Source organism: Molothrus ater, chromosome 21 (genome assembly GCF_012460135.2).
Source record: "Molothrus ater isolate BHLD 08-10-18 breed brown headed cowbird chromosome 21, BPBGC_Mater_1.1, whole genome shotgun sequence".
NCBI lineage: Eukaryota > Metazoa > Chordata > Aves > Passeriformes > Icteridae > Molothrus > Molothrus ater.
The window spans coordinates 3,914,416-3,971,530 of NC_050498.2; the positions used below are offsets into that span (position 1 = coordinate 3,914,416).

A 57,115-nucleotide genomic window follows, 5' to 3' on the forward strand; every position below is an offset into this window, starting at 1 on the left:
AGGAACAAGTTTATTTGGACATTTCTTTGAAGATAATGAGATTGTTGCTGAATTGGATGCTGGATGTCAGTGCACAAACAAGGACAATCCTCCCATTTGTTCCTATGGCTGCTCACCCCTTCCTGCACTTCCAGCTGCTCCCTGCTCCCATCTGGCTGTGCTGGGCTCACCTGCCAGCCCTCTCTGCCCTGGCTCACATCCCTGTCAGTGCTCCTGGTGCCCCTCTGCAGGGACAGGTGCCTGCTGGCCCTCTCAGTGACACATTTCCACAGCCAGGGCTCCGAGAGAGAAGGGAGAGAAGCAGCAAAGGCCCATCCTTGCAGCAGCTGATGGCCCTGGCTGCTCCTGACAAACACCTTGTCCTGTCCCCAGCTGACAGCACAAGAGTGAGGCAGCTCCCTCCCACTGGAAAGAAGCCTGAAGGTACAGAATGACATTATCCCTCCTCACCTGTGGGCTCAGGGGAGAACAGGGTGGAGCAAAGCCTGGCTGCCAGCAAAACAGCTCAGACTGCCCTGAGTCCCTCTGGCACCTCCATTGCCTTCAGCATGTGCATGTCTGACATGCACAGCTCCTTGCTGCAGCTCAGGTGTCCCAGCCCCTCTGAACAAATGAGGTTAACACTGGCTTCCCAGGGCCATTGGAAATAAAGTCCAGAGGTGAGGAGGAGGAGGAGGAGGAGCACGAGGAGGAGGAGGAAGAGGAGGAGGAAGAGGACAAGGACAAGGAGGAGGAGGACGAGGAGGAGGAGGAGGATGCATTTGGATTTTTTCTTGCACCTCCCCAGCATCACTGGAGGGCAGATGTTTGTCACATCCGGAAATAAAATGGGGGAGGAAGAGGAAGCTCAGCTTGGGTTTAAGGCAGGTTTGCCTCAAGAAGCAGCAGATATTTTCCTGTTGCAACACAAGCAGGGTATTTTCCTTTCTTTTACTAAAGAAAATGCCTACAACCAAGATTTCAAATGCATATGACTAAGATTAGGCTCCTAAAGCAATAATTAAATCTTTAAGCAAATGGCCTGATCTTCTTCAGTGTTGATCACACAGTGACTTAACCCACCTTCATTAGGAGCTGAGGGATGCAGGGCTCTTGGGAAAACAGGAATGAAAAAAGAAAAATGTCAGGCCCCTTCCTAGGGTACATGCTGGTAGAATTAAACAGGTAGCTTGAAGTCAGCACTTTCAAAAATTATTCCCTCCCTCCTTTGACATCAGTTTCAAGCCTACTGCTCAACACATTTGATACTGAAAAGCAAATTATACCTGCATACATGAATGCATAAATTTACCTCTCAATTCAATTGAAAATAATTTTTTACAATAATATAGAGAAATATTAACTGTAGGAAAAGACTCCCCAGAGTTTATGAGCAGAGAGAGTCAGACCTTGGTGCCACAGTGTGAGTGAGTCCTGGGCAGGTTGGGTTTGCTCATTGCACAGACTCCTGGTTTTAGGGGATTTGTTTCCCAAGCCTGCTCCAGCTCCCTGGGCAGGGTCAGGCCTGCTGGGATACAAACACATTCCAAACCTGGGCACTTCCAACAGGGCATTTACAAAGCACCTTCCTGCCATGGGATTTGACAGCATGTACATTAATCTCTCCAATTACAGCCATTTGACTCTTGCAGGGTATGTAGGCAATTTACATATTAATAAAAAATCTGTTAGGAAACATGAAATTACACAAAGTGAGACCCACACAATTTTGATCAGCTACACAGCATCAGGATCAAGAGCCTCCTCATATTAACCTTTGTTTCCCTTGTAAGCCAAAAGCTTTCTAAGAACCTTTCCAAGGCTTTATTGGATTACAAAGAGGGTAATTATAGCAGTGAGATGAATCCAGTGGCTCTCTTGTAATGGAATAAAGCCAGTTCCAGATACTTGACAGCCAGCCTGACTTGGCAGGGCCCCACAGACACTGTTCTTTCGTGGGTTTTTGCCTGTTCCAAGGGATGAGGTGACTGCTCCCCAGTCCCAGGCACCCTCACAGGCAGAATGGGAGAACCCAGTGCTCAAAGGAGGACTGAAGAATGAACAGTGTTTGCAAACCAGCAGAAGTATCTCTCAAGAAAACTTTTGCCATAAAAGATTGGGGATAATGGAGGACTTTTAACTTTCTTAATTATTTCAGAATTTATTTCAACAGACACTGCACATGCATTGTATTGTGGGGAAGGGAAAGAAAGAGCAGAGGTGATGGATCTACTGCTAAGAAAAACTGAAATCAGCTACAGCATAAATATGGCTGATTGTGCCTCTCTACACTCCTATGATGCTGTTCTCAGATGGAGAGTGTCTATCTCCTTTAGCTTACTTTCCATACAGGAATTCTACAGGTTCTGAGCCAAGAGGACACATGTGCCTAATGGTAAAGGCACCAGGAGGGCTCCAGTCACTGGGCACTGCAGGGCTGCAAGGGGAGAGAAACAAGACAGAATTCAGCCATCCATTCTGAAATAGAATATAGGGGAAACACCAATTTTCATTGCTGGAGTACTGACCCAGGGCACCTGTGCAGGTGCTGAATTTTTCAGTGGAAGTTAGGAATGAGTTAGTAAACAATCAGCCACCAGGGTTGGTACAACTCTGAGTAGTCATAACTGACCCAGGCTCAGCACCATCAGAACCATCCCCTGAGACTTTTTCCCCACTTTTGACACCCAGGGCTACCTCAGCAGCATTATAAACTTCACAGCTGTTCTACAAAACAGTTTGCAGAAGACATTTCAGCTGCAGAAGTAATGAGGGCAAAGAGGAATAAACCACAAGATGTTCTTAGGAACAACCCAGACAGGATCTCCAAAGCCTGGGAGGCCGAGCTCTGCCATTGCACCTTCAGCTGTGGCACAGGGAGTTCCTGAGGTGCTGTGAAATCCCTTCCCAGGGCAGAGCACAGGCTACTGGTGTGGGAAGGAGAGAAAAACTTACATTAAACATCTTTGGCAATTCAATTTCTGCTGACAGCAATGTCACACCACATCACGAGTGGAAGAAGTGAATCCTCTGGAGAAGTGGTTACACACCTGGTATTGTGACTTAGACATGTCCTGTGCACTGGATGCCTTTACAAGCATTTGGCAGATCCTAGAAATAATCACAGCTCTGAAGGCAATTTTTATGCAAAGCAGAGCTCTAAAACTTGTTTAAAAAATATCCACACAAACAGCAATAAAGGTCACCCATCCCTGCTTTGGGAATGAGGGAAGATGAGGAAAAGATCACAAGGATTACCTGAATGGACTTATAAAATCCCACCTTTTGGAGCTGTTTCAAAATGCCTCTTACTCGCTATCTTGACTGGAAAGAGCAAAGAACAAATATTAAGGGTAGGAGGAGAATATACAAACAATTACAAAAAAAGATACATTTTAACAACTTGTTTGATTATCCTCACTTGCAGCAAGGGACAGATTCCCTGCAGCAGGAATGCTGCAAAACAAACAATCTCAACAACCAGCAGCAGCTCTTTCCAGTGTAGACAGAGCAGCTGATTTAGTAACTTTATTTAAAGCACTTAATTTTTCTCTTACTTGTACTTAATTAGAACAATAGAAAACAACTGGTATTTCAGTTGAGGCCTGAAAATCTCAGTTCCCCCACTGGCCATGTGCCAGGACTCTGTGACTTTCCCTAACACAGGTTGTTGGTGCCATGAAAAGACTGTAATGTCTGAAACAGCTCCAGTGCAGCACAGCCCCCTCCAGCACTAAGGGAGTCCCTCCATGCAGAATTTGGTGACACCCACTAAGAAGCAAAATCAAGATACGCAGAAAATGTTAAGAGATTCTCCTCCTCATACAAATCCCAGTGAGGAAGTTCCATCTTTAAGAGACAGGACCAAGCAGCTGATGGAAGAAGCTTCCCTGCCATGGAGGCAGAGCTCCCTGGGCTGTTCCATGCAGGGGCTGCATCTCTCCATGGCCTCTGCCAGCAGCTCTCAGTGACACAGCACAGGGCAGCTCCAGGGAGGCCCAGGCACAGCTCAGATTATCCAGTTGTTAGTCCTGCTAAAGGCAGAAAAAAATAACAAAAATACACATTCTTTGCCCATAAATTGAAATGAAAGGGAGAGGCATTTGAAAAGATGGGATGACTAGTCAGTGTGATCCTGCTCATTTCTAGGCACTGACTTTCACAGAGGAGATGGAGTAGGAGGAGGGAGGAGTTTGCCATGGACTACTTGTACCATCAACAGAACAGCATTTGGCATCTCTTGCTCATATGTCAAATACGTGCCTGCACCGTGGGCCAGATGCAGCTCCTGATGAATTTTTTTAAGAGGAATTTAATGCTGACATAACAAAAGTGATAAATTGCTCAACTGTTTGCAGGGCAAATCCTGAATGTACCAATAGAGAAGCACATGGAGCTGCTGATATCCTGCCATGGCTGAAGCACTTAGGACCTTTGCAAACATTCATATCCAAGGGCAAAAATCCCTCCTTGGATATGGGGTCCCTGGCAGCACAGGGGTTTCCAAAAGGTCAGTGCTATAATGGCCATGGCTAGTTTTTACAATCAGAAAGAGTTGCTCAATCTTTCAGAATACAAACTTTTATTTTAAAGACAATTATTACACTCTCACTGAGTACCACTAAGTTTGTCTATTATTTCCCATAATGGTCACATTTCACTACCTAAGTCAGATTTCAGAACAGATTTTTTAAATATTAGGTAGACAGAAGAACAAAAACCTGCAGTAGCTGAATTATGCTATTTACAGTGACATTAGACATCCACAGTCATTACAGGAATATTGTGCCTTATGATCCTTATGATTTACTGGGAGAATCATGCAAAATTTACAACACTTTACAATTCACTTGCCAATATCTTGCTTAGGCTTTAAGGTGCTACTGGGAGCTAAGGCAGGACAAACAATGGAAGTTGGCCACAGTGGTCATGTCCTGTTTGGTGCCTGGCATGATATTGTGACAACAGATAGCACATCCAAAATCCCCTTCACTTTGGAGATAAGAGTTCAAATGGACAGTGATAGTTAAGTGGTTTTACAGGTCCTACTGCTCACTCATGAGAGGAGGTACTTACCCAAGGCCTGAGGATACAGTGAGGAGCCTCCAAGTTTTTGGAAGAGGCACACCATTAAGAGCTTACATATAAAACTATCACAACCCTCCAGTCTTGAGTCTGACATGACTTTGATCATTTTTGCTTGACTTTGATTGTGTCTGCTTCACTTGGTCATTTTAGACAACTTAAACTCTTTTTACTGCCTACATTTTCTGAATTCTACAGGCAAATCTCATCCTGCTGAGAACTCACAGGCCTCCCTAATCTCCAGGAGACGTTGTGCCTCCAGAGCTCCTGCCTTGTTGAGGTCAGCAGCCATGCTGGTGACAGCTCTGTAAAACACCCTCTGGAGCTCCCCAGCCCACAGAGGACAAGGGCCTGGTTATGGATGGGGGAGGAGAGTTGCCATATGCCAATGCATGAGCAATTTTTGACTCGCAGTCAAAAGCATCCAAAAATTCTGTGTGCAGGATTTTGTGCCATATGGAGGAATTGTGATTTGGCCTTTTCCCCAGCTGTATCTCATTAAGCAAAAAAGGGAAGAAAAAAGGGAGGACATTCTTTTCTTCTGTGCAAATCTCTTCCCAGAGTTCATCTTCCTTTGAGGGACAGTTCATTGCTGGCGCCTGGAAAACCAAGTCTGAGCAGAAGGGGGCTGTAAGAATCCAGGTGCTTGAGGACAGGGCTCTGTCCAACTCAAAAGTTTTTTTTGTAAATCTTCTATCCTTTGAACATGACTTCTTTTGGAAAGAGGGAGAAGTGCTACAGAGAGACAGGACTGGTTCTACAGGGCTGAGAAAGATCAGAGTAGAAAAAGAACCTCATGTTCCATGAAGTCTGCAGGGGTGCACTACAGTAAAGGGTGTTGTTTCCATGTACTGCAGCTTTTTGCACTAACAGCATTTTGCTTGTGAGCTCTGTGGTCTGTTTGTGTGAAAGGTTTGTTTAATCTGAGGCTTCACTGAAATTTTGTCCTTATCTTTTTTATAGACACGGATGTGGCATTACCATAAGGCAGACATTAACATGGTTTAATGTTACAGAGACAATCCCATGGCAGGTGTCACACAGGTGACACCACATCCAGGTTTCAAAGTTACAAAGACACACAGACACCTCAGATCCTCTGTGCTTCTTTCCGATCTTCCTCGATGTAGAAAGATGTCAGGAGGAAAAATCCTCCTCCAAAGACCCCCACAAAGGCACAGGTGACAAAGCTGTACTGCATGCTCCTGAAACTCCACTGCAGCGAGGGCACGTTCCTGGCCTGGATGGCATTGGAGATCTGGGGAGGGAACAAGGCTGCATTAATCTGGAACAGCACCTCCACCCTCTCCTGCTTTAAACAGACTCTTTACAGTGTGGGCCTTGAGAAGAATAAAAGAGGCAGACAGGGATGAGAGTCTGCTCCCAAAGTTTGTCACTGCACTGCTCTCCAGCTTATCCTTATCCATCCTTATTCTGTGATTCTGTGATTCCAAAGGGTTAATTTGTTGTTTTGCACTTTCAGTGCCTCCAGTCACAAGAGCAGGAAATATGTTTTACCATTTCCTAGCCCACCTCCAGACTGCCAGCACAGGCTGGGCATGGGGCAGTGACCTTTGGCATTTCTTGATCCTGTTCAGTAACTTCTGCCTCCCTTATTGGCATCCAGGGTATAGAAACAGGGGGTCAAGCAGCAATATAGGCACAAACAACAACACTCATTAGACAGGGAAAAGATGGAAATTAACCTTAGACAAGAGTGGGGTCTGCTTTTGAGTCAAAAGGCATTTGAGGAGTTATGGAGTGACATTGTGAGTAAGTGGGAGGAAGAAAATACCAGGCAGGTGCTTTTTGCACTGGTGGGACAATGAAGTTGTAAAGGCTATAAATGATACACATTAATTTTATTTTTGTAGACAGAAGGAAAATCTGATTTCCAGAAACTCAGTAAGATTCAACACTTAACCCAGGAACCTGAAATCTCTTCTCAGCATAAACAAAAAGATAAATGGTGAAAGCAGTCATTTTTATTCCCACAGCTGTTCTTGAAGGTTAGAATATACTGTGTGACTTGAAATGCATAAATACAAGACTCTTCAACCTTTACTGGGTTTCTATGATTATTTATGACAGTTTAGGAAGATAAGAGGAAGATCAACTCTAAATGGGTACCTAGAGATTACTGCAAGCATAATGGCCATGATACAAACCTAATACATTTAATTTTAAAATGCTTAGAGAAAAAAATCTCTGGGGCACAGAGGGAAGAAAAACAGGCTTTGAAAAAGAAAATTCCCTGATTCTTCAGCCAGATTTTAAGCTAAAAGTTTGGCTGAAGCAGGTTAGGAAACATGGACATGAAAGTAGAAGATTTAGTGTTTAAAGATCAGCAGTCATGGGAAATGTTGGTGTATGGGCTAACAACATTCCAGAGGACAATGTGGGTGCTCAATACACAGGAACCCACTTGGACACAGAACAGTTTTATTCCTGGGTTTAATGCCTCTGTTCTGAGATTAATCTCATCTGGTTAGGCTTTTTTTAGGTTTTAGGGGTTTTTTAGGGTCTTTACTCTTTCAAGAGCTGCTCTTTAAGGTGACTTCTGCAGGATGCAGCACAAAGCCTCAGTTCTGCCCCAAAGAGGGGAAAGGACAGAGGGCAAGAGGCACAAACAGTTTAATCTTTCAGGTAGAAAAATCAATAGATTGGTCAAAGGGAGAATGAACAAGACACGTTTCAGCTTTTGGGGTACCCCCATTTTTGCATGCCATCTCAGCCATTTTCCACAGAGATGTTGGTTGTTGTGGTCCCACACGTGTACAGTCAGATATGTGTGAGAGCAGGAGTTCCCTAACACCAAGGAGCAAAGTGGGTTCTTCATTTGCCAAAAAAAGAAAGTCAGCAGGGGTAATCCCTCAGGGAGAGAGGCTCTCTTCTTTGCCAGACAGATGATACAGTTGAGCCTCTGGTTTCACCCAGCTGAGGACAAGGGGAACCTCCTGTGTGGCTGGGCCAGCAGCAGCTGTGCAGGCACAGCTCACTTGGGCATTGCTGGCCCTGTCTCACCCTGACACTGTTAACAAGGGGTGAACTCTTTAAATAAACTTTCATAAAAACTAAACTTTAAATCACTGACAAAGACTCAATCTCCCATGTCAAGTAAAGCAGAAAACTCAAAATGGGTGCTTTGTTAGCTACTGTGTCTTAAAATAAATGGAGGAAGGAAATGAGACTGTCAGAGTCCACTGGAACTAAAATTAATGAACTGCACAGAGAAAGCAGAATGAGGCTGATTTGCACAGAAGCACCTAAGATCAAGTAAATGTAGGAAGGGCACAGAAATCAGGTCTCAAGGAATGTGGGAATTCAGGGTTAAGGTGATTTGAGACCAGAGCTTCAAAGGCCAAGTAGTATCTAAAGACAACCACTGCACCCCTTTTGTTCTGATTTTCAAGACTTATTGCAAGATTTCAAACTTCAAGTTTTGAACTAAGTCTTGGGTTTTAACACACTGAATTAATTTTCATGAAACTCACAAACTTAGCAGAAAGGGCTTAAATCCTATGACACTGTCTCTGCAAAAATGTATGCCTCTAAAAATATATGAGTCTGTAAATTTCTACACACTGGATAGAACTATTCACACCAACAAGCAGTGTCACAAGACCAAGTGCTTCATGCAGGTAAAAACATTTAGAAAAATGTCTCTGGTCCTAGACTCAGGGCCAGCAATTTGAGTAATTTCTGGTTATGGACCAAGTAGTGCCTATGATTCTGTGAGTGTCTATCAATTTCTAGAAGTTTTACCCTAAGGAAAATTCAGTAAGGAGAGAATTCACTTACAGCTCCAATGAGGTATGGGCTGCCTGCATCTCCCAGCAAATGGCTCACCAAAATCTGCAGGGCAATGGCCGTGGATTGTCGCCTCGGTGCCACCACGTACTGAAACACAGCACAGCCCACAGAGAGGGAACATCAACACAGGGAACTTCAGCAGTGCCCAGTGCTCCAGAACATCCCAGAGACATGGACAGAGCAACACTGATGTATTTTATATTCAAACACTGTTTAGAACTTTGTAAGACAAATTTCATATTTGAACACTGTTTACAATGTTGGGGACGGAAAAGTTATTCTGAGCAAAAGGGTACACTGCATGTTTTGCTGAGGAAAAAAAACATTCAAGAAAGGAAGACACAGGAGAAAATAACAATAAAGTAACTAAACTGTGACTCACATGTGTCCATACACAGCTCAGAGCAGCTTGTACAGATCCATTTGGCCAGGCAACCAACAGAAGCCTCCAGGCAGTATCCCTTGCAGTCACAATGATTTGCTAATAAGGATTCAGCACTGACAGTTTCTCAGAAAAATATCTTTTGACCTGGTCTAGACTGCTGAGGGAAAGTGGGGTGCCTGGTACCTGGAGGAGCTGTAAAACATGGCAGCTGAGGCCTTGCAGACCCCTTGAAGACTGAAGGTGGGGACCCAACCTGGCAGACCAGAAAGTGGCTGCTGATGTTTTGGTGGTATTGCCTGTAGCTGAGAAGCACCTGAGACACAAGGTACTGTAGTAACAACACCTCACACTGATTTGTTTTTCAGTGCACACAGTTTAAATAACAAGCTGGAGAAGATGTGGTGCACATCCAGAACATGGCAAAGCATCATGTAGATTAGAACAATTTTGTCAAGTGAAATATAGTAATTTCAGGGCAATAAGAGCTCAATGCCTGTGCTACTGAAGATCAACTCTGCCTGAAGAAGCCTTTCAATAATATATTTATGCAGAATGTTTCAGAAGCAATTTCAAACCTTCATACTTCTGTTTTCCAACCAGACTTGATTATATCAGAAACAAAATGCTTAATGTTTTCTCAGTCCTCTATTCCACAGTTTGGGAGGTCTTCTTGAAACTCACCTAAATGTCACTAAGTATGTCTCACACACTAATTAATAGTATGATTGGTGTTTTACCAAGGGACACACTCAAGGTGTATGATCTATACTGTGGCTGTATCACTGCCTTCAAGGAAACATTAACATGCATGACAAATTTGGTTTAAAACTAAAAAAAGACCCTGCTCTCACATTTAATTTAGAGTTCTGGTCCTGCTTACTACATCCTGCAACCAGTTTCAGTAGAGAACCAGAGAACACTGGCAGTGCCCCTCTTGGCACTTGGCCTCAACCCTGGATACACAAATCACTCTTAAACCAGCATTTCTGCACCCAGCAAGAGAGCTCTGAGCAGCTGGATTAGAACAGGCAACCTCCTTCCTTTGCACATGTGCAGCTAATGCATAACCTGCTCCATTCCTATTCCTCCAAAGCAGGTATTTCTAAGCATGGATAGAAGATTTCTTTCTCATTAGGAATATTTCCCTAGAGTGCTTCAATAATAGTAAATATTAGACCAGGGATGCTTTGGAGATCTCTCCAGAGTTACAGAAAACCACTGTGATGTCATGTTGCCAAAACACTGCATCCAGTGTAGGAGCAGAGTTATGTGAGATTGGCTGTTCTGAAATCCTGGTCACCCGTGGTATGGAGGAACAATCCAACAGCTCCTTCTCTCTGAGGCCAAAGCACACCATGGCCTAGACTGAGGCTGTGCAGTCTACCCACTTTTTTTTCTCTCAGAACCTACCTGGATGGTGAGCATGCACACTGTGTGAACAGGCTCTCTTGTGCAGAGACAAAAAAACGACAAGAGGAAACTCTGAGCTTGGGGAGCAGACCTGGCTGTGACAGACTGTACTAAACTGGAGGCTGTCAGCTCTTGGCTCTCTGAGGTTTTCATGTCATCTGTCCTAGACTCAAATTTCTTTTATGGATAATGACAGGCTGTGTTTGAGAAATGCAAATCAAATATTGTTATGCACTTGATATATCATTGCAAGCATGAGAAATGCTAAATGTACTTTGGCTCTCCCAGTGCCTTGCACCACTTCCTTACTACCTTTACCTAATATCCCATATCTGCAACTACAAGAGATGGAACAAGACTGTAACAAGAAAAATACAAGAGAAGGATGGGGTGTTTCCTAAAGTTTCAAGGCTCATACAAACTCTGCCTGTGCTACCACTCAGGTTCTTCTGCACAACAGAAACTATACTCAAGAGCTCAAGGCACTGTGGGATTCACCAGGAAAAGAATCAATAAAACAGTCCCACAGGGACTCTGAAGAAGCCATGGTGTCCTGCTTGGCCACAGTGACTGCCAGGACCCCACACCTTGGCAGGAGTGGAGGTGACATCCTGCACCCTCCTCCTCTGAGGAGGAGATCCAGCCCAGGTGCCTGGACAGAAGCAGGTGCCCCAAACAGGTGCAGTTTGCAGATCCCTTGTGCTGCCTCTGGAGGTTTCAGAGACTCCCCTGCAGACTCTGCCTCAGAGCTGTCAGCTAAAAAAGCAGATGGAACACTTGGTGGTTCCAACAGGCTGGTGAACAATTCTGTGTCTCCCAGGGCACTTCCAAAGACAGGGACACCTTGGTAGCCTTCCCAAACCCCTCCAGTTCCAACATCTCCTACACTATTAGCTGCCAAAACCCTGCAAGACAGAGTTCCATAACCTCCCAGATGGCAAACATGTTTCACAAGGAACACTCCAAGAACAGCCTCCCAATAAACCAGCAAGGCAGCTACAGCACTTCTCCACTTGCACATGAGGACTGTAGTGGTTCAGCAGATATCTTTGTGTACACTGAATAGAAGGCACAAAGGTGGCTACATGCAATGCCTCTTGATGCAGCAGCTACAAAGGGAGGAAGTCCTTATCATTCAGTCAGCATCTTCCTTGTCTTCAGCTCCACAGGTCACAGCAGAAATGAATTCCTGGCTACATTGTGTGGTTATAGTGCCATGGGAAGAAAGAAAACTCATTTTCATGGCAAACTAAGAACATGCATTAGCAAATCCAGCTACATTATCAGAGATCCTACCAGTTCATATAGGAAACAAGGCAGAAAGAGAAATTACTGCTGTTATCTGTGGCACCCTTCAGTCAATATAACAGCAGTAATACACTGAACTCCTGGGGTTTCAGCAGGATGAAACACAACTCCCAAGTAAGATTGTCACTGAATGAGCAGACATCTACAAATTCAGCTCAATTCCATCATTTTCTGATAAAACAATTAGTAGCATTTAGAATTCAAGAGATCCAACCCAAAGCACATTTGTGGTAATAAACTTGATGTCTGTTCCCAGGGTAACACAGCAGCCCAGAGCTCTGCCAAACTTTTCACCTCCCTACTTGTTCCCAGTTGATACAATATTGCTGGTAAGTAATCCTACAATATTCTAAAATAAATGGAAGTTAGGGATGTTGGTCACTTGGGAGACAACTTCCTTCTCTTCTAGATTTACATGGATCCAGGATATGGCAATGATGCTCCCCACGGGTTTCCTGCAGGCTGCAATGTGATGCAGCATTCCCTCAGAAAGCTGAGATTGGAGTGATGGAACTGAACAAAAGCTCTGTTTGGATTCAGGAAGGAATTGAAAGAAAGAGCTGATAGCAACTACCTGCCTTGCTCTCCTCACCATATCACCATTTCCTAACTCAGTGATGTCACCTTCCTCTTTAACAGTGACAGAGGACAGAATTAAAATACAGATGTAGGAGTTCAAAGAAAAGTAAATTGAGAAACTTAAAAAAGTTGGTGCCTCAACTCATGTAAAAAGAATGTCAATGGTATTTATACTTGTTTCTGGTGCAAAAAAAAAAAACCCCAATTATTCCAAAATAAACTGAAATAGAAGATAGATAAGTAAAACCATCAGTCTGGACCAGTGATAGTTTTTCTGCACCTGTTCACTGCTGCAACTATCTCATAGGATAATTCTGTCTGACCATTCTGTGAGAGTTAAATAAGAATCAAAACCCTCCTGGCTGCTGGCTGAGATTTTAAGCAAGCAGCCAATTGACTAATGCTGACTGCATTATTTACTATTTTATTAAAATTCCAGAATGCAGAAAACTGACATGTAGAGAGCAGCACCGTGAAAGAGAACATAATGCACAGTCAGTGTCAGCAGGGCTTTGCTGAAGACCCATGAAATGTAAGTAGCTCCATTCCTTCATCTCAATCAGGATGTAAAGAGAGGTTCCTCAGCTATGAAATACAAAGGTGAACAGACTCACACCAAGGCAAGGTCAGCAGTGGAAGGAGAGCTCTGCAGTGCTTCACAGCTGGTCCCTTTGGTCACTAGAGAGTGCTCAGCACTTGGCAATGTACTTTCTGATCCTTTTACACTGTAATAGGGATACTTTCATCTCTGCTCAGCTTGTCCACTACCTGGGTTCAGTTAGCCAGTAGAGATACCAAGAAATTTGTATAGCTGAGCAATTCAGACCACAGTGCCAGCAGTTTCCAGCTCCTGTGATAGCAAGGGCCAATGACCTGTGCTCCACTGGAGCCACAGGCTGCAAGGTTTTTTCCTGTCCTTCTTGTGAACTGCTATTGTGCATCACTGCATGTTGTGCTACACATGAATGCACTCACTGTGGCTCTTAAATGAAAGATTTATTATGACCATGAAGTTTGCAGCAGCAAATAGATTTCAGCTCCCTTAGAATGAAACACTATTACATAAAATGGGAAACACTCACTGACTTTTGCTTGGGAATAAACAGTCAAAGATCTCTGTTCTGCTGTCCCTTAACTTTGTGCCTTCTCTCACTTGTCCTGATGGCTTTACACAATTTTCCCACCTTCAGTGCCACCTGCAGCAGCATTGTGCCTGTATCACACTTGTCTGAACAGTCTCTGTCTCACAGGGAGCTTCCTGCTTGAAATATTTGGGTTACCATCACATCCACAGTTTCTCAGCACAGGGATCCCAAAGTAGAGTTTGGGTCCCTTGGGTGATCCACTCCTCATAGAAAAGGGTGGTGTCAATTTAAATATTTTGTCTTATGCCCACAGGTAGCAACAAAAAACCTGTCAATCATATAAATAACTTACTTTGGTATTTAAATCAGCTTCCTGCAGTCTATCAGATATGAGCATTTCTTTGCTTGTTGCACTGATAAACCATATTCAACTTGTTCATATTATGGATTATTAAAAAAAAAGTCATATAAACTACTTGATAAGACTGTCATGCTCTGTGTAGTTCAGCAATCACAGTATCTGCCCCAGGCTTTACACAGACATCTATTACTGACTGTGGAGCTACAACCTAAATGAAAGGTTGCCAAATTTTTATTTATAGTAAAAACTGTAGTAAAATTACTAACTCTAAAAACCTTTGAAATGATAAAAGGAAGCTGCTCATCACAGTCTAGACAAACTGTGCTACAAGATGTGTGCTTTTCACATCACTCCTTTCTAAAGAAATTACTGCTGACAGAATCCAAATGAAACCATGCACTGCTATTCCTTGGCTTGTGGTGTCAGCCCTGGAATTCCCAAGAGCCCCTTAAGCATCACTGCTGGCCTGATGCTCTGGCAGTGTAGCACTCTTCTGAATTGGACTTGCAAGAGCTGGAATTCATCTGCACTGTATTCTGAACTAAGAGAACTTGCTAATAGTTCATGGACTATCAACTTTGCCTCATTTGGATCATCCTTTCAAACCTCTGGAAACCAATATAAAACCTGATTATAGGCACAAAATGACCTTGTTTCTGGTGCAGACCATTGTCTAGCAGATATCTGACAACACAGGGCTGTACAGAGGCCCAAAATACTATGGGTACAGACAGCACTAGAGAGTACCATGTGCATGAGTTCAATCCAAATCAGGACATCTTCCTGGGATTATAATAACCTGGACTACTGCACCACCACACCCTTACTGCCTCTGGCATCCTTGCCCAGCAGTACATTGTGGCAGTGGTTCCAAGCAGGATACCAGGAAGGGGATTCCCTGTAGGAGTTTTTTCAGCTGTCCCCAGAAAGCCACCGAGATGATGCAGGCTTAGGAACAATATTACATTGTCAAAACCTTGAAATAAGGAAATAGTTTAATGAGCACTTACCAGCAGTATGTCTGTCACAACAGCCCAGTTTACAGACAAAAACAGTTCTCCAAATGCAATAAAAATCTGCAAAACAGAAAAAAAGCAGTGACTATACTATACTATACTGTACTATACTATGCTATACTCTGCCTTGCCCTTCTATATTGTGAAGGTGAGGCAGGCTCACTCACTGTGCTTATCTATGCAAGAGTTGTCCTACATACCCATTACTTCTAAATTAAACACCTCTATCTATGCTTACAAACACTAACTTAATCTTAAAGGTGGGGAAAAGAATCAAAGAAGGTGTTTGAGTCACAAATCCTCAGCAGAAGAGCCAAAATAGGAAACATATCACCCTCCCAAATAAACTGCTATGAACTACTGAACCCAAGAAGAGAAAAGCAAGATCCATGGAAGAGAAACAGTCAGCACAGGTTTACAAAGTGCACAGGGATGCAAATGAAGCCAAGTGAACACCTCTGGGCCAGTACAAGTACTCCTAAGGGCTCCTTCAGAGAGAGAACTTCCAAAATGGGATGGACTCCAAGGAACAGGCAGGCTCAAAACCTGGGTGTCCTGTGGGAAATCCCTAATCCATCACAGATGGAGACCCAGCCATAAGGAAAAGGGGTAGGGCACTGAACAGTTCTTATAGCTGAGGCCTCAGAAAATATTAACCCTTTCAGCCAGCCCTGGACACAGATTGGAGCAGCCTGCCCAGACTAAGAGAGACTTAAAGGAGGAAAAGGATTAAAGTTACACCATTGAGGTGGAGCAGTGCTAGAAAGCAGAGTCTCTTCAGAAACAGGCCATAAAGTCACATGGCACCTGGCACAATATTCTTATCTACTAATCAGACTGATGGCACATTGTTACAACAAGCACTGGGTTTGGTAAGATCTTGGTCACAATGTTGTCCCTGGTTTATAAAAACACAGCCTAGAAAAGGCACAGTGACAAACTCCAATGTTTCTGGAGTGGTGGCTTACATCCTCCTAAGGAGAACTAGACCTAGAATACCCAGGATACCTATAGGTATCCTGTAGGTAATAGATATAGATAATAGACTAGGATATCCATACATCCTGTGGTTCTTGTCTGTTCTGTTCATTTGTTTTCTTCTCCAAGCCAGTTTGGGGAAAACAGTTCCTTGAAGTACTGATATACTTAGTAGAGACCATTATCCAGACAGCTTTTCCTTCACAATGCTTTAGATATAGATATTATAATTAATATATTATTATTAGACATAAGGAAGAAATTCTTCCCTCTGAGGGTGGTGAGGCCCTGGCACAGGGTGCCCAGAGCAGCTGTGGCTGCCCCATCCCTGCAAGTGTTCAAGGCCAGGTTAGACAGGGCTTGGAGCAGCCTGGGCTAGGGGAAGGTGCCCATGGCAGGGGCGTGGAACTGGATGAGCTTTAAAGTCCCTTCCAACCCCAAACCCTGATTCTATGATTCTAATAAAAGGTATGTTTTGGTAGTTCCAACCAAATATATTGATTCACTCATCTATCACAGACTGGCAAATTAAACTGTTGTTCTCTACCTTTAATGACAAAAAATCCCCTGAGGAACACACTATGAGTGGAGCTTGTGGGATTCTGAGAAGCAGAAAAAGACAATGGCTAATTCTTCTGGGCACTCAGATCCCCACTACTGGATCCAAAATAATCTTCACATTTCACATTCTGCTTTGTGTACACACACTCAGACAGGCCAATCCACTTGTGTTTTCTCTTGGTGTAAAGGTGTTTTTCCACAGGAATACACATTCCTGATGAGTCAGAAGGAAAACCTCTTTGAACAAGCATTATTCTTAGAAGCAAAAAACATGCAAAAGTGCCCTTTTGCAGAGAACTGTTGATTACTGTAATTTACTTTACTTTACATGTTAATCATGGTGATTTTGGCTGTGGAGTCACAGAAAAAATGCACAGGAGTCTTTCCCCAGCTGTTACCAGATTACAGTTGAAATAGGGTTTACATTCAGTTCCCTCTTACAGGGATTTTTTTGTCATTCCTAGTAAGTTTCTGTTTTCCCTTTAACTGAGAATGGAATTTAAGTGATTTATACTTCAGTTTGTATTGCCAAAAGCTTGGCTTTGAAGACAGGCTGGTGATCTGGGCCTTTGAAGGTGAGGGCTAAATTATTCTTAGCAAGAACAGTGTGTATTGTACAGTCCCAACCACACCAACCTTTAAGTATTCAGAGAGCAAAAAATAAATAAGAATACTAAACTAGGCACAAAGCATTAAAAATTAACATAAGATTGAGACTTGCTTTAACTACATTTTTGCATAAGGGACATGTTTCAACACAGCTAAATGCATAGTTACTATTCTCTTCTTCAGTGTGGGCACTCTGCAGGACCCCAGGCCCAGTTTTTGTGCTCTGTCTGCCCTTTATACCACACCAAGGACTGCCCAGTGGGGCTCCCACAGGACAGACCTCAGCGATGGGAGCATCAGAGCCCACAGCTTACCTGGATACCTTGCCACAAGCCACTGAAACCTCATGATGGTCTAGAAGACTGCAGAAAAATCTGCAAAACCACCCCTCGTCTCCTCCTCCCCCTTCCCCTTCTCCCTAGGATGCCAAAAGACATTTTGCTAATTGTCACTTACAAAAGTGGAAAGGATGTTTGTCTGGGCCACCATCAGAGCTATGTAGAGGCACAGGGCAGACATGAACATGCTTGTGGCACAGATCAGAGGATCAGCTTTGTTGTTTATCTTCCTTAAACGTCTTGCAGCTTCTGCCCCAGCAATAATACCCAAGATTCCTGTCCCAATGGTGATGCCTCCAAATATTAGGCTGGTGACAAAGCAAAGGATTCAGCTGAGCATAGTAAAACTGTACTGTGGAAAAACAAATGGTGTTAGCTTGTACCTGTAGTTTCAGAGGAATCTTTAATAGGGAAGTTGAATTTTATTCCACTTGATGTGACCCTCCCACTCCTTCTAAATGGATGCAATCCCAAGCCCCAGCTGAAGCTATGGCTTTGCAATGGTGGCTGTATCCCCTGGAGAAGACATTTTCCCATTTACAGAGCAGGTGTTATGCACCCAGGCTCAGGGAGGGCTCTGCTCAGCACAATCTGGCTTGGACATGCTGTGATTTAGAGGAGACAGAGTCATTGTGGTTACCCTGTGAATCAATCTAGCCAGCCATGCCTGAAACACAGATGGAGCAACCCTGTATCACAATCTGCTGCCTTGGAAGAGATCCTGGCACGTGGAATGATCCACATCTAAATTACAGCCCTCTGCTTAGCACAGCTGAGATGAGTCACTTCTCTGACTATGGGAAACACCTACCACTTCCCAGAAGAGTTCAAAGAATTCTGAAAAGGTAACTACTGCCAGGTCCACATAGCATTTTCTGAACACAGGGTTTCCAATACTATTCAGCTTTGTGTGTCTGCAAATGCAAATTTGTTCTTCAGCAACCACAAGTTCATGTTTTAAAAGAACATGTCTGAATAGTTGAGAAGATTCAGCTTCCAAAGGGACTTGCATGTGTGCTTTTGTCTCTGTCCCAGTGAGACCTCCCCCAATGACAAAGCAAATCTCTTGCACAAGATCAGTGGTGCCACAGCACCATAATTCTCTGAAGGCAAGCAGGGGCAGGATCAATGTATTCTGAGCACAAGCACTTCTGAATATTTTAGAGTGCTACATGGCAAGTTCTGTACATTTTCCTGAACTTTTTCTAACTGAAAAGCAAAGTAACCAGCTGGGACATGATCTGTTCCTTTAAACTACAGAACATCCACTTCTTAATTTCTTTCCAGCTGATTAGGAAGAACTTAATAATGCTACAAGGAAAAAAAAAGGTATTGCTATGCAAGATAACAAACTTTAAGAAAATTTGTACTCTCCCTACAAGTTCTTTAGGATTCTGATCCATCACTGACTATAGCTTGATAGTGACATTATAGATTGTCACTTGGCAGAATAATCTCAGACATTTGTTCAAGAGAGGCAAGTTCCAAGGTGACATTAGTTGATTGAAGCATTCATGGAATTGTGTTTAGAATGTTCATGTATTGTAAACTGTAGTTGAAATAAACCTGCAGCTGGAAAAAAAGAGAGTGGCCAAAACTAAATCCAAGCACAGTTCAGTTGACAGGGAGTAGAAAGTACAGAAGCCTAGTACTGGGGAAAGGCTCCTATGGGATCCTTTAGGGTCTGAGAATGCTCACTTATCTCTCTGATCTGTTTGAAAGTGTTTGCACAAAGACCTGAACAAAAACTTCACACTGCCTATTTATCTACCTTGAAAGGATTGAGACTTGAATCAGTTGTGGTGCCATTTGAGTCTGTGTTTCCAAGGAGTCTGAGTGACACAGTCCTGATCCTTAAACAAAGTCTGAAACTGCTCAACAGTCAGAGGGAAAAACATCTTTAAAAGTATCCCTGGGCAGGTCTGGTAATGTGCAGCTCAGTTCCTCCAGCACCATCAGGTCTGACATAGTTTATATTCTGTTTCTTTACATCCCCTTGGAAGAACAGTCCAAAGCCAGCTTTATGCTGCTTCTGGCATGAGCTTATGCCAAGGTTATTTTTAAAGCATCCTATAAGAAGCAGTACATGAGGTTAAACTATCAAATGCTCTGTTTCACTTCCCTGAAGACCATGTCTGCTCTAACAACACTACTGTGGAATAATAATTCAGAAGTGGATTAGAAAACAAACTAGAGGCCAACACCTTCAAATTAACAAAGGAAGTACTTAAACTGCATCTGTGAACAGATACAGCCAAACATCTTAAACTGTTCAGCTTCCCTCATCTGCCTACCCCGAGCCAGACTCCTGGGCTTCACTCCCTTGCCTGTACTGTTCATTGATAAGTAATGTGCCACTGGTGGCATCCCTGGAAGGATAATTCATTTCCCATGGAAGGATTCTGGGATGACTCTTCAATCCATCTGGTTTTGCTACAACTCAGAAATCACATCTGAGTTGACTCAGTTATTCCATTGCAGAAAAACAGAAAAATCCCATTAGCAGAGGATACATTCAAGGGGTGATTACTGCTTTTCCCTTTAATTGTCATTACCTGGAAAGGCCATGCAATAAGCACTTAGTTCTCTGAAACAAGACTTGGGATACCTCTGGGAGAAAGGGATACTTGTGTGGAGACCACTGCCAGGAGTCAGTCCCAGTGCTCACTGTGACTGAGGGAAGCTGTGAAGACTCAAGAGGAACACTGAATACATATTTGTATTCTGGACAGCACACTGTGAAGAAAAACTTCTCTTCCTTGGTGGGGAAAAGGGATCTACAAAAAGGTGTGTCAAAGTTTGAATGACTACTTCTAAGTGTTTTACTAGTGTAAATTCCCCTTCTTATACAATATTTGATACTATTCATGAATCTTCATTGGTCTGGACATGCTCTGTAAGCAGAGCTCTGCTGGCAGCTATTCACAAGATCCTGGTTTGATGTGATGATCTGATACCTCATCAAAATCAGCAACCTTTCTTCAAGCTGGGAGCCACAGTGAACTCACCAATATGGCATGGATTACAAAAACAGAATAAGAAGAAGATAATAGGCAAGTTACTAAAACACAGGATTCAAATATACTTAAATGGGTATTTAAGTAACTTGGGGTGCACAGTCATTTGTCAACTAAGAACTCCTTGCTAAAGCTGCTCCTTTCTCCCCACAACTGTTGCTATTACTGCTTCTTCCCACTTTACTTAAATAGGGCTGGCAGCATCTTTCCAGTTAACTGAGTATTATAAACAAACAACCAAAGGGGAGTGTCTCAGATACCTGGAGGCAATTTAACATTCACACCCCATTCCTTCCCAAGAAGTGCCTGGTCACAGTCATGTGCAAACCCAGGGCACTGGGAATATTTCCCTGTCTGCTCTGGAGTGCCCTGACCCACAGGGCAGCACTGACTTTGACCCTCATTCATGGAGAAAGTTTCCCAGACTTCAAGATAAACTGGAATCCACAAAGGTGTGAAATAGATTATGGAGAGCAGTGTAGGTGAATCACTTGGAGAGAAATTGAGGTTCTGGGATTTTTAGTGTGTTGTGGATGGAAGCAAGATGGAGGGCACAGGGTGTCATCCTGGGCTTCTTCTTCTTGGGTTTGGGTGGCATTTTGTAATTGGGCAGAAAAGTCTGCATTTCAGCTCTTTGGGATCAGTTATTGGGTTAAAAGGGAAAATAATCCAGGTGTCAGTTCTTAATTGGAGAGTTTAGTCTTAAAAGACCTTGGAACAAGAGACTGTTGGCCATTTTGTGCCTTCTAATGAAAAGCTGCCACACTCACAGTAGTGAGACTGTTTTACTGATAAGAAATAATAAACACCTGAGTCCGAACATGAACTATCATCTCATGTGCCTTCAATCCAGACCCAGAGAAACCCACAACTGGAACCACCACAACATCCTCCCTTCCCCTCTGGAAAGCAGCTGTGACTGAGCCCCCTGCAGTGTTTCCAGGAATGCTCCCAAGGCACAGCTCACCTGTTAGATGAATTGCAGGAGTCCTGGAGGCATGGTGGGACAAGGCCCTGGACAACCTGAGCTCTGTACAGAAACAGTGGCATCCACATTCCCAGGGCTCCAGTGACAAAGGCCATGGCAGTCAGACCCAGTGAGGAACAGACAAAACTACAGCTGAAAGTAAAAAAAAAAAAAAAAAACAAAACCACAAAAAAACCCAACTGAGAGATATTAGAAAGAATGGTGTGTGAGGAAAAAGGGAAAACCTACCTGCAACACCCAGGATTTCAAGCAATAACACAATAACAAAACAATATGTTCAGACATCTTGCAATCAAAATCCACTCCCTTGAATATCTGAACTCTGATCAGGCTTTATTATGAAATTCAACAATAAAGCACTAATTAGAGCAAAGGGTATGACCCACTGATTTAATGCTAAATCCTGGTCTCTTGCAGATTTCATGCCAACTTCTGCCAAAACAATTGCTGTGAATTTTTTGATAGCAGAAGTATAACAATAGAGAGTGAGCAAGAATTTAATGGCTTAGTACCTAAAGGAAAGGGTTCTATGTTCAAGTCTAAATGCCTCAGGTTTTAAGTTGTTTCTGTAACCAGGATAAATGAGAGCAACATCTGGGTCTGGGCTGGGCTGGAGCACTCCTTAACTCTACCTGAGTAAAAACAGACTCAATCTCCACAGCAAGTTTCAGACAAAAGGAGAAACATTTTTGAGAACTGTCCAAACCTTGTCTCCTTCCTGCCCTATTCTAGGAGATAATTAAAATTTTTGCTGGACTCTTTGGCATTAATAGTTCAGGAGAAAACCCCCTTTGAGGTCAATAGGGATGTATGCTGCAAATGATCAGGTGACCACCAAACTAGAGGATTTGTGAAGAAATGAACAGAATTCTCCATTTCCTAAAGGTAAAGTGCTCTTGATTAAAAGTGGAACCACATAGTTCTTCAGAGTATGTCTTTATGCTTTGGAAATCAATTGCCCAAGGAAAAGGAAATGGGAATTGATTGCTAAAGGAAAGTAAAATTAAAATATATTTTTTTTACACTGGAACATCTCTGTAGGAAAGAAACTTTGCAGATAGTCTAGTTGTTGAAATGTCAGAAAGGTTCATTTGGGTTTTTGATCCAGGAAAATTTATTTTTTTTATTCAATTCAGGATGTAGTGCCTACAAACTGTGATCCGACAAAACTGATCTCTAATGTACCCGCTGATCAGGATGTAAAGAGGATGCAGATTTAGCGGGCAGTTAGAAAACGCTGGATCGTCTGGAAGAACGCTCCGAAGACAAACGATGTCCCAGGAAAGCAAATCTTTAAACCAAAAGCGTTGGACTGGAAAGCAGCGGCAGGCGCAGGCGGCTCTGGCGCAGCTGCACAGCGGCACCTGCTGTTCCCAAAGCCGGGCAGCGCCTCGTCCTGCCCTGGCACCGCCTGGCACTGCCCGGCACCGCCCGGGGTCACAGGAGTGAGGGACCTGTCCACTCCGCCCTGCAGGTCAGCTGCATCTTTCATTTTTGTGTGGTTAAAAGGAAGATGGCATCTGCCAGCCACAGCTCAGCCCATCAAAACACATGGATAATTACTTTATAAAGCATATTGGGGTCCCACAAACTCTGACCTCATGCACAGCAGGTTCCCAAATACCACAGAGTGCCTGAAACATGCTAATCCAACTTTTCTCAAGTGCTAAGAATTATAAATAAATTTACACCAGAAAATTATGCACTTTTACTAATCTAGCTTCTGTAGGGAAGGGAAAATTTAGTAGAAAGTAGAGCTTTGGATTCAAATAGGAGCAATCTGCCATCATAACTTCATCCCCTCCTCAAAATGGGAGGATAGAAGAAGCAAAGAAGATTTTTATCTCTTTTGCAGCATTCCTGTAAAAAGTGGAAGATTTTTACTAATGGTGTTTCCATCCTCTTGCATACAGCATGTGGCTCAAAGGAGTAAAGTGGGACTCAATGGACATATTTCTCATAATGGAATGCTGACTCCTCAAAAGAGGAAGCCTTTGTAGCTCAAACCACTTACTTCTTCACAAGTGATCCCACATCTTGACACCAACTAGTCCTAGTAGCTCTGTATACATCTGGCTTCTCATCTGCTCCTCCTATCATGCCAGAGATGCTGAGTGCTCTGTGGGCTGCTGTCTTTCTCTGGATCCTGTGAGGGACCAGTAGAATCAGGAGAAGCAGTGCCAGTCCTCCCATGCAAGGAGTTACCTGTAGACACAAGGGTGGTTAGATCAAAGATACCTGGTTTCTTATAGTGAGAACTCCACAGCAATTCCAATTGCATTAGAACCACTATTAGAAAATTGCAGATACGTTCAGAAATAGATGTGTGCTGGTTTAGGTCATATTTGTAAAGGAAAAGAGTGGCTTTGGTGACTTTGAAGAAAAGATAATAGACCTACCTCCCCATCATACAGATACCTGATCACTCCTCCGATTTAAGAAAAAAAATGTGAAGAAAGAAAACTGTACTGTATTCTAGCCACAAACACAAGAATCACTGATGCAGTCATCAATGTTACCTGAATAGCATCAGTGTTACTCCAATAAATACTCTGCCCCACTCACCTGCCTGTCCTAGCTGATTTTGTATTCAAAGAAGTTGTTCCCAACAGCATTCCAGAAAACTGGTGCTACCAGTATAATGATAATTTTGCCTTCAAATTCCTCTGTTTGAGAAGGTCTTGGTGCAGTAACAACCATCCCAAATGTGCCCTCAGGTAAGAGGAACATCAGCACCTGCCCTGCTCCTGTACAATTTCACCTACACCTATCAGAGCTAGACAGAAATCTGTCCTGCAGGAAAACTTCTCCTAAACACCACCTTCCTGACCTGTCAGAGGGTAGGAAGTCCTCCCACTGCTCACCTTTAACATAATGAACATAAAGAATCCAAACCCCAGTGATGATTTTGATGTTAGAGTGAATGAAAGTGACTCACCCTGAATGCCCAGTGCCAGTCACCTGTGCTTTTTGCCATGCCAGCTGCCAGCATATAACCACAGCCACTGCAAACAACAGAGAGGAATGGTCAGTAAGCACCAGTGAATCTTGGATGGCTGAAATGACATGTCCTGCCAGCTAAGGAGAATGTTCTGTCATAGTTTTCCAAAGGGATAAACAGAAATTACCCCCATGGTCTGTGCTAGTCTGCTTGCCAGCCAGCATTAAAAAGAGAGTTTAAGCTCCTCAGAGCAGACTTGAGATGATGGCAGTAATGTCTCAGATTCCCCTTGGAACACATATTCTGTAGAATGGCACTGCAAACCTGGATCAAAGAGCCCATAAAACATTTTATTACCTACTCCTCCTGTGCTAGCCAAAGGAATTATGCCCTGCAGGAATTTCTTTAGTTTTGATCTGCCTTCTGGGCCCAGCCTTGGCTGCCTGCTCTGATACAGAGTATACCTCTAAACCATTTGAAAAGCTCTTCTCCACCTTTTCTTCAGACACAATGTCAATTTAACTAAAAGAGGAGAGGGAAGTACCAGTTCTTCCTTGGGAGACATTTAATGGAGGATTCTTGAAAAATCTGTCAAATAAACTACTATCTAAAAGCTTTTGCCTTCCAAAACACAGAAATAAGTTACATACTATCATGCACATATTTCTTTTAGAATTGATTCAATATTTTATTCAAAGCCAGAGTTTCCAGAGTCGAGATTCTCCCTAAAAATGTTAGGGGGAAAAAGTGAATTTTTCTCAAGGTAAGTAGAGAAATACACCTAATCAGCTCTATTCAAACTTGCCAAGGAAGTGACAAATCCCTTTGTAAGAGCCAATGAAGAAATACATCAAAATAAATCTGATTAGGGCTCAGAGTGTATTGAATTGCAGGTGTGGTCAGACAGAATTTCAAAAGGCCACTGCAAGAAACCAACCTGCCCACTGGAATGAAGATGTAGAAGATAGATAACACTGTGGTCCTTTTTCCTTCCTCAAACAGGTCTGCAATGATGGTAGGTGCTATAGTGGAGTAACTGGCAGAGCCAATGCCAACCAGTCCTCGTGAAAGAACAAATATCCTGTAATGCTGCAGGGAAAAGACATATTCTAGTCAACAAAAGTTCATGCAAGAAAGAAAAGAGGGGCATTTTAGTGGATGAAATCGACCAGAGGAAATCAGAATTCAACTGCCTTTTGCCTGTGTCTGCATTCCCTCCACTCACATCTCACTGCTTGGCTTTCTCTTTCTGCACAGCAGTGACTTCTCAGGGTGACACCCAGAGGGAATTTCAGGACAGGGTAGATAGAGCATATGTAACCAACAAGCTGCCACACTGTAAGGTCATAAACAAAAATCATTCAGGACAAAAATCAAACCCTATCAATCACAACAATAATGTGTGGGTTCTCTCCTGCCTAGGCTGGACTCCAGAGTCCTAGAGTATATTTAGTCCAAGCTTAAGGCTCGGGAAATGAACGGTCACTGATGCTTTTCCAAATGTGATTAGAGAAGAACTCTATCAGGTCTTGCAAGATGTATGCAGGTTATTTTCATAGCACCCTCTAAAAAAGCAACATACTGACTGAGTGATGAACGAGCTCCCCAGGGTCACTCCAGACCAGAAGAAAATCCCAGCTCCAAGGATGATCTTCCTGTTGTAGCGATCTCCCAGGTATCCAAAGATGGGGGCAGCCAGCATGTAACACAAGGTGAAGACTGAAAATCCAACAATGAACAAAGACAATGTTTATCTAAATATTTTGTCATATGTGCTGCTCAGCCCTCAGATATACTCAGGTTATTTTACGGCAGGCGTTAAAGGCAGGCTGAGTTTCTAGGACTAGGAGGAGGATTGATATTTGGAAAAAGACAAATGCAGACTCAAAATACCTATTCAACAATAAAATGTATGTGAATTGAATTAAACAATGTGAATGTATGTGAATTACTCAACTTTTGCAGTTTTTGGGAAACCCTTCATCTTTTGTGATTCACATACATACTGTGGGATTTTTGAAGAACCCAACTCCAGTGTGACTTTCAGTTTTGCATTATAGTCAGCCTGCCCACAAGTGGAAGTGAGCAATACTACCTACAGGAGGAACTAGAGGAGCTAAGTAACTGGACTGTGTTTAGGAGCAGACCACAGAGGGGCAAGGCAAAGTCAGCTCTCTGAACTGAGGAGATTTTATTACCTGTCTGCAGTAGACCTGTCTTCCCATCACTGAGCCCAAAGTATTTCTGTATATCCAGCAGGATCCCTGCAACAGAGGCACACATTGAATGACAGCAAAGCACCTTACTTAGTCCTGGTAACTGCCAACCCAAAACCAGGGCTTGCAAGAACTGCAGCACATTTAGATTTTAGTTTAGATGTAAGCCATTACTGCCCCACAAGCACGAGATGCACAGAGAATTAAAACGTCTTATCACTATAGATAAAATTAATGATCTTCCACAATAAGGGTCTTAGGAGAGTTAGTTTACCCACTGTTTCAACCACTCCTGTTCTGCTTCTTTTGCACCATTAGCACCTAAGAACATGAAAAATTTAGAGTTCAAAGTTTAATGGACACAATGCACAATGCACAGAAATACTACATTAGAGGAATTCAGGTTTGGTCTCATAGAGTATTTAGAACAAATCACAGCTAACAAGACTGGAACAGAACCACAACTTCATCTCAAACTAACATTTACACTGAGCACCATTAAAATGTCATCCTCTCCACATAACTAAAATATAACCCTGCCAGATCCTGGCAAATTACAAAGCATTGATTTGAGCAGTTTGGTGGACAGAAAAGAGGGGAAAGGTCTGCATGGTCACTAGTTTCAACAAACTGAAATCAGCAGACAGCTAAGGGGAAGAGCTTGTTTTCTGTGATGCAAACCCTGTCAAAGCCTGAGAGCAGAACTATCCGGAAACCACAACTTGGTAACTGCTGCCAGTTTACTTCTGAGCAGATACTCACACCTCCCCTTCCTCCCCTTCCTGTGAGCTGAATCTGACAACATGGTCACACACTTGGACAGCCAAACTCAAATGCACTGTTGCAAGAATTCTGCAGTGGCACTGAATTCTAGCAGGTGAATAGTCAGTATATTGCTGTGCATAAACTGCAGCCTACAGACTTCCCCATGGCCCAGGAGTCACAGGACCAAGTAAAATGTGCTTTAGTCATGTAGTGCAATTAAAGGGGATGTTTCAAAGGCATGGGCACTATCCCCACCTCTGCTCTTGAATGCTTGCATGTCCCTGAAGGTACCTCACTCACAAGAGCATGGTGGGAGAATTTTAAGCTCTTAACTGGTTCAGGAGCCCCTGAATAGTTCAAAGCCTGGAATGAGCCAAATGGCTTCTTGATCTTAACCCTCCAAGATCTTGATCTTAACCCTTCTAGCATCCAAGCTCTTCCTTGAAGGTATTTTCATCCTCTTCTGTCCCCTGCCCTTCTCCAAGAAAAGTTATTTGACAACAGAATGCACACACAGAAGTTTTTCACCCACAGCCTTGCAGTGACATTCAGCATGCACTCCTACTGCACTCCTACTTTGCTTCCTTCCCTCTTGTGTTGTTAAAAAGTACTCAAAAAACCAAGCTCAAACTCTTCAACCCACTCCACTCTCCATTTCTAAAGATACTGACTGAATGTCCCAAATTTCTGAATGGTTGAAGTAGCAAAATCATCACTCTGTGTACTGTAACTAGGTATTAATTCCAAATTCAATAATCCATCCTTTGGGTTTTTTCAAGGTTTAAAACATTTCTGTTTCCCAGGCCACTCAGAAGTAAAATACAGCAAGCTCACAACAACTGTTTCCCCTATTTTCTAAATCAGATCCCTGGAAGCATGGGAGATGCTTAGGAGTGGTACTAAATAGAAGAATTTACACAGACCCCAATTTATATGGGAGAAAAAAACCCATATTTTCCCTCCAGTTTACTATAAGCAACTCTTGGTTGTTTTCAGCTGGGAAAAAATAGTTTAAAAATCGTATTTTGGAGGAAGGATATTATTTATTAGACAACAAGTCATAACTTGGGTGGGGGAAGGCTTAAGGAAGTGGGTCCCTATTCTTTTTCCACAATCATGTTTCACTCTTAATTGCAGAAATCACACGACTGCCAGCAGCTCACAAGGAAGTTAAGCCTCCTCTAAGCAAACTAATGTGGATAACAAAGTTATCACAAAGACCACATAGTTTCTGAATTTGTAATGGAGGGAATAGCATCAGTATTCTTCAGATCAAGGAATACCACATAGAATCTATTAGATGCAAAGAAGACCTTGTAAACTGCCGTGCACAGTAAAGAGAAGCTCCTTACTCACACTTCTGTAGAATCCAGCCACAAAAATGGACCAGTTGCCCTGTATGCTAAAGCCTGTTTATAAGAGAACTAGATTTTAAAGTATTCTTTTATTTTTATAAGCATTCTACTAACTATTAATACCTAATAAATCCCTCCTACCTAATAAATCCCTCCTAGGTATTTCCAGATTTATAACTGGAAGCTTCATTAAGAGCATGATCAACAGGTTAAAGCAGATAAATGAGAGAAAGTAAAAAGACATAAAGCATATCCTTACTTTAGAAACATTTGTAGAGCTGCTAAGAACTTAAATTTCTTTTTCTTTAGAAGAGGAAAATGGGTTCTCACCTGGCACAATGAACCAATCAATGAAATTTATTAAATTCCCAAAGCACAGCACAGCAACTACCAGGTAATCCCTCTTTGCTGAGCTGTTCCTTGGCACAGCCACTGATGGACACTGGGTCCCATCTGCTGCAGCAGCTCCATAACTCTGTCCCTCCAACAGTGGCTGGAGCAGCAGGCTTGTGTCTTCATGTTCACAGGGGGGTTGCATGTCTCCAGTGCAGACACTCAGCAGGGATGTTGAAGCATTTCCTCACACAAAATTGATGTGTTGGGGCTATGAGGAACTTCAATCACTACGGTCATTTCCGGACTGAAGCACAGCCACTAAGAACTGAAATGTTCCTTGCAGTCAGAAGAACTTACAAAGAAAAAAGCTGCAGTGCTGTGTTTTGCAAAAGTGCTGAAAACCATGGCCTTGAAGACAAGGCAAAGTAAATGTAAACAAAAACAAAGTAATCCATTGTGCACTCAAGAAATAAAACAACTCCACAGTGATCACACAGAAACTGCAAATGCAAAAATAACAGTATTCTATGTTGTCGGTCAGTTGTCAGAGCTAGAAATAGTCTTTCTACAGAAGAAAGGGAAAAACAGAGAAAGAAAGATGGAAGGAAGAAAGAAAGAGAAAAAGAAAGATAAAAGAAAGGAAGAAAGGAAGAAAGGAAGAAAGGAAGAAAGGAAGAAAGGAAGAAAGAAAGAGAGAGAAAGAAAAAGAAAGAACACAATCAGCCTTTAAAACAGGGATGTTTTCCCCTTTCTCCCCCAAACAACAGGTCCAAAAGGGGAGGAGGAGAGGGCACAGGAAGGCATTCTTGTTCTTTTGGTGCATGTAGACACTTATCTGCCTTCTTTCTTCTGTCCACTCACATTTTTAGAAGTATTCAGTCACGTCTTTTGAGCGACTTTATGGATTACTAACTTCACAAGCTAATTTATTTTTTGCACCCTGTTAATATAATTTAAAGTGAAAATTGCCAGCAAACTCTAAGAGTTTAAGAGTGAGGCAGCTAATTTGAACAAGGACTGCTTATGGTTCATGACTCATGCATGAAGACACAGGTCTGTGGTTGGGTTTTTTTTAAGAACTGGGTATTTCACACTTTAGACTGACTGAAAAACAAAATAGCACCTACCATTTTTGGCCCTTTTTCAAAATGCACACTCCTTTGCTTCCATGTGCCCAACACGAGTATTTCATTCTATCTTCTCCTTCTTTTATCTCCCCTTTTCTCTACTATAGACCACAGGATGTTCTCTGAGCGATGTCACCTTATCTGTACTACCCCAGTGCTTAACTAACGCAGCGAAATCAAGAGTTCCTTGGAAGCTCTAGGAAGCAGTAAAGAATCAACACAATATTGTAGGCAGTAAGGGTTTTATCTCAACGCCAGCGGTGCACAAAGGCGAATCAGAGCCACAATTCCATCCCGATTCACTCCCTGCCGGTGAGCGGCGGGAGCGCGCTGTGGCTGCGCTGCCCCGCTGGGTGGCGCCCCAAGGCCGCGGCCGCACCGCCCGCTCCGCCCGGCCCCTGAATCCTTTCCCGGGAATATTTTCCCCTGAATCCTTTCCCGGGAATATTTTCCATGTTTGATGCCCAGCCACAGCTCAGGCCTTGTAAGGAAGGACTCACGGGGCGGCTCATCAGGGTTGAACTCTCACTTTGGATAGTTTCAATGTCTCTTGATCCAAGCGTTGTCGCACATCCTGGATTGCTCTCAGTGAGGTTCACTGATGTTTTGAGATGACCAAAAGCAGGTTTCTAATATAACTGCTGTGGTAAGAATACGATTCTGCTTTTATAGAGCAGAATTTCCAAATTCCAAATTTTCCAAACACAGAGTCAGATTAAACAAAATGTTCCTCACAAACACAAAACCATCAGTTCTGAACACTTCTTTTGATTCCCTTTTTGCCCTTCATTCAAGTTTCCAGATACCACTTCATGCTTTTTGTTGCTGTACCACCTGGCCACTGGTGCCATCACCTCTGTGTACACATCCCCCTTCTCCCTTCCCTCGATGTCACAGGCCACCTCCTTCACTGCTGGGTACAAATCTGCAGTGGTTTTTAGAAGGGCCCTGTGACTTTGCCTTCCTCAGCTCCTATAGCCACCATTCCTTGATAGCCACCCTGCTTTAACTGCATGCTTGCCCTGTTCTCCAACCACAATTTTCATGTTTGCCCAGACCACACTGCACCAAAAACTTCCACCAAAAGTTAGTTACAATCCCCATTGTGGGCATATAGAAGGCCACTATACAATACAAGTCAACCTTTGTCAGGCAAGATCACAGCTCACTTCGTTATAGCCAATTAAAATTCTTCCTTATTTGTTCTGTCAGTCAGGCAGTTCCTTTCTTGGAACAAAGTGTGGTGTTTGCCTCCAGAGCTTACCCTGGCGGTGCCAGGTGCCCATGCAATATAAAAAGCAGCTTTTTATGCCTGTCATACTCCTTCAGGAGCTCTGTTCTCTTGGTGGCTCATTTGAGCACGAGATCTCATAGCTGTGCCATGCAGTTAAACCCTCCCATGAGAGCAGCAAGTCAGAACCTCATTATTCTCATGTTTGGCACTAGTCCTGACACAGAGCAACATATTTTCTTACACCATTTGGAATCTGGCTGTGGTACCAAAAGTTGTTTTGATGGCTGAACCTGACAGAGGCAACTGAGCCCCCCCAGATGAGCAGAGATGTTTGGTGATAGTTAAAGGGTTGGCTGATCCTCAGCAGGCCAAAAAATGTGCCATGCCTGAATCCCTGCAGGACTGCTTACACTCAACCTATGTGAGAGCTTCTGGCTGTCCCTGAGAGGATTTCCAAGTATTTACTACAAAATGCCTTTGAATGTATTTATTTATCCAAATATCCTCTAATGGTGGATGCTGCCACATCTGTGAAGAGCTTTGGAGGTTTGCCAGAGCTTTCCCAGAAAGCTACATTAGAAGGGGCATTAATAGTGAACCAAGATGTCAGAAAGATATAAATTGAAAATATATTGTTATCCTGATTCACTCCAAACCATTTTCATGCATGTAAAGAAAAGAAGCTTATTAAGCCACTGAACAGCAAACAGCAACAAAATCTAAACTAAATTAAAAACTAAATATGAAAGTAATATTCATTGTTGACTAGATGTAACAATACTGATTTTAGGAAGAAAGAAATAAGCTGCTTTTGGTATCTCTGTCATGCATTACCCAGACAGAGAACATAAAGTAACCAAAAGAAAATACATACTTGTGTGTATTTGCAAGTATATATTTAATTGCTGCAATATAGTTAGAATCAACAAGCATGCAGTTAATGCAGAACATATAAGTCTGGTCTGCATTTTAAGGTGTATATATTTTAAGCCTGTTGTGATGGAAGCAAATTCATAAATCATGAGATTCTGCAAATAATTGACATTTGGATTGGTTCACAACACAATAATTTTAGTGTCTGACAAGATCAAAAAAGTGAAATTTAACATCCATCTGGTAGACAGCTCAATAAATGCATGTCCAGACCCACCTGAAATATTCCACTCCAAGGAGATTCAAAGACAATTATAGTGACTGCAAAAGAGCTGCAGAGTGAGACATTCAGGTAAGAGGCTGTGGGGGTCTAAGGTTTGTCACTACTTGTACAAAGGCTGCACAATAACTCACTTTGGTTTTGAACCCAGTCTGCAGTGCTAAAACATAAAGGCAGACTTGGAGTGAGACATGAACACCTGGGCTGCATGTCTGGAGGGGCAGAGGTTTGACAGCTCAAACCAAGCAGTGACCAGCCTGACAGGAGGGCAGGCAACTCAAGAAGTGTAATCATGTATAAAAGTAGCATAATTTTCAGTTCCAGATTTATTACAGAATCAACACTTGATCCTGTTCTCATAAAAGTCTATATTACAAAACTCCAGAGATGACTCATCTACTAATGTGGATATTTTTCTTGCCTTTCAGCCCTCCAGACTGATGCACATTTGCCAAGCTGTTATTGCTTTGGAATACACAGCTGAGAGGGAGGGAGCCCAAGCACTCTCCTTCCAAGGGAAGTTTGAGAAATTCTACACCTGGACTTTGCTGAATCTGCTCTATCTCTGTGTGCTGCTTGCAGCTACATTACCCATGATGTCAAAAGCTGTTAGGAAATATTTTGTATTTTAGCATGAAATTTAGTACCTGAATAATCAAAACTAGTTTGCCAACAGTTTTTCTTCACCTTTGCAGGCAGAACTACATGTGTGAGCCATTATTTAATTTGAGTCTCTGTCCTTATCTGCAAGACTAACAATCTTTAATGTAGTCCACTACTACCAAAAACTTTAAGAAAACCAGCTGGACCAGCTGATCCACTCTACACTTAATTGGAAAATATCTGCTAGGAGGATTCTCATTCTGTGAGTTTCAATAAATGCTGGTTTTAGTCACCACATCCTTTTTACCTCCTCACCCCGAATTTCCATCTAAAATGGTTTCTTTATTATTGCCTGATTAATAGCACAAAACCCAGGGTGGATTCACTGGAGCATATTCTAGCTTTGTGATAGCAGCAAATAAAATTTACACAGACTAAAGTATAAAACCTATTATTACATTGTTACAAAGAAGCTCTATATAGATTCCTACTTCCTGGGATGCAGATGATGCTTTTGGTTGGGCAGGGAAGCCAGTTCAGACTCTTCTCCTTCATCCTTTAAATTAGGAAACAAACTGAAGCTTTACAAAAAAGTTCTTGGGGCTCTTACCTAGATAACTTATTTCACATGTGACATATTCCTTGGTTGTATCCCTATAATTCTGTCCCAAAAAGAATAGCAGAAGAAATTACAGCTCCAGCACATAATCACAGAGCAGCAAAAGATGAAGACACTTCAATTCTATTAACTGCTCCCTTCTTCTTCTCTGGGAAAACAGAAAGAAAAGCAAAGACCTCCTTTGCAAATGAGAACATTTTGCATTAACATCAGACAAAGGAGAAAGCTGCACATTGCTGGAACAGAGCTGCCTCTTCTAGCTGAGATTTAGTCAGGCACAGAGCAGCTCATGGAGGTCAAAAGAAGTGAGGAATTATGGTAACTGTGCACCAAAGATACTATTTCACCAACCAGTTTATCTGCTTTGGCCTTTACCATTATTTTAGCTCAAGCTTATCTTTATTGGTATAGCTGATAAGAATTTCTTGCATTTTGGGATTCTGGATGCTTCTGACACAATTATAGCAGAAAAGGGCTGTGACATCTGCTTGGAATCTGGAAGAAAACAGTGGAATTAAATGTCTATTTAACCTATGTTTTGACCTTTCTACCACAGTGAACCATTCATCCCCAGAAGGATCATTAGTTGACCACTGCAGTCTTCACTGTGATACACCAGAGTCCTTTTCATTAAGACAACAGCAAAGGAGATAGGAGCCATTTATTATGAGAAATGACAAACAAGCACTGGCAGAACAAAAATGGAGGCCTTTCCCTATGAGGCCTCTCTCTTTCCAGCCTCACTTCCTCCAGACTGAAAGGGAAGAACTGCAGTGAACACAGTATTTTAATCACTACAGAGAATGTTAAGGTCAGGGTTAACCAAAACTTTGAATAAACATTGATTTAAATTAAAAATAGTCTAATTAAGTATTGAGAAGGTCTTTATTTCCCAGAAGTAAATCCTGCACAAAGAGATTTCCTGTCACTCTCAGTGCTTCCAGCAAGGCAAAGTGAGGCTGTTTTCACCCTTTTGGGAAGGGTAGGTACATGAATTCACTATAGCCATGATTAAGTGATAGCACTGTGAAACAAATTCTGCCAGCAACAAAAGAAAACAACAAAAGTGCCTTTTTAAGCACTAACCCCAGGATGCTGGTTTTTTATGATAGTTTTTTAATGATAGTTATTATGCAAATTTTTTGAAGTTTTTAAAGTTATAATGCAATTTAGATAGGGAATTGGGATTAAAATATATCTATACTATCACTGATAGGTACCCACCTTAGGCAGAGGGCAGCTCCCAGTTCAACAACAAGAGAACAAATGGAGAAAGTAGCCAAAGTCACTATTTTCCTGGGTATCTTCTGATTTATTTTAATCCACCAGAGTTAAAAAAAAAAAAAAAAAACCTGTAGAACTCTTTACTAGTCAAATATCTACTTTTAATGAAGAAAAAAGGAAAAAAAAAGAAAATAAAGAACATGGAGAGAAAAAACATAGAAAGGATCATCGATCAGTTATATTGTAAGAAAAGTGAGAAAAGAGTTGGGAAGAGCTCATTTCTCTGCTACTAACTTCCTTTGCTAAAGGAAAGGGACCTCAAGCCTGCAGTCCTAAAGCAAATGGTACCATAAATAATTTCAAGGGAGAAAGAAAACAATAAACATTAAAACTTTGAAACACTTGCACAGTTCTACTTAATGTCTGATTCATGTTAACTAATGCACAGGATGTTTTCAGGCTTCAGCACTTGGTTCCTAAACCTCTGGTTTGAATACAATGTTCTTCACCAAATTTAAAACCACAGTAATAAAATTATTATATGAATCATTTATTAATTACTTAGCAATATTAAACTAACAAGATAGAAATTAAACTTCTTCCTATTCATTTCATTCACAATCTCCTTCCATTCACTCTTGATACCAGAAATTTTACCTGCTCTGAAGATGGTCCCAGGATGCTTTACATGTAAGATGATGAGGTATTTGAATAAACTCTGGCCTTTCTGTCTTTCCTGGTGTCATGTTGGCATTTTCACACTTCACACACTTTTGAGAAAGTGTAAGAGCACAGAATCTCAGGCTGCTAATGAAAGAATTTTATTCTTATGATTTTAGAAGCTACTTTTGCTTAAGAGAAGTTCAGTACCACTGGAAGAACTGTTATCTCTTTATTCCTATGAGCCAGCAAGCAGCAAAGTCTCTTTGCCATACTTCAAAGTAGTTTTTTGGAAACTGTTCATAATAGAGCATTAATATCAACTTCAGCTCATACATTTGCTTGAAAAAAAAGTGTCATGAGATTTATTATTGTAAATCCTGAAGTTAAATGAAGCTAAGAAGAGGCTTTGTTTCAAAGTTCAGAATGGTTGCAGGAATTAACTGGCAATCATGAAAGAACTGCAATAAATCAATTTTCCAAACTATCAAAAAAAAAAATCTTTACCTTCCAAAAAGCCTTATGTCAATAGAATATCTTCTGACTTAGTTCATGAAAATGTTTCCTTAAGAAATGATTTAAAAGTACAGAATAAGGACAGTGTAAATCAACAAAGTGATTAATCTGTTCAAAAAGCCAAATATAACTGAAGCCACCTGTGTTTTCACTGCCTCCATTCCCCCTCCCCCTTTTCTCCTCCTCCACCAAGCTCTGAGTCCTGACAGAAACCAAAGCAGTCCCACACAGCCCCACACTGAGACCCCCAGACTCCATGGGTCCGAGCTCTTCATCCCTTTGTCCACCCACCCGTTTGCACAACAGACCTGCCTGGTGCTCCAAGGCCCAGCTCCTCCCCGGCCTTCAGGTGAAATTCACCTCAGTTCCACAGTTCCTGGGGATAATATAAGAATTGTGCTTAGATCATTTTCTAGCAAAGGCAAATTCTGTATAATATGATAACAGTATAGCCCATTGATGGCTGGACTTGCACTCCCTTAACCTATTTTGCCTCCTTGAGGGGACTAATCCTCAGTAACATCTCTAAGTGCATCCACATGAAGGGATTTGGCCCTTGAGCTGTGCAGTGCAGGTCGTGCTGCTCTCATAGAGCCCTTGTGCAGGTTACATCTGAATTCCCTGCTCCCTTCATCTCTGGGCAGTTCCATCCAATCCCTCCCTGGCTGCAGACATATTTCCTTCCCTTTTGTGCACTGCACTAATTTTGTACTTGCAAAGGCACCAGAATGTGTCAGGTACAAATATGAGAATATCTCAAAGAACTGCAAGTTTACCGCTCCAGGAAAATTCTTGCCAAGCCCTTTATATATCTCATAATCAACAATTTCCAGCCATAATTTGAGGTAAGAGGCATCAACTGGGATACATTTTGCAAAATGAATTTTTGGGATATATTTTTATAAAATGTGAGCAAAAGTAAAGAATTTAGCAAGTTATAAGGAAAAACAACTTTTAAAGTGTAATTCTTTATTTTAAACCAAGTATGTCTGTTCTTTTAAAAACAGCCCTATCTAAAATAAAATGTGAAATAAGGGCAGCCCACACGCCATGGAATCCAGCATCACAAAGTACAGAATATACCAGTAGTTCAGGCTTGCTGCAGAAATTTCAGAGAAAGTCAAAACACTGAACTGGTGGGTGTAACTGAGTAAGTGGCTGGAAATAGCATGTGGAGTGCTGAACCAGCTCCTTACAGCAGAGCTTCATCTGCAGGTGCAGAAAGAAATTTCTTCATCTGAGTTTATTCAACAAGTTCATTTTGATGCCTGGTTCATTAAGAGATGGAAACCAAACAGAGATTTGGAAAAGGAAGCCAGTTTGAGTTTTACTTTTCCAAACTTTGTGCAAAATCAAGGTGTGGGATGCTTAGCTCTAACTTGTGGGAGGATGAGATCTGATGATAAGAATATCTTGGAAGCGGGGGGAGCTAAAACCAAATTTTCATTTCTCATTTTTAACCATCCCTTTGTGCATTTTAACAGAATCCCATCAAATGTAACTTAACAGAAAGAAGCAGTTAAAATCTCACAGCATCTAATAAAAAAAAAATAATACTTGATGGATTAAAGAACAAAATCAGAAGTTTGAAAAGATACATGTTCACATATCTTAAGTCAATGACTCCACTCCTACTGACTGTCAGAAAGTAATTTCATGCCAAGCACATGGAATCTGCTATTTAAGAAGGTAATTAAAAATTATAAATATAAAATAAATTATGTAAATTTGTATTTCCAGCTTGCCATTTTAAATCATGAATCAAGTATTTAACTCTCTTGTCTAAGCCAACAACAGAAAAAGGAAGTATTGAAAACAGTATTTTAACTTCTGGCATCAAATTTACATACAAATAACCATTCTCGAGTATATGTCCTTGTTTCTTCAAGAAAGAATTCTGATGTTTATTTTCTTCCATGCCAGCATGCCAGCATTTCAGAAAAGGCAAATCAATTATGACCTGCCTCATATTTCAATCCTTGTGTTTGTTCCAAGGACTGAACACTGACACAGCAGTGGATCTCATGATCCATCAGGTATATTAAACTGATTGTCAATTAGGTCAGGCTTTCAGGTTGCAGAGCAAAGCTTTCTTACACTCAATTCTTTAGAAATATGAATGAGAAAATAGCAACTTTCATTTTAGTTTAACCCTCTGCATAATTATGTTGGATTTAAGACAGTCTTTCATCATTAATTTCTGCTGCTTTTGTTTGCAGATTTATTTTGATGATATTTTTAAACTAATAATAAGGAAAGAAATCGAATTCTGAGGAAATCATGTCCATGTTGTGTAAAGTGAACACCTCTCAGGGGTCATTTTACCCTCTCCTACCACTAATGACTAGGCAGGTCTGTTTCCCAGCTGAGAATGTTATCAGTTTAAGTAATAGTTTAAGCTTATACAAATAAAGTTCAGAACAAGGTCATTCTGGTTTACCCAGCTCTGAAACAGCACCTTTCTGCCAAAAGCCTGAATCAACATCCCCATAAGAATCCATAAGGATTTCCTGCACTTCCAGAGACTGTTTTACCACAACCTTTCCTGTCAAGCCTGATTCATACCAGAAACCTTACCCAAAAGTCAGGTCAAAACACTTTGCTTAGGCATCACCCTTAGTCTACATCTACATCTGCTCTCCTTGGCTCAGGCAATCATGGTCCATGCTTCATGGCACAACTAAAGCCTTTATCAGTGACCTAGAGGGAATACTGCTGGATTTATTAAGGAATGACAGACAGACACACAGTGAGGTTTGAACATTAGGGTCATTGTGGTTTCATTTATCAGGGAATGTAAGTCAGGACTAGCTCCTATTTCTGGCTCTAGGGCTTGCTCTGGTATCTTGGGCAGGAAAATTTAGCACCATGTCCATGCTGAGTATTGGGACTGGTAGTGAAGAATGGAGATCCTTACCTGTACAGGAGATCATCAGGGACTGGTGTTAACACAGCAGGACCTGATCTGAGCTGGAGAAGCTGAGCACTGCCACCACACAAGTCAGTGTCAGTATTTTATCATGCCCTGCACAGAGGCAGGTTCTGGAGAAGCTGAGCACTGCTACCACACAAGTCAGTGTCAGTATTTCCATTGTGCCCTGCACAGAGGCAGGTTCTGGAGAAGCTCAGCACTGCTACCACACAAGTCAGTGTCAGTATTTTATCATGTCCTGCACAGAGGCAGGTTCTGGAGAAGCTCAGCACTGCTACCACACAAGTCAGTGTCAGTATTTTATCATGCCCTGCACAGAGGCAGGTTCTGGAGAAGCTGAGCACTGCCACCACACAAGTCAGTGTCAGTATTTCCATTGTGCCCTGCACAGAGGCAGGTTCTGGAGAAGCTGAGCACTGCCACCACACAAGTCAGTGTCAATATTTCATTGTGCCCTGCACAGAGGCAGGTTCTGGAGAAGCTGAGCACTGCCACCACACAAGTCAGTGTCAGTATTTCATCATGCCCTGCACAGAGGCAGGTTCTGAAGAGATGCATTACAGCAGCTGCAGCAATTCCTGTGCCAGGCTTCTCTCTGTTTGCCATGCCACTGATTCACTGGTCCAGATTTTTCCAGGAAATCACACTTCTTCACACACACACCCACTTGAGTGAAACGTGAGCCCAGCGGCATCTGAGTAACAGTTAAACTTTTGAACCTGGTCTGTAGGAGTAGCCTTGAACTCAGCACAAATACTCGAGCCCAGACTGATGTGTTCAGTCCAAGTTTAGTCCCCACTTTATTTATAGGTCACACCGGAGTGGGAACAAACCAGCTTTTAGTCTTTGTTGTGCTCTTCTTCAAGGAGCTATGAATCAAACAAAAAATGCCATGAATTGCTGCCTCCTTTTTCCCAAATTCTCTCTTCACAAGGAGTTTTCAGAGCACTTTTCCTCATGATGCATATCCCAGTAATGGCCAACTTTTACCTCTATATACAATACATGAAGAAATAACTTAGATTTTACTACTCACAAGTAAAGTCAATCAAGGCTTATTCAAAAAAGAGATTCCTTAGAGCAAACTACTTATGTATCAATAAAAGCACAGCAAAATCAAGTGCTAGGGGAGAGGCAGGAACACAGAACTGCTCAGCAAACTGATATTATTTCCTGGTGACAACTTGGATCTGGAAAGCCTTTAAAACACTTAGCCATTACTGTTTGCTAGATATAAACTGCAAGAAACCCAAGCCTGCAAATGTTAAAAAGGACAAATAAATGGTCCCCTTTTGCCTAACAGGAACTGGTTTTAAGCCTAAAAACTGATACTTCACAATGATACCATTTAAAATGTCTTTTCACTGACTCTAGCCTGTAAAATTAGAGGAGACTTGCAGAACATGTTACAGGGAGCTGTGTCTATCTTACCATCAGCTTTTTGAGTTTGCCAGGAAGCTGAAGCAGGGGAGCAGATGATGTTAACAGTGTGAATGCACCTGGAAGACTCTACAGAACAGAAACAATCTACCAGTGTAATCTGTGATTTGTGTTGTGAAGGAGGAGCTGGGGAGAAAGTCAAACAAAAACCATAATATTCAAGAAAAGTAAGATGCTGAATGTGAAGCTTTGATCCTTTTTAAGGTGACAAAAAGTGCCAGGATTTCTTATTCTAATAATGAGATGAATTATTATGATAATATAGCCTTGCCAAGGGAAAGATTAATGCAGTAAGGACCACAGCAAATGGCTGTCAGAGCTGAACAGTCATTATACCAGAAATGGTCTCAAAAAAGAGAAAGTAATCTAAATTCTTATTGCCCTTCCACTCAATGCAGAGATGGGAGAAATGGCTGCAGAGAGGCTGCATGCCAGGGACAGTAAAACAAATTCAAAAAACCATTCTCACCTATCTTGAGATCTTTTCCTCAAATGTGGTGCATGTTGCCTCAACAAACAGTAGGACAAGGTGTTTGTGCATAGGCAGTACAGAAAGTAGATATTAACAGAAAAAAAGATCACTTCACCTAGCAGGGGAAAGGCTTCTCCCTCTTTGCAGAGAGCCTGATGTGTTTAAGGACAGGCAACATGAGATGCAAGCCAACAGAGCTCCCCTCTGCTGTGGCACGACAGCTCCATTTTCATGATGGGATTCCACAGAGTCTTTACTGCTGCAAGGAAACACTAAACTAGTTCATGCCTCAGTCACACACCTGCCCTCACCACCGTGGCCATGTTGGACACTCTGCAGCTGCACACAAGGAGATTTCACAGAGCACTGTTAGAGCACTTCAAACTGCCAGGGTTTCCCACAAGGACACATACTACTTTTATAAACCAGGGTTGAATTTGTTGCCAGAATAAAGGAATCCAGGTCATTTGTGACAGCATACACCAAATCCTTTCTTTTCCAACCTACAGGCTCCTATGTTCTTTACAAAGAAAATCATAGGAGTATAGGAAAGCACAGAAAACTTTCTTTCTTAAGTCAGGTAATTGCCACTGAGTGACCTAATGGTGAACAATACAGAATGATTTTGATTAACAGAATGTAATAGAAATAGAGTTGTTTCATATAACCTTTCAGTCTTCAGTGCTGTAGTTAGGTCCTCTATTAATAGAACTGTCAGAAAGTGTACTCATGCCTGAACTGACATCAGGTACAGAAAGTTGAGTGAGTGAATCTAGTGCTGGCTTAACTGACATTGTGAACAAAGCCTACTTTTTATTCCTGAAAGAGAAATACCATCCACAATAGTGTCACTTCCCATCAACACGCCTGAATTCCAATCTGGGTAACTGTCTCTTAGCATAATAAGTTTACAAAATGCACTTGCACATGATAGCCTCCTATGGAAAGATTGTTTTTTAAGATTGAATGAACCTGACTGAAGCAATACAAAATACAAATACAAAATACATTTAGGAATTAGAGTCAAGCTACAAAGGAGAAAGGCTTTCACAAAGACTTTCTTTTTGGCTAAGGACACCCTTATGAGATGAATTTCAGTAATGGTATCATACACTATGGGATGTCCTCTGTCATCCCAGTTTAATCATTGAAAAGGACACAGATTTAATCAGAACTGGAAGAATATCTGGGAATAGTATTCTGATTAATTGTACTAGCACAGTAATGAAACTCAGACTTATACTGGGCCTTCCAAATTGGAGCACAGGAAATGATGTTACCATTGCTCATTCTCTTTCCTTTTGTTGCAAGCCACTTTTGGTGTTTACAAAATAAAGCCCTTGTAGTACAAAAGTAAATTCCAAAAATTCCTTTTTATAAAGGATTTGAACATTTTGGCAAACTGATACAGGCTAAATCAGTTTGTAGTAACTTCTTTCTGCAGTAGAGCACGGAGTTTCCTGCTTTTATCACTGGTAATAATGCTTCATCCAATTACCCAGAAACTGCATATACTTGAGAACTGAAATATAAAACTAGGGAATCCAATGAAATGCTTAAAGCCAGAGGAGCAGAGCAGCCCATATGTTTTATTTTAGAATTGCACACACCTATTTATCACACTACCTTTTTCACAGTCAACACATGAGCCAGCAGACAATTTGTATTTTTGTCAGGCTTCTCCTGGCAATTTTCTTAGTTCCTTGGAATAAAGTATCTTACTTTTTAGCTTTTTCCCCCTGCAGTGCCTGTCCTCAGACTTACAGTCATCCTTCAAAAGCCTGTTTTCTACAGGTTTTTGCTGGACATCCAAACCCAAGCCTAAGCTGCCCTTCAGGGATACACTAATGCAGGAAAGCCCCTTTGCCTCCTAAGTGTAAGGGTTGATTTAGGCCTTTTATGTCTCTTTTTCTCCCCAGGGCGCACCCTCAGTGCAGTGCTCCAAAGCATCCCCATCACACACAAAGACAAAAATGGACATTTTGCAGCAATCCTGAGAGAGCAGCTTTTACCTGGCAGCTGGTAACCCTTTCAACCTGTTCTGTTTAGCTGCTCGTTTTAGCTGCTCCTCAAAACCTCCTGTCTGTAGTGGGCTGGAAGATGGCAGCAGCCTGAGGGCCAGCGGGGCTCTGAGCACAGACACTGCTGTTACTTACTCCTGTATGTGACAGTCCTGTGCACTGCTGATGAGGGCAGATGTGTCTCAGGGGCTGCTGTACCTCAGCACAATCTCGTTCCACACCTTTCACAATCCCAGTATGCTCCAAAGCCTGCCCAACTTGGCCTTGGACACTTCCAGGGATCCAGGGGGAGCCACAGTTTCTATGGGCAACTTATGGCAGGGCACCGCCGCCCTCAAAAGGAAGCATTCCTTCCTAATAATGTCGCTCATGAGGGCCCTTGCAGATGCCAGAATGGTTAGGGTTGAAAGGGCTCTCTGGAGATCACCCAGTCTAACCCCTGCCAAGGCAGGGTCACCTGGAGCAGGTGACACAGGAAGGTCCGGGTGAGTTTGGCATTTCTCCAGACAGGGACACTCCACGCCCTCCCTGCACAAGTCTGTCCCAGTGCTCTGCCACGCTCACATAAATAAGTTCTTCCTCAAGTTGAGGTGGAACTTGCTGTGCTTTAGTTTGTGTCCCTAAATGTCTTTCGTGAGGAGATTCCCCTCACGGAGCGCTCTCCCTTCCTCCCCGCTAACTCAGGCTTGACTCAGGAAAGGCAGGCAGGGACCTTCCCAACATGGCGGCCGAGCGCGGCTCCCCGCCCCTCAGCCGCTCTCAAGATGGCGGCGCGGAAGCCCGGCGGCCGGCTCGAGTGCGCCTGCGCGGGCCCGAGTGCGGTGAAATTCCTGGCGGGGGGAGCAGGAGGTGGCGGCGCTGAGGGCTCGGAGCAGGAGGCGGAGGGCGGCTCGGAGCCACGGCCGCGCTGCCCTGCCCGGGACCCTGCGTGCTGTGGCGGCCGGCGCCGAGCCAGACCCCCGGCGGGCGTGGAGCGGACGGGCTGAGGGACGCTCGCCGCCACCTCTCGCAGCGCCAGGAGCCGCGCCGTCCCCGCCGCCGCTGGGACTCCCTCCCCGGGCAGAGCGGGGGAGAATGACGGAGCTCCAGTCCGCCTTGCTACTGCGGAGACAACTAGCAGGTACCTGGGCCGGCGGCGGAGGAAGGAAGGGAGGGCGGCGGGTGATCCGCCGCGGGGGAGCAGCGGCCGGGCGGCCTCGGAGGGGCCGCGGCCCGTAGCGGTGGAAGGAAGGGGCGCCGGCTCGGGGAGGGGGCGGGCGGGAGTGCGTGTGTGTGTGAGGGGGAAGGGGAGATTACGGCCCCCCCTCGCCGTGCTGTGCCCAGCCGGGAGCCGAGGGAACTAGGCCGAGCGGGGGAGGGGGAGCCCGACCGGCGATTGCTGCCAGGGGAGCCGGGGGAGGGGAGCGGGGCCGGCACGGTGGAGGAGCGTCCCCTCGGCTGTCCCCGTCCTGCCGGGGGAGCGCGGAGTGGCACCGGCCGCGCTTGTCGGCACCCCCCAGCCCCCCGGTACTAAGGCTGGAGGACTCCTCGTCCCCTCCCCTTGCGGTCCCGTCTCCCTCTGGCGGGGGGAGAACAGAGCCGGAGCTCGTCCCGCAGCGCGGGGGTTGTGTGCGGGCTGATGTTTGGGGGTGTTTCTGAGGCGCCGGAAAGAAGCGGGGGAAGAAGGATCGTTCCCCCACCCCCGGAACGAGGCACTCCGGGCCCAGGCTGCCTCCCCGCACTCGCAGCCCTTCCTGAGGGGACCTGCGGTGCCCTCGTCCCGCCTCCCCTGGCCGGCTCCCCCTCACCTCCCGTGCCCGGGAGGGGGAGGCCGCCGGCCCCTTTGTTGTCAGGAGAAGCGGCGGGGGCTCCGCAGGCACCGGCGGGGGGGACATGACCGGGCAGCAGCGGGTGCGGGCGGGGGAGCGGGTGGGACCGCTGCGGGGGGACCCGCGGGGAGGGGCGGGGGGGTCCGCCGGGGGCGAGAGGGCGGGACGGGCGCGGGGGAGGAGGAGTTGGGGACCGGGCTGGGGGACGGACACGGCCCGGGTGCTGCGGCCGGGCCGGCGGCCGAGGGGAGCGGGGTGTCATCGGGGTGTCAGACGGGCTCGGTGTCGCCGCGCCCCCTCCCTTTGTCCCCGGGCGGGCGGCCGAGCTGGCCCGGCCCGGCCCCGCCGAGGGGCCCCGCATGCGCGGGGCCGCACAATGCGGCTCCATGTGTGCGCTGCCACACTTAAAGGGAAACGAGCCGGCAGCGCTCCCTTCCTCCCTCCCCCACTTGCACATGTTCGCCGCATCCTCTGCCTGCTGGGCCGGGATACGGCCGGCCACTCGAGGAAGCGCACGGGTCTGCGTGGTGCCTTGGGAGAATCGGGTCGCCTTTTTTGTCTCTTACGTAAAAAAATTGCTTCGTACCCTGTCAAGGGAATGTGTGCCAGGTGTACCTAAGCTCGTGCAATCGCCAAGCTGGCTGGAGTTGGCCGAGTAGCCATACAAAGGGACAGGGTCGCTGGGTGGCACAGGAATTCCCGGAGCGGGATTTTGGCCCGAAACTTCAGTTAATGTCGTTGGAAGCCTTAGGGTGGAAAGCAGCATTGTTAGCAGTAAGGAGATGAGGTTGCATAACCGGGTATCGCGAGCTGGATGATGTGTTTGTGCATCTCCAGCACTGTTTTCTGGGTTTGGATGGTGATCAGTTTGAGAAACTTCAATATCGTTAACTACTAGCACAGAACGTTTTGCCCCTTTAAAATAAAGGTCTTAAAAAAACCCAACAAATCTTGTACTGTGGCTAAAAATCGCATACTGTGGCCTTAGTCCTGAACATCAGCATCTACTTGTTAATGGCCTGGTAACTGCTGAAGTTATTAGTGACACTCAGTGAGGTGTCTGCACGTTCAGATAAGCTAATAATGCCTCGATATGGGCTTACTGAGGAGCTCCAGACTGGATGTGATGTGAAGCTTCTCCTATTCATGATCTCCAAAGGGAAATAGTGTAGAATAGTTGCTTTCTAACTTGATAAAAAAAAGCATTTGGTAACCTAGAATAGTTGTTCAGCTGTCTGAAATTTCTCTTTTGATCTAGTAATTGTGCTCCACAAAAGAAAGTTGGACATTTGGTTGAAGTCTCTTGATAGTAAGTATTCAGCTTCTGTGGTGTATTTTTTTTTTTCTTTTTTTGGTCTTGTGAGGTCTTAAGGCCTTGTGGAAGCACAGACTGGTTGCATGTGTAAGTACATTTGTACACTGCTAGATCTAGGGGTTCACTTCTGTTTAACTTTCTGCTCACTCTTATCTGAAGGCTTTATGTGTGCTGGTAAAAACTGGTGAGCTTTTCTAGTTGCCCCTATTACTGATTCAGTTGCACTGACTGCTGCCATTTTCTTGCATCATGCAGCTATTCTGGGGCTTTTGTTTTAAGTAATATCAATACCTTTGGTATCCCTTTACATGTACTAAAAGAAATTGAAACCGTATTAGAAGTGACTTTGTGTGTGCATGAAGTATGGTGAGCGTTGAAGAAGAGCCTTGAACTCTTCAAAGGTCCTACATGGAATAACTGACCTGAGAAAGTTACCACGTATCTATTTCCTATTAAGAAAGGAAGAAACAATTTCCTATGTGACATCTGAACTGAGCTGGCACTGGACTGACCCTGGTTTTTCTGGTGTCAGGCTGCTTGAAGTCATAGGGCAGAGTCTGAGCTTCATGATTTCCCTTCCCTACTGCTGACTGTCTTCCAAGTCTCACCTGCTCCAACGTGTCCCTTTGTCAATACCCACGTTGTTTCTTGTACCTCAAACCAAAAGCCACCACTCTGGTGGTAATTGTCCTGGTGGGACTGATACTCAGTCTCTCTGCTCCACACAGCTTTTGTCTATATCAGGTGTGGTGAGTCACGGAGTTGTACCTGGTGGTTGGGTTTTGGAGAACAGTAAATAGACAGCTGATGTGAGTTATGTGCTCTAAGCTAGTTTAAATTGCTCTAGATCATTCAGTTGTGCTTTGATAATGACAGATTTGAAGCTGAAGCAAAGTATCCAGAAATGAAGGGAGGCTGAAGTGAGAATCTGAAACCATGGTGGAAGAATTGAGGAGTATAAAAATTCTTTAATGGTGAGACCCTGACTGTCTCTCTTCAATGCCTAGAAGAAAAAACAATGGCAGGAGAGGGAGGAATATTAAACAGTAGTTCTCAGAGTAGTTACCTGTTTGGTCCCCCATATGCTTTGGTTCTTAATTATGGGGAAAGAAGGTGTCTGGCATGGAGCACTTTAATGAGCTGTTTTAATTCCTGAGTACTTTGGCAAAGTATAGGTCAACTGATGAGGCTGCTGGCTGTCAGTGAGATGTAAACCAGTGGCCTTACCAAACAGAGCAAAACTTGACAGCACAACCTGAAGTTGCTCCAATGAGTGTATGAAGACAGACTTGGATTTTTTTTTTTCTTTTTTTGAAAGCAAGCTGGCTTGTAACCTGAGCAGGGAGCTGGTACCACAGCACCATGTACAACATGCTTGTGTGCTTCAGTGGCATGTTCTGGATCCTGATAATGCTCAGAGAGAAGGGACCTTCAATGACAGTCACAAAATACAACTTCAAGTTACATGTGGGTTATGTTTTAATCTCCCAAATTCTGTGTGGTTTCACAGTGCCTTTGCTAATGAAATACTGAGCTGGATCCCCCAGGGACTAAGTGTAGTAGCTGTTTTTATATTGACATGTGCTTGCCCCCATTTAGGCACAAGAACAATTCAAAGTAGTAAGAACTTTGGGTAGTTTTTATGGGTTTTTTTTAAGTCTTTGGGGTTTTTTTAAGTCTTAAGGAGGTGATGATTTGGGATCTCTTAATATCAAAGCCATTTAAAAAGGGTGGTCTAACCAGAGCTGGAGGATCAGATATCTATGGATATCTGTCAAATTAAATGTGGTTCCCTCTCAAATCAAATTACTTAGTTGTAAGCAGTAGCAGCTTCTGGAAATATCTTAAAATTCAAACATATTTGTTCCTACCTTTGGTGGTGTTTGGTTTTTTTGGTGGGTGTTTTATTTTCTTGCGAGGGGGAGGTTTCTTTTTGATTTTAGGGTTTTTGTGTCTTTTGTTTTTGGGGGGTTTGGGCTTTGGGTGTTTTTTTTTTTTTGTTTGTTTGTTTGGTTTGGTTTTTTGGTGGGTTTTTGTTTTTTGGTTTTTTTTTTTTGAGGAGGGGGACACTTTGTGGCTTGATAATAATGTGAAACAGAAGCCATGACCTGTCCATTTCTTCCACGCAGAGTGCAGGAAAAACTAAAAGAAAAAAAGTGCCCCTGAACTTAAAAAAATGTGGATTGGTGTAGCACTGGGTTAGCAGAGTTCACCCCCCAGGGGATTGGTGGAGGATAACTTCTTTTTACAGCCCCAAAACTTTATGTTCTTTAAAAAGAAATGCAGACAACAGCGTGTAAAGCTTCTCTCCCAGTCTCCAGCGCTGTCAAGCCCAAAGGTTTTACAGACTGAGGTATGTCTCTGAATACTTTCATTTCATCTTTCTGCCAAATTCTTGCTGACACAGAGACTTTAGAGTAGGCAGACTTGTCTAGTTCAACCAGCAAACTCACACAGGGAGGACGCAGTTAAATCAGCAGCACACAGTGGAACTAGAAGTGCGAGTTCTCTGGAACATAAACATGGAGCGTTGGAAATGGGAATAACCATGCCTTTGTTGGCTGAAGTTGAGCTGGGTTGTAAATAATCTCCAACTTAGGATACAGAAAAGCCACTCTAATGCTTTTCTTAAATATGAGAAACGTGGCCTTATTTCAGTTTAAAGTGTATACAGCTTTTGTTTCAAAGCAGAAATGTCTAATTAAAAACTAGCAAGTTGGAAAACTGTATTAAATACTTAATGTGACAGTTGAACAACTTTTACTTTCTTCTAAGGAAGAATCTTACTGGGTAATGCTGAGCTAGTTGAATTTTTGGCAGTTAGATAGGACTTCTTAAAAAATCTATTTCAGTAGTGAATGGAGAGGGAATTGCAGAATGAAGATCACTTTATACATCAAGGCTGAGATGCATGTTTCTGGGGTGGCTGGTGTATAAGCCACCTTTGTTTACAGTAAGTTTGTCTGTAAGAAAGTCATTTGAGTGCCTCTGAGTGAAGCATTCATTTGATATTAGATTTTCTTTTATCCCCTTTGTGAAGGTCTGTTCATATGGACAGTAATACTCTGTATTATCCCAAATAATTAGGACTCCAAGGTCCTGCACATGTAAAACTCAGCATTTTAATTGGTCCTGAAATGATAAACACCGCTGCATATTGTTTTTAGAAGACTTTCATGTTTTTAGATAACCATCAATTTTTTTGGCCTGATGCTTTTTGGGGTGCATGTGTGTAGCAGTCACCTTAACCCCTGACAGCCCTGTTACAGCAGATGAGATAATCCTGTTTCTGTTAAACCTGTGAGGTTGTGCTGACAGAATTATCAAAGCTGACTTTATAGACAATATCATTGCTAAAACACAGGCCTTGCTCATACTCCAATCACTACAGCAGCACAAGCAGCCTGAATTTCTGTTGCACTGTAAATAACATGATAAATGTGACTAATGGCAAACTTTGCCTGCTACATGTTAGTTTTCCAAATGCTTCTCTTGTAGAAATAATCTGAACTTTGCATCTTCAAAGGAAAGAATATTTTTAACAGCACCACCAGCAAAATTTCAGGGGTGCTGGCAGTTTTGGAAAGTCAGGTTTAGCTAAACAGAATGGAAGGGCTTGATGACTCAACCACTTGCTTAAACAGGATGAAGCAAGAACCTGCCTCATCAAGGAGTCACTGCCTTGGCTCTGCCTAGGTCAGCTTACTAATCTTTCAGGGAAAGAACCAAACTTGCCAGTAGCTCTGAGTGAGTTCTTTCCTTCTCTGCTCCCCCCAAACAAGGCATTGTAAGTTACACCAAAGGAAGGGCATATCTGGATCTGGCAGTACAGTGATTTATTCATGTTTGGTTTGAGAATAGTGGAATGGGAGGACATTGCTGGAGATCCTCTGAAGTAAGGAGCAAAATTAATACCATTTGAGAAAATACTTTCATCAGAATTTCTGCTTTGTTGGGAAGAGCTTCATTTGGAGATGTTAAATCATGCAAAAGCCAACTAAAATGTCTTGACTTCTGTGATTGGTGCTGATTCCAGCCTCAGTGTTGTAGTTATTTGCTGCAGAATTGCCAACAAAGGATTTATTGATTGGCTGTATATGTGTGTATTTAGGAGAAACTGATAGGGATAAATCAAGCAGAGTGAATGGTCTTCAGATGAAGCCACATATAATTATAGCTGATTCTGCCTTGACTTTTCTGTGTGTTGTTGAAATGTCTGTTCAGTGCAAGACAGACTTGGAACAATACATGCATATTCAACTAATGTGGGATTACTTGGTCCCTTCTGTGATTGGTACAAGTTGGTTTTTAGTACCCCCAATGCCCTGTGTTAAACAGTTTGAAAATAAGTGACCTTTGTAGGTGAAACTTGCTTGCCTCAAGTAGGCATTCTGCTAAATTTTCTTCCTGTAGTGTGTTTAATCAACTTCTGTTTTGATGTAAAATACAACAGTTTGTTCCTAGCATAGAGATGGGGTTCTAATGAAGTGGAACTGATCTGAAGGGTGGCTGCTCTTCTGAAAGCAAGAACTAACTAAATACTAAAATGAGTGTGCAGACTTGGGTGCCTGGAGAAAGGAGAGCAGGTGGCTTGTGTGAGGAAGAGGGTGTGTGACTCCTGAAACTCCTGTCTGCTTTTTGTTCCAGTGTGTGGGAATGGAGTCAGGGCAGTGCAGGCCTTTGCTCTCACCCAGCTGCACCTCTGCTTCAGTTTTCAGTGGTGTGTGCCTACCTTTCAGGGTCTGGTCTTGAGATCTTTCACTTACAGTCTCTAGTAGGCTTGAGCTTTAGGCCACCCTGCGAGTGTGAACGTTCATACTTGCTGTTCTTGCCTACTCTCAAGTCCAAGGCATATCAGCTGGAGCAGAGATCAGATATCCAGGCCTTGGAAGAACACTAAGTATAGCAATCTAATTGAAATGGGGTTCCATAAAAATATCTGCTCTCCTGGACAGAAATGTTAGCAGTTGTTGCACAGGTTTAGAATAATAAAAACTTTCTGATAGAAACCCTCTGTAAAGGTTTTCCCATACAAGTCTCTGTGTGTGGATTGTTAAGGGAAATGTATTTCTGTGCTGTCATCATACACCTCATAGGTCAAGCTGGCTGTTTTTTTAGCTGGCTGGCATTTGCTGTTGATCTAGAAGATGGTGCTGTCAGGAGTCATTTAAAGGAATGTCTTAAAACAATTCTAGATAACAATGTGGCTCAAGTTCGGATATGCAAACCTGTTATTCATATTATAAGCAGGAGAGAAAACAAGCTGGAAAATTGTTCTCTGCTTGCACAACAGCTTAGATGTTAACAGGTCTCTCAGATGTTAATACCTCCCTGTGGCACAGGCATGGCATAGAGCCTTTGCAGTGGATTTCTAATGTTGTTCTGGTTTTGTCTGTGAACCAAACTCATCTTAGAACCCTTGGCTCTGTGCAGCGGTGCTGTTTCATGATTAACGTGTGTGTGACTGCTCAGAAGATACTTGGATGGATTTTTTTTTCCTTAGCTTTAGTCTATTGATAATTAGCTTTTAAGGAGTTAATCAACTTGTCCTGTCCATGGTAAATTCTGCTACATTAATGGCACCTGTCCTGCCAAATTCCAGCAGTTGTGTACAGCAGGCATCTGAAACTTGTAGTCTCTTTGCAGGTGAGAGAAATAAGTGTGTGTAGAGTGTGATTCATCTGACCTGTTTTTGACACCTGCTTTGGGATGGGATAATCAATGGTGTCTCAGGAACCACTTACCCTGATAAGATCTCTTGAATGGTGCTGAGGGTGACCATCTCAAATGCAGGTACCCATTGAATACTTGTCGAACTCTTAAGAGTGAAAACAGGCATGAAACGTGGCGGACAAAGTGGAGGTGGCATTTCTGTGACACTGAGTGTGACAGATGAATGTGGCTCTGTGCTGCAGGTGACTCTGGGCAAAGCACTGCACTGAATATTCCCTGCTGACATAATTGCTTCCTTTTACATCTGGGTTTCCCAATCAGGCTTCTTCCAATTCTTTTTGCTATCCTTATTTTTCCCTTCCTCATAGCTCTTCCCCTTAAAATTCAGAACTTATTGGGAATGGTTTTGTTGTGGTCCTCTAACAGACCTTATTCAACCTCCATTTTAAGCTGGGTGGTGTAACTGTGCTGGATTCTGCTCTGATGTGATGCACAGCATGCTTCTAGCAGTCTAGTCAAAGAAGGCTGTTCAGGAAATATTTTACCTTGATTTCTACCAAAATTACATGGCTGATGGTAATTTGAACATATATTCTGAACTTCTTCTGAGAACCTTAATTCTGGGAGCATAAGTTTCAAAACTTCAAACAACACTAAGGCATTCAAAGGTTTTCATCAGATGAGTATGTTTTCTATTTCCAGTGATTTGGACAGGAAAGTAATTGCAACACCACATTTGTTTTGAAAGAAGAGATTTGTGGGCTTAGTAGGCACAATGTGGTCCACAGTAACTTAACTTTAGATGTTTGCTTAATGGCAAATAATGGCATTGAGGGAGGGGGAGGCAGACCTTCCTTGTGTAGCATGGGATGTTGGAAAAGGACTGGTTTGAGTGTGTGCACACAGAAGGGTCCATGTGTGAAGAGTGCTGCAGAAGGGAAATGCCTCAGAATAGCTTGTGACTGTTGTTGCCTGTCTGTAGGACCCTCAGGTGAAATGGTGCCCAGGAACAGACTTTGGGCTGGGGAAATGGGGTTGCCAGGTTAGAGCAGTTGCTGGGTGTCTGTGTCCACTTGAGACTGTCTAAGAGCTGCTTTAGAGACCCGTGAGAGAGAAATCTAAAGGAGCAATGAAATGTCTGCTGATGTCCACTTCCATGGGCTTAAGGGATTGTGGGGAGCTCCTTAAGAACCAAGGCAATACCAAAGACCTGCAAGTTCCTGGTTGATGTGTTAGGACTCAGTTTTCCATAAATAACTCATCTAAACTAACAATTGTCTGTCTCCAGGTATGTCATGACTGCTATGACCATGCAGCTACAGAATATACAGAGTCAAGGAACTCAATTTTTAGCTTAATTCGAGAATAATGTGATGTGTTACTCATAAAATAATTCCAATGTCCATTTCTCTGGTACCTTAATCCTCATACTAGTGGCAGTTTTAGGGACTTTGGGCTAGTGCTGCTCTCCACTTGTTTGCAAAGCTGAACTATGGCTATGGCTAGGAATTTAACTGGGATAAAACCAAAAATCAAACAAGAAACATCCAGCCTTGTCCTCTCTCCTTCTGTGCAAATCTAAGGAAGACTTCACAGGTATAACTGAGGAGATGGCAAGTGGAGCAGTACATAAACATGTGCAGCACTGCACTGAGATGCAGCTTGCCTGTTATTTTGAAACCCTTCTTACAAATTTTCTGAGCTCAGAAAATTTGATTTGTAAATGTCTGAAGTGCTACCCTCATTAAGAAGGAGTGATGTGTGGAGCACTGGAAATTAGTTAGTTGCAGGCTAAAGTCAAACCTAAAGCTTCTACTGAAATGATTGGTAGAATCTCTGCTAAAGACAGGTTTGTCTTTACTACTGTAGTCTCCCTTCAAAATAATTGCCATGTCCTTCAGAGGCTTAATCTGTTCTAAGTGTTGTCTGTTTGTCACTCCCACAGTGGCTATCAGGAGTGTGTGCATATTTGGTGCTACCTTTTGTCTGAACTTCTTGGATGAGCTTGTGGAGCAAGACAGAACATGATGAAAGATGAAATGGAGAGCTTGGGGAATACATCTCCACAGAGAGATCATGTTACTTTATCATAATCTCAGCCCTGGTTCTCTAGAATCTGAGATGTACAGCTGGGTCCTGCGTGGAGGAAAGCTTTGGAAATTGTAAGTGACCTCAGTGAAGTAATAGGGCTATAGGGAAGTCACAGTGTGGGATACAGAGAAGAAGAGTCTAGAATGAGGATTTTCAGTGTGAACAGTTGTTGGAAGCTCCTGGACTGGTGCTGAGACAGCACAAGTCTAAGGTGCAGCAGATATAAAGTGTTAGAATAGCCTGCTTGCTCTGAGAGCTGTGTGAGCCAGCTGGATGGTTTATCCAGACACCTTAGCCAGGACTTGGGCTCCCTAGTCTGGTTTTGTGTTGTACTCTGTTCACTGGCTGCACAAAACTCACACACTGTGTAACTTACTAAAGAGGCTGCTATTAAAAAACTCTAGGAACTCATATTTTTGAAGCTCTGTACTGTACTGTAGCTCAAATACTGAAAGAGTTGATCTGCAGTGGCTGTCTGGGTGTCAGGCTGAAAAGTTTGGATGCCTTACATAGCTGTTCTAGGGAGCTGTGGGCCTCCTTCTGCTTAGTCATTTCTGTTGATGCTGTTTTGCTCTGGGATTGGTGAAGTCTCTGGGCTTATATAAAGGCAGTTTCAGTGAGTGTGGGAACATCAGTAGCTTGATGTAAACTAAACACTGAAACTGGAAGTGCAGCCCATGGTACTGTGTTGGCTCAAGTTTAAGGCAATGGTAACTTAGTTCTGCTCTAGTAAGAGCTAAAGGGAGAGACTGTGTTGTGTGGCAGATCATGTGCAAAGGGAGCCATGGGGCTTGAAAAGCTGTTCTGGATTTAAACAACTCTCTTGGATTATGGGCCTTTAGTCTTCCTCACCTCCCAAATCAGGTATTGGATTTAATTCCAGGTTCAGGACTGGGATTAAAGGAACTGAATGTCTAATTTATAAGCAGACACTGGATTCTGTTCCAAGTATGTTGCTGCTTGGCAGCTGTCCAGGTGTGTGCTGCTTTGGCTGTCAGCTGCTGCTTGGTCTGCAAAGGGCTCTACCTGAAACTGCTTCTACACTGAGTGAATGTTTTGGATTTTTGTTTTATTTTGCTGAGTAGAAAAATGCCTATTAAATAATCAGAAATGCAAAAAATATTGTCAGAAATGCTGAACAACAGACTAATATATAGTAGTTGCAAGTAAATGGCATTTAGTTAGGTATGGACATAATGGAAATATGTTAATGTACTCGTTCATGTTTAAAAAGCACAGCATATCTTTAGCTGAAAAAAAAAAATCTCAAAGTAAAGCTATTGGAAAAATAATGTGTAAGGATCCAATTCTTCACATGTGTCTGGCTTTTCTGCTTTTGCAGCTCTTCAGGGCTTTGTAGGGGCCCTGCACTGAGAGCTGGTTCCCCTCTCCCCTCCTGGAGAAGGGAGCCGAGTCCTCTGCTTCACCACGTTTGTCTGGGGAAGCTCCTGTCCAGGCTGCAAGCAGTTAATGCTGTGCCTGCTGGGGACTGGCAGGCACAGGGAGCAGGTGTCCCGTCCTGCCCTGGCTGCCGTGTTGGTGTCACTCCCTCAGTGTCACTCGCCCAGGGGCGGTGACACCGGCCTGGCCTGGCAGCAGCCCCTGTGTCTCTGAGGTCCTTTTGTGCCCTGCCTGCATCGCTGCTCCCTGGGGGTTTTGGTGCAGGGATTTCACTGCTGTGGGAGCCTCAGCCAGTGCAGAGAGAGGCTAGAGACAGGTGGTACTGCTGCTTAACTTTTCTGCTACACAGCACTCACTATATCCAGGGAAAAAAAACAGAGCCAAACAAACACTGGGCCCTTGGTGTTTGCAGGTTTTAATGAGTAGCAGCTACTGGCATGGTAAGGCAGCCAAGGATGATGCTTTTCATGTCTCCGTGCAGAACTTTCCTGAGACTTCCTTTTTTGTCTGCCTGCCAGCCGTGTTGTTTAGTTTAACATAAATAATCTGGATGGAAAAGCTCATTTTTAAATTGCTGATGGTAACTCTGCATACCTCTCGTGGAGAAGGTGCATGAGCTTATATTCATTGTTTTTCTAAGAGTGTTTCTGCAATCAGCAGCTGCTTGAGCTGTGCTTCAAAACTGCTGTCATGGAAGGAAAAGAACCTTTTCACAAGCTGAGACTGATGGCACCTCCTGTAATAGAAGTGATGTGCTCATTTGCTTTACAGGCAACATCCACTAAGCAATCTTCTTGAACTGCTTTAACTGAAGATTTTTGTCGATGATTGTCCCTTTCATACAGTTTACAGATGTTCTACATTAAAGGACTTGGCATCCAGGAATCTTGCTCCTTCTCCCAAGTTCTCTTGCCAGTATAGTGCTACATGGTCCTAGGTGAGAGTCAGAGTGCAAGAGCAGTCTGTCTTTGGGAATAAATACACAAAAATGTTTTGAATTACTTAGGGATAAAGTTGTTTGAGGCTGAGACAGATGTAGAAAGAAATTGAAACATGTAAGAATGTTAAGAAATAGAGAAGAAAATCTGTATATTGGCTTTGGAAATAATGTGGCATATTTAAATAGAGAGAAACATTCTGAATTTTTTTAGTCAAGTTCTGGCAGTCTTTAAAGTCTTATCAGTGAGCAGTGATAACTTGCAAACAATAAAGAAGCTGAATGTGAGCAGTTTGGGTTATAGCAGTTCACACACAACTCTGCACAAATCCTTTTTTCTCTGTGGAAATGCAGAAATGATGGGACTTGTGTTTCACAGGCTTAAATTCAAGTTTGAAAGTCTTAGGTGAGATAGTAAAACCCATTATTTGAATTCTGACTTCTGTAGTTACTACAGTGGGTATTCTGTATTACAGTATTAATAATATCTGAAAGGATGATGTAAATGTCCTGAGCAGAGATGTTTTTTTCACAAGCAATAGGCAATTTTTTAATGAAATCCTGCCTGAAAAAGCAGGTTATATTCAACTCCTGAGGTGGTGGAACTTTTAATAGACCATGCTGAAGGAATCTTTGTATTAAAGAGGTAGTAAGAGAGTGGTGAAACTCTTTTAAAGTGAGCTGCTCACCTAGGCTATCTGCCCTTTCAGCTAAGATTAAATAGTTACCCAAGCTTGTGCAGCTGTTTCCACAAAGTTTCATAA

The 57,115-nt window shown here is 43.1% G+C and overlaps 2 protein-coding genes across 2 annotated transcripts in view; one reads left to right on the forward strand and one right to left on the reverse strand.

Annotated features, from left to right (window-relative positions):
• Positions 1 to 5,340: 5,340 nt before the first annotated feature.
• LOC118694163 (protein spinster homolog 3-like) lies at positions 5,341 to 26,777 on the reverse strand. The gene is made up of 10 exons (XM_036395137.2): positions 26,652 to 26,777; positions 26,036 to 26,172; positions 25,391 to 25,542; positions 24,451 to 24,517; positions 23,527 to 23,717; positions 21,492 to 21,644; positions 17,626 to 17,815; positions 15,016 to 15,081; positions 8,866 to 8,964; positions 5,341 to 6,322 (listed from the first exon to the last, which is right to left on the reverse strand). The coding sequence occupies exons 1-10, from the start codon at positions 26,734 to 26,736 to the stop codon at positions 6,155 to 6,157; spliced, it is 1,308 nt and encodes a 435-aa protein (XP_036251030.1). The 5' UTR covers positions 26,737 to 26,777; the 3' UTR covers positions 5,341 to 6,154.
• A 17,178-nt stretch (positions 26,778 to 43,955) lies between these two features.
• The window catches only part of UBE2G1 (ubiquitin conjugating enzyme E2 G1), a 25,661-nt gene continuing 12,501 nt past the window's right edge, over positions 43,956 to 57,115 (forward strand). The window contains exon 1 of the mRNA XM_036395089.1: positions 43,956 to 44,246. Coding sequence (XP_036250982.1) covers positions 44,201 to 44,246 — 46 coding nt within the window. The 5' untranslated portion in view covers positions 43,956 to 44,200. The remainder of the gene's footprint in view (positions 44,247 to 57,115) is intronic.

Bases quoted from the DNA above. Each gene is read 5' to 3' on its own strand.
- LOC118694163 (XM_036395137.2), bottom strand. From the start codon at position 26,736: ATGTGTGCCTCTGTTGCAGGGATCCTGCTGGATATACAGAAATACTTT. The intron at 23,718-24,450 runs GTGAGTCACTTT...TTGTGTCTACAG, and splicing joins ACTGGCACTGGGCATTCAGG to GTAACTCCTTGCATGGGAGG. The intron at 6,323-8,865 runs GTAAGTGAATTC...TTCCCTCCCCAG, and splicing joins GCCCATACCTCATTGGAGCT to ATCTCCAATGCCATCCAGGC.